This window comes from Cavia porcellus, unplaced genomic scaffold, assembly GCF_034190915.1.
Source record: "Cavia porcellus strain 051 isolate PalLab524CR breed Dunkin Hartley unplaced genomic scaffold, mCavPor4.1 scaffold_61, whole genome shotgun sequence".
Classification (NCBI taxonomy): Eukaryota; Metazoa; Chordata; class Mammalia; order Rodentia; family Caviidae; genus Cavia; species Cavia porcellus.
This window is the reverse complement of record NW_026947544.1, coordinates 3,527,429-3,599,517: the sequence shown is the minus strand read 5'-3', so window position 1 is coordinate 3,599,517 and position 72,089 is coordinate 3,527,429.

Here is a 72,089-nt window from a genome sequence, read left to right as displayed (position 1 = left end):
ATGGTATCCCATACAATCCCCAAGGTCAAAAAATCATTGAGAGGGCTCATAAAAGCCTCAAAAAAATTTTACAAAAACAAAAAGGGGGAGTAGGCCAAGGCCTGGCCCCAAAGGCATGATTATCCATGGCACTATTCACACACAATTTTTTAAATTTAAATAATGATAATTGCTCCCCAGCTGTGGAGCACTGCAACCCTTCCCCCAACCATAAAGGGTGGGTGAAGTGGAAAGATGTCCTGACAGGACAATGGATGGGCCCGGATCCAGTGGTCAGCTGGAACCGAGGCGCGGTTTGTGTTTTCCCACAGGAACCGGGATGAGAACCACTGTAGATACCGGAGAGACTGACACGGGCAACAAAGCCCTCGACTGAAGATCAGACCTGCCCAACTGGAGATCCATCACAGACCAACCAATAAGATGAATAAAAATAGCGGTAGCCCGAAATGGACAAGAAGATCCTCAGGCATATGCATGGCTTGCTCAATCGGCCCACGACCGAGTCTAGATATGGCGGGCATCCCTCATTCTCCTCCATAAGGTGACAATACACAGCAGGGTAGGTGAGTCAATGACGGGTAAGAGCGTGCCTCCCCAGCACGACTCGACCTAAGCCAGGCCCTACCCCATCCTGCACGTAAGCCGCTGGACTGTTAGATGCTGCCCAGGTCTAAATTTCTCTCCGAGGGGATTTCTTTACGGAGAGAAAATGAGTGCAAGCTTGTGTGCATCCAGGTTCCGTCCAGTTTGTGCCTGGCCCTAGAAAAAGGACGAGGGCCTCAGGGCCTTGGCAGACCATGGCATGGCCAACCAGGGTCTAAGCCAAGGACCTACGGTGGGCCTACACATAGGGCATAAGCCTCTGCACCCAGTCCAGGAAGGGCTACAATGCGCACATTCATAAAAAATAAAATAGGGGGAGATGTTGGGAGCCGCGTCTGTGATAGCTCGCCTTGCGCGGCGGACATGCGGCCTGTAGTAAAGAGCAAAGCCTGAGGTAGATTACCCCTCCCATCGAGCACGTTAGTTTCCTGCTTACCGCGTAAGCAACCCGCTCAACAATATAGTCTGCCTGGCAACTGATGATGTTAGCCAATCAGCTTGCCTTGCTTACTTTAACATGATTGGACACTGTACCCGTATATATACCGGTGCCACCCCTGGGCGGAAGAAAAAGCCAGGTAAAAGCCCAGAAGTAAAAGCCCAAAAGGAGCCGCGGAGAGCGGACCGGTAGAGGCTTTGGGGCAGACTGAAGCACAAAAGGAGCCGCGGGGAGCGGACCAGAGGAGGCTTCAGCTGGGAGAACCCAGGGCAGGCTGTACGGAGAAGGAAAATAAAAAGAAAAGGTTGTCCACTGCCAGACTTTGTCGTGTGTCCTTCCTGCCGGCCGGGAGCGGACATCGACAGGTACCATTGGAATATTGATAATAAAAGATATGATTATGCATTTCCCTTGTTGAGTGAGAACATTAATTTGTGGGATTGGGTTAAATGGATCACAATCATGGTGATAACTGAAATAAAGATCCCAAGATTTTCCTGTGAGGCACTGATGATGTGATGGATTTTTACTTGTGAAACTTACCACTTTGTATTTCCCCCATAGCATTGTATCCAAGATGAATGAATCTGTTTCCATGTTTCCACTTGTGTGTATGCTGATGGCTTCACATGCATACCTGTCAATATGAAACCAATAATGTTTGACACAGCATCACTGATGCATTGGTGGAGGGCCAGGATATTATACCTAGACCCTGTTCAGAAGAGCAAATGTCATCAGAGTGCCACATTACTCCATCTTGGTTAGATTTTCTGTTATCCCAATTTAATGTATAAGACAGGTAGCAGTACAGAATCTGAAATGTGAGCATGGAATTGGGGAGGAATTTGGGTGAAATTTTGAATCAGAAAGCTGAGATTTAGGGAAAAATTTATTTCTGCATATGAAAGAGGAAAAAATAAGAGTATAGTAAGGATTTGTATGTGGTTTGCTGGTTTATGTAGTAGCAGTAGGAAACCTGAGTAATGTAATACCTGATAGTTTATTCATGTTTTGGAAACCATGGAACAGGAGTCAGCAGTGCAGTGATCATGTCACTGTGAGTGAGGTGAGAGTTGAAATTCTAAAAAGCCTCATGTTTAATGAGGCAGTGGAGGTTAGGCAGAATTGGGATAGTTACCAGGCAAAACAGTAAAAAAACAGCAATGTGAGTAACAAGAAAATCTTCTGGGAAAATAACCCAGACTTATACAGCAAAGAGTGAAGCTATTACAAGACATAGAATAAAAACAGAATTAGTAACAGACCAGGAGCTAGCTTGGGAGTCATGACTCGGGTTCCTGGGTAAGGTGGAGACAGATGGGAGACAGTAAATGTGATGACTGCTCAGGGCATTTAAGTTTGGAAGCTTAAAGTTAGGAAGACACTGTTAAACTTGAGTCATGTGGAATCAGAGAGGCAGTCTAGCAACCTTGACCACCATCAGAATGTGAGCTATATGAGGTAGAGGCCTCTCAACTTCAGCTTGAACCTGGTGGACTTAGAAGATCTGAGACAAATTAGACCCTGTAGAGGTATAGGAAGGTCTGCTTTAGGCCCATCAAATGGTGTGGGAATGGAGAGATCATCGTGATGCCTCCAGTGGTATAAGGGAAAGATAAGTATCAGGATGCAATCAAACAGAGGAGAAGGTCTTGGGAAGTCAGCAAACATGTGGAGGATGAGGCATCTGATGTACATGAATTCAAAAGTGCTCAGAAAAATGGGAACCCAAGAAAATTCTCCAAGGTTGGTTAATGAGTTTTGTGAGCTGCATTTTTAATGGACTGTTTGCCTTTTCCTGATGAGTGTGGCTAACATGGAATGTGTAAGTGGAAAGTAAGGTGTAAACTTATTGATACCTGTTAGGTAATCTGAGAAAGTAAAGCAGGAACAATATCCAGGTAAACTCAAGCCAGACATGATATGTGGTAGTAGAATTTTTGTAACTGTATCAGTAATGTTCCTAGTCAAGGGAAAGACTTATATCCAACCTGAAAATTTACAAGGATAATGAGCTATTTTAAAGTTTCATGGGGACGCTTGTGTGTGCCCATCCTGATTATGATTATGTCCACCAAGTTAAAAGGTTGGTTGATGTCCCTGAAGGGAGGTTTTCACCCAGAGCTGGAAGAAGTGAATTGTCTGGTGAACAGCAGCTTTTAGAGAAGGGTGTGAAACCACAAGGGACAGAAGACTTTATGGTGCCTGTGATCCCACATGAAAACAATTGTATAAATCAGGAATGATGTTTGCAACTTGAAGATTTGGAGAACAAGCTTTGGCCCTTGAAAGAACCACCTTTGAAAATTTTGTGTATGTGCAGTAATTTTGCTTTATGCAGTAATTGCTTTTGTTTGGTGGGTATTAGGTGAGGGAAGGGTATTTGGAACCAACAGGAAAAGGTGCAAAGGATACAGCTATTATGCCACTAATTTCGTCTGTATAAGGAAAGGTATAAGTAAAGTAAAGGTATTTTCTTGGGCAATGGGGTTTGTAGAATTCTTCAGTGCATGACTGTTGCTTGTTTTGGGACTTGTGCTGTTTCTAAGATATAAGGAAATGGGTTGCTTTGATGATAGGGGTTCCCCTAAGTGTTGATGAAAACCATCTTTTCACAGATGGTGGCATAGGAGTCTAAATGCTAAATATATATTTTGAATCAGTGTAAATATTCATGATTTTATCCTTTATCAGAATAAGGGCTCCAGTCAGAGCAATGAGTGCTCTTTGGGAAGATGTTTCAAATGGCAGTGGATTCACCTGCATGATCCCTGAGTGTTTAATGATTGCATATTCTTCAATCTTTTTATTCTTTGGGTTAGTTGAGCTGCTATCTATGAACTATTTGTCAGAAGCAGTAAGAAAAGATATGCTGTGACTATGAGGAGAGGGGTAGGAATCATCTCTATGACCTGTTGTAACCATCAAGAGAATATCACTTGATGAAACAGGAAGTATGGTCGCTGGTTAAAAGAAACACTGGTGGAAATGATGATGTGATCTTGTATTAGTGCCAAGTGGATTTGTCTGGTTACAAGTGGAACAGAGTCATCAGAGCAGGAGTTCTGTGTGAGATTAGGTCATGTAGCCAGTGTGGCAGGTGGACAATACCTAAGGTGAACTGTTTAGCCTCTTGTGTCAATGTTGTTGCTGAAGAAAGTGCTCAGAGGCAGGGAGGCCATCCTTGCTTAGTAATATCTAATTGCATATAAAGTGGGCCAAAGTTTGGAAAGAAAGATTCTTTTTATGAGCCAGGATCACCACTGAATTGTGATCTTGAGAGGTGGTGCATAGAACAAATGGTATATTTGGAATGGTGAGCATGAAGGCTATCATCCTTAGGAAAGCCTCTTTAAGTTTACAGAAGGGGCACCAGGATCTGACAGGAGCCCTTGGAAGCTTTCTTTAGGGGAGCAAGGGTTCCAAAGCTAGGAATCCAAAGGTGGAAAAACTGGGCTTCACCCAGAAAAGAAAGGACCTGTCCTTTGGACTTGGGTATCTGGAGACCCTGAACAATGACCCAGTAATTGGTGATGATGGTCTAAGTGGTGGGTATGAAGGTCAGTTGCAGGTATTTGAACTTTACAGAAGCTATCTGGGTGTGTTTCAGGAGAGACTCTGTATCTGAAGTTGGAGAGAAAATTAAGAAGAATGTCTTTGTGTCTGATGGCCAAGGTATGATGGGGAGAATATAGGAGGAGTTCACAAGGTACTGAAGGAGCACTGGGCCTGAGGTTGAGAGTGATAAGGTCAGAAGCAAGAGCTTGGCTTGACAAATGTGGATTGTCTCTGAATCATTGAGGGACCACTGTCGAAGACACTTCTTGTGATCTAAGTATGTCTGTGTCACTTTGTATAAATGCAAAGGAATCTTGAAAATCTGGATGTAGGGGAATGATGCAGAAGATATAGTTAAGGTCTAGAACCATGAAAAGCAGTGTGGAGGGAGGCGTATCAGAAGTCATGGAATAACAGTTTGGCACCACTGGATGAATGGGCATTACTGTCTTGTTTAAAATTCTAAGCTCTTGGCCTAGATGGTAGGATCCATTAAATTGGGAACTGGGAAGCTAGAGATGGCATAGGGAGAATGTTGATTTTAAGAAACCCACTAGGCAGCAGATGGTAGATTATATTTTTGAGACCCCACTGATGTTTTAAGGGTATCTGTTATTTAGAAACACAAGGAAAAGTAGAGGGATCATTTAGGTGGACCTGAACTGGAATAGTGTTAATGACAAAAGTAGGATTGGAGATATCACAGACTCTCAAATTAATGAGAGAACGGGGAAGAGGGAGACCAGAGGTCGGTTTGAAGAATGAAGGCTGAAGGGAGAGAGAAAGTATAAGAGTTTAGGCTTTGAAGCAGGCCTCTACTTAGTAAAAGAATGGTGCAGATGGCAATAACCTAAAAGTTGGATGTGAAGAAAAGGGTTTGGGTATAGATCACATCTGGAGAGGTTCAGACACTTGGCCATCAATCCCCATAATGGGGACCATACATCAAGGAAATCAAACCAATGGTGAGTACAAGCACCTCAGTCAGTGATGAATCTGGAAGCAGCAATGCACTGTATGATGTGAAGGCAGGGAAGTTGATGATTTACTTGCTTTCTGGTGGACAAGACAATCCTACTGCCAGTGGCCCTCCAGTTTTCCACAGAAGAGGGTTTTGAATGTTGCCATGGATTGGCACAGGCTAAGGCCCAGTGTTCTTCCTTGTTGAATCTGAAGCATACTCTGGAAGGAGCATGAATCTTAAACTTCTCTTCAATCTTGTTTCAAGGCCAAATTGCCACAGCCAATACTTGCCCCCTGAATGAAGCTTAGCTTGCATTTTGCACTCCGTGAACTCCTCCTGTTTCTGTTGTGCCATCCATTATTAAAGACACAGAATGGCATTATTGAAAGCTCACCCTAAGAACTGAAATTTACCTTTGTCAGTTAAAGCAAAGACAAATTTAAATTGTTTAATAAAAGTTAAAAGATTGGGGTTTGGGATTTAGCTCAGTGGCCCAAGTGTCTGCCTGCAAATGCAAGGCCACGAGTTCAATTTCTGGGATAAAAAAAAAAAATGACAGGATCTATGTCATAGGAGTCAACATGAGTAGACATATGAGAAAGATCAGCAACAGACAAAGGAATATGAACAATGACAAGCAACTCAGTGCCTTCCATCTCATGAAGAGGTACGATAGGTACAGGCATTGATGAGTCAGTAAAAAGAGGGGAGGCATGTATAGATAGGGACACAGGGGTGGAAGAGGTAGGTGGTGGCTCATGAGTGGAATGAATCCAGTGTGGTGGTTGGGAAGAGAAAAAGATACCTGGCCAAGAGTGAGCTGAGAAGAGAGGAGGAGTCAGAGCAAGGCTGTGAAGACAGCAAAGATGGAAAGGTTGTGGGGAGGAAACACAACAGTGAGGAAGGAGGAGGAGGGAAGATGACTCCTGCATCTATGCAGGAGGAGAACAGGTGTGACATCTGTTACAGGGTCAGTGGGGTGATTGGCTGGAGACTTAGGCAATGTGATTAAAGCCAGAAGTATATGAGACATTTACATGTCTCTATGAAAAGCAGAGAGGGAAATAAAGGCCTACATGAAAGGGATCTCTGACCATTAAAGTAGCAGAAATTGTCTAAATCCCAGAAGTTATTGAAACCAAAAAATAATGCCTGCAGGGCAATAGTGGCTTTGTTGAAAGGGTAATCTGGCCATGTTTTCTGGCAGTAGAAAATGAGGCAGAGAAAATAAGATTTTGACTTTTAAAAATTCAAGCATACAGTAACTACAAATTCAATAAAGATCTTTTTTGCATAAAATGACAAAAATATACTGAAAATATAAAGAAGTCCTTTCCCTGAGCAGAAAGAAAATGTTATTTTATGTTAAATTGAGATTTGCACTTCCAAAATATAAAATACAAAAGGTTTTCTGCACCAAATAAAAACAGGAATGTCCATCTCCACCTAAACACACACACACACACACACACACACACACACACACACACACACACACACACACAGAAAATTTCAAGGTGTGGTTCCACAATCAAATGTAATATCTGGAATGACTGGCAACAATTTAAAGTTTTTAATAGCTCAATTTGTGGATTTTAATGAACTTCAATTTAAAACAAAATAACTACTTTTTACTGTAGTAAACATAATAGTGATATCATTCATATCATCCAATTTGAAATATATAACCCATGAGGGAAAGAACTAACATCTGATAAAAGGAAAAAAACAGACAATTAATCCTTATGAGAATTAGTAAAACACTAAGAACTTATGAAAACTTTGTTAATCAGTTGAATATCCTGTATGAGACATTAAAAAGGGTCACTATAAAATAACACAATTTTTATTAAATGTATAATCTAAAATATATAAAGAAATTTGGACTATCAATAGATCAAAGTTATTATCAATATATACATTTTTAAGCAGTAAAGACCTTATTTATTAGAAACATGTTCTTTTTTTCATACAGCAAAACTAAAAAAAAATCAAATGAGAAATCTTTTTCCTTAAGTAATCTTTTTAAACACACTCATTGACATGAATTTTAGGATGTGTAATATTTTTAACTCAAACTTGGAAAAGTTTACTACTAAACATACACAAATCTTATTTCTTGGCATCAGATTTTCTAAAATTAAACAATTGCTCATATCTCTATGTTCTTAATCATATTTTAAACTTTGATAACTGCCTAATATTCAGCACAATGACAATACAGATTAAACTGAGCAATATATGAATCATAGTCCTCTTTAAATTAAAGAAAATCAGTTTTGTCTTCTATGGGATTATCTACCTAACCTGTCTCCATCTCTGGCAAGGTTCTGTGCCCAGGAAAGAGAATGCCCTTCAATTCTCATCGTTGACACTCTCCGCAAATGTCAGATGCATGTGGCTGCCAGTGTCATTGGGCAAATTGAGATAAATCTGGTAGGCTCTTGGTCTAGGACCTGAGTTCAAGGATACTCTAACTAACTTGTCCTTGTATTCCACCAGCTTAGGCTTTTTCTGTATAATAGCTCTCTTTTGACAATGTAGAAAATCTACTAACATTTGAGTGAGTTGCTTCTATCTTGTATTTCGGCTCTACTCTGCCACTGTAATCTATGAGCAACATACAAGTCTTCTCTACTGATTTTGAAAGTGTTTCTTCAGATTCTATACCTGTCATTTTATCTACTGGGGATGCTTCTTTGATTTCAACAGGCAAAAACAAACAAAGAAACAAACATCAGAGGAATGTCAGGATCCACTCCCCGTTGCAATGATTCCAGAATGCTCACGAGTCTCTCCTATTTGGCACAGAACATCTTTCTGGTATTGAATCTGAAAGGAAGTGCAATTACTTGCTTTCATTGAGGGTCATTTCTCTTTTTTTGTCTGATACTTTCAATGAGTTAAATGGTATGAAATGAATAAAATTACAGTTATCATAATCAGTGATGAGATATATGGCTTCTAGGATAGGGACATCTGTTACTTTTTTCAGAATATCTGGATGTGCAGGATTTCTGTGAAGATGGAAGTGTTCTCTGTATTGTACAAAATAGTCATCAGGAGTCATTAGCCCCAGATAGCTATTGAGGAGTTGAAGTACGGCTACTGTGATTGAAGAACTGATTTTAAATTCCCTGTAATTTAAATTAGGTAACCACATATGGCTAGTGACTGTTGTGTTGGAAACAGGTCGAGGGGAGTCTTATACTAATGTATATTGGTGCAGTTTCAAGTCTTAGTAAGTTCACATTGAATTATAACTGATTGCATTCAGTCTTTCTTTTCTGAATCCAAATTTAATCTAACAAACGATGGTTCAATCTACTTCACCAGCTTATACACTGCTGTACACAATTTTGCTGCTTCTATAACCTCTGAATCTGTTGTTTGTAGTCAATTAGCCTTGTGATTTTGTAGCTTTTGGTAAGCACCAGGTATTGAAGGCACAAGTTTAGTCATTCTGTAATGGCCCACGGGTGATGTTTGACCCACAATTTGATTCCTTAGCTTGAACAATTTTGCTTTCTCTAGATTCAGGGTGCCCCTGGCATCCCTATTTTCTATCACTGTCTCCTTCAGGAAAGTGAACAGAAGAGAACAGTACTGTACCAATTCCAGATGTCATTCCTGGTTCTAGACTCTGGTGCAAACTGATTTTTATTTCTTTAAATGTTTTTTTTATTAATTTTTATTTTATTTTTTAAAAGTGTGAAACTAAACATAAAATAAAGAAGAAGGCAGATCAAAAGGAAAAAAAATGTAAGTGACACAGATTTCAAAGCAAGACAATAGGAGACCTACAGAGGCTACCCAAATGTCCCATGTTTTCTTCCGAATGGTTATCTTTATCTTTACACAATGAATTCATATAAAACAAAATAGTATAAAACTGGACAAAACAGAATAATGAAGGTATTTTATGTCTTCAAAACCAGACTTAATAATAAGGCTGCCATAAATTGTCTTTTTTTTTCTTCAAATTAGCTATGTTAACCTTTGTAGGTATTAAAATTATACACTAGAAAACAGACTAAAAGCACTCAGAACAAAGACTACAAGCATTACTGGTAGAAGCATTATTGGATTTCACAGCATGTTGATACAGAATAATCAATGAATAGTATAATGTCTGTTTTTATTCAAAATAGCTGTTCATTTCATCACACATAATGTAATGAATTCTCATAAACAGTTTAGGCAAACTTCTTGGCATGTATAAGCCTCTACATGTACACCTATGATTTCTATATGAGAGGGAAAAACAAAACAAAACAAAATACTATGAAAATAAGAAAGAAAAAGCCATATAAATGACAATATCAAAGAGCCAAAAACAATAATGACATATTTGTTCAAAGCATGGTGGTAAGAAGAGAACTAAGGTTGACATAATGACCTTCAAGAGCTCCTCAGGTCACCTGACAGAAACATGCAACGTTGTTCCAATCCTATGATATTAACTTCTGTTATGAATTAAGAACTGGCGATCAAGTTAACACCAGCTGGACTATATCAGCATGGCCATGCTCCACCTGAGGAAAGTTGCCAGTATAAATATTTGGGGGAGAAGGAAGTTATTAGGGCATTAATGTGTTGTTGCATTAAGGCATTGTGGGTTCTCCTACAAGTTGCTGTTTTAGTCATTAGGTTCTCCTGGAGAAGGTTTGGACCTCCCATTGTGTATTGTTTTCTGGCTCTGAAGGGGAAAACATGTGCTGCTTGGTCTCCAGGATGAACTCATCATGCTGGTTTCCTGGCAGGTACTTGACTGTGCTTATCATTGGAAAAGCTTGGAGCCTCCATCTCACTGAGCATGGCTGTGGTGCTTTTCAAGACAGCCCTGATTTTTTGTGAGTGTGACTTCTTGGCTCCAGTGTAGAACCCTCTGTCTACCAGCACAGTGCCTTCTCCCCACTGGCATGGACTTTCTGACTTCCACCACTGGCCTTTGGACCTTCTGAGCACAGGTCAGTAAAGAGACTGGCATGAGTCTTTCTTGTGGGCTCTGGACCTCCAGTTAGACTTATGTGAGCCATTGTCCTGAGCTCTGGGTTTTCATCTTGACTCATGTGGGACATTGCTGTGGAATTTAGGCTCTTGATTAAATATTCTATATTTTGGTGTTGTGGATAGATTTCCTGTATTTTCTTGTGTTAACTCCTGGTGACCATTATAAAAATAATATAAACTCCATGTCCTGATTCTAATTTTTCTCTGCACAGCCTATGACTACAACACCTGCATTGTTCAATGAATTTAGAATTTGTGGTGTAAGCATCTTGACTATCTTAAATATGTTTCTATAAATTCAAATAGATTTCTTTTTTTTAATCATTTTCCCTGTTTTACTATTTTTCCTTTTTAAGCAGACTTACATTTCACTGTAGTGAGGATTTTGTATCTTCTATACACTTAACATTTCTTACACTAGGGAGGCACTATGGTATTTAGTCATGTGAGTTTGATTTCACTTATGAGTGTGGTCTCAAGTTGCATCAACCTACTTATAAATATCTCAATGTGATCATTCTTTAAAGCTGAATACTACTTCATTTCATAAAAGTACCACACATTTTTTTATCTCTTCCTCAGTTGATGGGCATTTAGGTTGTTTCCAAGATCTGACTGTTACAACTTGTACATAAAACAGGCTCATATATCACTGTGATATAGTGCTTGCCATTCTTCTGGGAATATGCCCAGAAGTTGAATATCTGGAACAAATGAGACTTCTCATCTCAGATTTTTGAGGAATTTCCAGTCTGATACCCATAGTGGTTAGACCAGTCTACATTTCCAGCAGCAGTGAAGAAGAGTTCCTTTCCCCCCACAGACTTTCCAAGATTTATTATTGATAGTTTTCTTGATGCTGGCCATTATTTCTGGGGTGAAATGTAATCTCATTGTGGTTTAAAGTTGTATTTCTTTAATGACAAATGATGCTGAACATTTTTATGTATTTATTTGCCCTTTGAATTTCTTCATCTGAATACTGAGTATTCATCTCAGATAAAGATTTTTTGGATTTGGTCTTTGAATTTGAGTGTGGGATTTTTAAAAAATTTCCTTTTTTTTGGTCTGCAAAAATGCCCTTTGTCTGAGAGAGAGTTGACAAGGTTTTTTCAGAATCCATGGGTATCCTTTTCACTCTGCTGGACATCACTTTTGACATGAAAAATTTTAAAAAGATTAGATCCCAATTATTGATTTTGGGAAGTATTTTCCATGCAGTTGGATTATTGTTCATGAATTCTTTACTTTCCCCTATGTTTTCCTCACTTACAATTTCTGTTTTATTATTTAGATCATTGATCCATTTTGAGTTAGTCTTAGTACATGGTGATATACATGTGTCTAGTTTTAGTTTTCAGCATATGGAGAGCCAGTTTTTCCAGCACCATTTATTAAGGAGACTATGTTTCTTCCAGTGAACATATTTGGCCCCTTTATCAAAGATAAAGTGGCTGAAAGTGTTTGTAGTTGCAGTTGTATCTTCTATTCTAGTCCATTGATATTCAGGTCCATTTTTATTGAAATACCATGTAGATTTTATTACAGTAGCTTTGTAGTACAACTTCAAATCAGAAATTGTGATGCCTTCTGCCTTTCTTGGTTGCTCAGAAATGTCTTTGCCATTCTACATATTTTCTGGTTTCATGTGAGTTTTTGGAATGATTTGTCTATGTCTGTGTGGTATACTCATGGTATTTTGATGGCATTGCATTAAAACTGTATAATAGTTTTGGGACAATTGCAATTTTCATAATACTTGTTTTTCCTATCCATGAATAGGGACTGTCTTTCCATTTTCTGAGATCCTCTTCAATTCATTTTTTAAGGTACTATAATTTTACCTGAATAGGTCTTTTGCTTCTTTTGTTACATTGATCCTTTACTATTACATTTTATTGAATGCCATTGTGAAGGACATGGCTTCTGTTATTTCTCACTCATTGAAACTGTTGTTTGTGTTTAGGAAACCTATTGATTTTTGGGTGTTGACTTGGTATCCAGCTACATCACTGAATTTATTTATTATACCTAGGTGTCTCTCAATGGAGTTATGTTATCTTCTACGTAGAGTATTATGTATTCTGCAAATAATGATAATTCAATATTTATTTTCCTATCCTTATCCCTTTTATTTCTCTCTCTTGTCTAATAGCTGTAGCTAGTATTTCCAGCACTTGCCTGAATAGGAGTGAAGTGAAATACTAGCTGTAGCTAGTATTTCCAGCACTTGACTGAATAGGAAGGGAGCCAGTATTTCAAGCACTTGACTGAATAGGAGTGAATAGGAGTGGATGTCCTTGTTTTGTTCCTGATTTTAGAGTAAAGGCTTTAGTTTTGGGACCATTTAATATGATGCTTGCTCTTGGTTACTTATAGATGGCTTTTATAATATTGAGGTAAAGACTATCTATTCCAATTTTCTGTAAGGCTCTTACCATGAATAAGTGTTGGAGATTTATTATTTTAATTTTTTTATTTTAAAGAGATTAAGTCAAAAGGGGACACAACAAAGCAGATCAGAGCACAACAATGCAAGTAAAACTGCATTTTACCACAAGACAGTACATAATTAACAGTAATTACTATAGTGTCTCTTTCTTTGAAATAGTTGAGCATAGCTTCATGTGTGATAGTATCAAGTATAAAAAACAGTATAAATACATTCAAGAGCATAAAACCATTACAATCTTTCAAAACCAAATAGCATAGAAAAAATGGCTACTATATTATCTCTTTTTCCATAGAAAATTTATTTACATTATCAAACATAATAATATCCAATAAGATATATCAGGATAGAACCAAAGGCAACAGAAAAGCAAAAGCATAGTAGGACTTCAGAGTAAGATGATACTAAATCAGCTCTGGCTATTCTGATGTCTTTTTTCTTTAAAAGAGCTGTTTATATTATCACAGATAATAACATCAAACAAACTAGGATAAAACCATTCCAACTAATGAATGCAGACATTATAAGGCTTCAGAACAATGTAATGGAGATTCATGATTACTATAAACACTTATGTACACTTACCATTTCTTATACTAGGGAGACTATTCGGTATTTATGCATGTGAGTTTGATTTTTTTTTCAAAAATGAGCATATTTTCAAATTGTGTCCATTTATTTATAAATATCTCAATGTGATCCTTATTTAAAGCTGAGTAGTACTTGATTGTATAAAAATACCACAACTTTTTATCCATTCCTTAGTTGAAGGACACTTGGGTTGTTTCCAAGTTCTGGCTATTACAAATTGTGCTGCTATAAACATGGGTACACATATATCACTGTGGTATGACATTTTCAGTTTTTCTGGGAATATGCCTAAAAGTGGAATTGCTGGAACAAATGGGACTTCCAACCCTAGCTTTCTGAGAAATCTCCACAATGACATCCACAATGGCTGCACCAGTCTACACTCCCACCAATGGTGCAAGAGAGTTCCTTTTCCATGCAGCCTCTCCAGCATTCATTGCTGGTTGTTTCTTGATCCTGTCCATTCTTTCAGGAGTGAGATGAAATCTCAGTGTGGTTTTAATTTGAAATTCTCTAATGTCTAATGATGATGAATATTTTTCATATATATATATATTTGCCATTTGTATTTGTTAATCTGTGAACTGTGTATATATCTCAGATGCCCATTTTTAAAATGGGTCTTTGAATTTTGAAGTCTGATATTTTAAAATTCTTTATGTGTTTTAGACAGAAGTCCTTTGTCTCATGGACAGTTCAGTAATTTTTTCCCAGGTTGTGGGTTTTCTTTTCACTGTTCTGGAGATTTCTTTTGACATGCAGAAACTTTGTAATAAGACATAATCCCAGCTATTGATTCTGGGAAGTATTTCCTTTGAGGTTTGATTCCTGTTCATTAACAATTTACTTACTCCTACATCTTCAAGGTTTTTACCCAATTTGTCTTCAAATGATGTAGTATTTCTATTTTAATATTCAGATCTTTGATCCATGTAGATTTTAGTTTAGTATATAGTGATAGGTCTGGATCTAGTTTTAGTTTTCAACATATGGAGAGCCAGTTTTTCCAGCACCATTTATTAAACAGACTGTGTTTCTTCCAGTGAACATGTTTGGCCCCTTAATCAAGGATAAGGTGGTTGACTGTCTTGGTAATTGTGGTTGAATCTTCTAATCTATTCAATTGATCTTTTGTTCATTTTGATTCCAGTACCATGTTGATTTTATTACACTTGCTTGTAGTAAAACTTTGTCAAGGATTTTGATGCCTCCTACCTTGCCTTGACTTCTTAAAATTGCTTTCATTATTCTAGGTCTCTTCTGGTTCCAGATGAATTTTAGCATTGTTTTCTCTAGGTATGTTGATCATATTTTCATTGGGATTGCATTGAATCTGTATAACAGTTTTGGGAGAATGGGCATTTTTATGACATTTATTCTTCATATCCATGAGAAGTGGATGTCTTTCCATTTTTTTACATCCTCTTCAATTTCTTTTTTCAGTGTATTATAATTTTCCATGTATCGATCACTTAATACTTTTGTGACATTAATTCTTAAGGATTTCATTTTTTTTGGATGTTAGTCTGAAGGTTGTGGCTTCTTTTATTTCTTTCTCAGTGATTTTTTTGTTAGTGTATAGAAATACTATTGATTTTTGAGTATTGATTTTGTATTCAGTTATGTTGCTGAATTTATTTATTATATCTAGGAGTTTTTCAATGGAATTTTGGGGGTCCTCTATGTAGAAAATCATGTCATCTGCAAATAATGATAAATTAAATTCATCTTTTTCTATCTTTACCACTTTTACTTTTCTCTCTTGTCTTATGCTCTGGCTAATATTTCCAGTACTAGGCTAAATAGGAGCTGTGATAAGGGACATGCTTGTCTTGTGCCTGATTTAAGGGAAAGACCTTCAATCTTTAGTCATTTAACATGATGCTGGCTGTGGGTTTGTCATAGATGGCCTCTAACATATTGAGGTAAAGACCATCTATTCCAATTTTCTGTAAGTTTCTTAACATGAATGAGTGTTGGAACTTGTCAAAAGCTTTTTCTGCATCTATAGAGATGATCATGTAATTCTTACTTTTGGCTTTACTGATATGGTGGATTAAATTTATTGATTTATGTATGTTCATACATTTCTGCATGCCTGGGATGAATTCCACTTGGTCATGATGTATAACCTTCTTGATCATTTGCTGCATCATGTTTGCCAATACTTTATTGAAGATTTTTGCATCTGTGTTTATTAGGGAGATTGGCTGGCAGCTCTCTTTTTTTATTTAGGCCTTTATCAGGCTTTAGTACTAGAGTAATATTTGCTTTCAGCAATGACTTAGGAAGAATTGCTTCCCTTTTGATTCCATTGAAGAATTTGAGGAATGTCAGCATTAAGTCGTCTTTGCATTTCTTGTAGAATTCTGGAGTGAATCCATCTGGGCCTGGGCTCTTCTTTGTAGGGAAGGACTTAATTACATTTTCAGTTTCACTAATAGAAATTGAGTTATTCCACCATTTTACATCTTCTTCACCAAGCTTTGGTACTTCATAAGTTTCTAGGAATCTATCCATTTGTTCTGTGTTATCAAACCTATGAGAGTAGAGGTTTTTGAAATAGGTGTTGATGATATTCTGTATTTCCATAGAGTCTGTAGTGGCTTTGGCATTTTCATTGGTTATTGCATGAATTGGAGCTGTTTCTTTCCTCTTTTTTATAAGGTTGGCTAGGGGCTTATCAATTTTATTTACTCATTCAAAGAACCAACTCTTTGATACATTGATTTTTTGAGTTATTTTCTTAGTCTGTATTGTATTAATTTCTCTTTTGCTTTTTATAATTTCTTCCTTTTTTTTTTTTTTTGGCTTTGGGCTTGACTTGGTCTTCTTTTCATAGATGTTTGAAGTGTAGCAATAGGTTGTTTATTTGCATTCATTTAGTTTTCCTGATGTGGGAGCCCAGTGCAATACATTTTCCTGTGAGGACTGATTTCTTTGCATCCCACAGATTCTGGTAAGCTGTATTTGTATTTTTGTTTGCTTGTAGGTATTGTTTAATATTCTTTAACTTCCTTTGTGACCCACTTATTGTTCAACAGTGTATTATTCGGCCCCTGCACTCTCCCCCAAGCCCAGCTGGTTTGGGACAAGTGCTTGGCCCTGGACAGGGAACTTTGCACTTCCAGCTACACTCAACCAATTCAGTGGGTCTTGAGTGGGCCTGCAACAACCTCCTCACTTCTGGCCATGATTGGCAGACTCTGGAATTCTAAGGAAGGGAGCAGGCACCATTGGCTCATGAGGCTGGACAGCGTGGGGTGAGTTCCCCCTGCACGTTTTCCTGGGCCCAGCGGGTATGGGACCCTTGCTCGGCCACAGATGGGGAACTTCATGGGGTCTGGGTGCATAGTACTGGTACAGCGGGTCCTGAGAGGGCCTGCAACTGCCTCCCCACTCCAGGCCATTCTTGGCAGGCTCTGGAGTTCTAAGCAAGCAAGTGGGGGGATGAACAATATAAAAACAAACAGATACATAAAGCAGATTCAAAGCGATATTGAGGAAATCAAAAATTTCATTGAAAGCTATAAAAATACGCCTCAATGAAAGTAAAGATAGAATTTCTGACCATGAAAGCAAGATTGCAGCTGGTGACATAGGAAAGGAAAGATTTTTTTAATGAAATGGATTCAGGGAAAAACAATTCAACAGCTGCAAGATGATGCAAGGGAAAATAACATATGATTATAAGGGTTAAATGAAAATGAAGGGATTGACATAAAGGATGTCAAGAGGATATTTAGAGAAGTAATAGCTGAACATTACCAGCTTTTACTGGTATTGGAAAATGAGATTGGAAATTGACATCAAGATATGTGAAGCATATTAAACTCCAAATAATCCTAACCAAAGTAAAATTACACCCACATGTATAATAATCACCATCCCAGAAATCCAATATAAGAATAGAATATTAACAGCTATCAGAAAGAAAAGAGAGAAAACTTATAAAGGAAAACCTATGAGAATCACAGCAGACTTCTCAGCACAAACAATAAAGTCAAGAAGAGCATGGAGTGAAGCATTTCAGATCCTAAAAGAAAATGATTTTCAATCTAGAATGATGTACCCTGAAAACTGTCCTTCAAAATGGATGGAGAAATAAGATAATTCCATGAAAAGAACAGCTGAAGAACCTCATGATCACCAAGCCAACCTTGCAAAGAATACTGAAAGATGCTTTAGATACACATAGGAAAAAAATCACTAAACAAGTCTGACTTTTAAAGAAAACAGAAAGATAAAGATGCAGCTTCAGGAAGATAACATGTCAAAAATAAACCAACATATAACAGTTATAACCATTAATATAAATGATTTCAATGCACCAATTAAAACAAAGAGACTGGCATAATGGATCAAGAAACAAAATCCAACCATATGTTGTGTACAAGAAACACATCTAACCTAAAAGGATATTCACAGACTGAAAGTCAAAGGATGAGAAAAAATACTTCACCCAACAGAAACCCAAAAAAGCAAGAGTAGCCATTCTGTTTGCAGACAATAAGAACTTTAAACCAAAAATTATCCAAAGAGATAAAGAAGGTCACTACATACTGGTTAGGGTAAAACTTCAAGAGGAAGAGATGACAAATTTAAATATATATGCATTAAATTCCACAGCACCCAGTTATATAAAACAAGTATTAACAGAAGTAAAAAACCAGATTAGCCATAACACAATTATAGCAGGAGATATTAACACACCATTGAAACCAAGGGACAGATCAACCAAAAAGAAAATCAGCAAAAAAATAACAGTACTGAATCATACCTGTGAACAAATGGAGATAATAGACATATGGAGCGTGTTCCATCCAACAACAACAAAATACATATTCTTCTCAGCAGTACATGGGTCATTCTCTAAAATAGACCATATATTAGCTCACAAAACATATTTAAATAAATGCAAAGAGTTGAAATTATCTCTTCCATGTTATGGGATAGTAGCCATATGAAATTAGAAATTAATGATAAAACATACTGTAAAGATCACACAAACACATGTAAAATGCTCTGACTAAAATGCTCTTGAGTAATTAGTATGTCAGAGAAAATTAAAGAAGAAATTAAACCTACAAGCAAATGAAAATACAAATACAACTTAGTAGAATCTGTGGGATGTAATGAAATCTGTCCTACTAGTAAAATTTTTGCACTGAGTTCCCACATCAGGAAAATGGAACAAATAAAAATAAATACCCTGATATTATGCCTCAAACATCTAGAAAAAGAAGAGTAAGTCAAGCCCAAGGCCAAAAGAAGTGAGGAAATTTTAAAAATCAGAGCAAAAATCAATGCAATAGAGACTAAGAAAAGAATCCAAAAAATCAATGAATCAAATAATTGGTTCATTTAAAGGATAAATAAAATTGATAAGCCCATAGCCAACCTACTTAAAAGGGAAGAAAAATCTCAAGTTCATGCAATATGAAATAAAAAGTGAAATCACTGCAGATTCTAAAGAAATACAGAAGATCATCAACACCTATTTAAAAAGCTCTACTCTCAAAGGAATGATAACATAGAAGAAATAGACAGATTCCTAGAAACATATGAAGTAGTAAAGCTATGTCAAGAAGATGTAAAACTGGTAAATAACTCAATTTCTATTAAATTGAAAATGTAACTAAGTCCAAAACTACAAAGAAGAGCAAAGGCCCAGAGAGATTCAATGCAGAATTCTACAAGAAATACAAAGAAGACATAATGCCGACACTCCTCAACCTCTTCAATGAAATTAAAAGGAAAGTATTTCTCCCTAAGTCATTTCTGGGAGCAAATATTAGTCTAGTACTAAAACCTGAGAAAGACAACTAAAAAGAGAACTAAAGGCCAATCTCCTCAATGAACACAGATGCAAAAATCCTCAATAAAATATTGGCAAACAGGATGCAGCAAATCATCAAGAAGATTACACACCATGACCAAGTGGAATCATCCTAGACATGCAAGGATGGTTCAACATATGTAAGTCAAGAAATGTAATCGACCATATCAATAAATGCAAATGGAAGAATCACATGATCATTTCTATAACTGCTAAAAAAACTTCTGATAAGGTCAACATTTATTTATGATAAGAACCTTACAGAAAATTGGACCATTTGGTCTTTACCTCAATATGCCAAAGGCTATCCAGGTCAAACCAACAGCCAGTATCATACTAAATTGCCAAAAACTAAAGGACTTTACATTAAAACCAAGCACAACACAAGGATGTCCCATATCACAGCTCCTATTTAATATAGTACTAAAATATGAGCAAAAGCAATTAGACAAGAGAGAGAAGAGGCATAAAGATAGGAAGAGAAGAAGTTAAATTATCAGTTTGCAGCTGACATGATACGTTATATAGAAGACCCCCAAAATTCATTGTAAGGCTCTTAGATATAATAAATATATTTAGCAATGTAGCTGGATACAAAAATCAATACTCAAAAATAGCATTCCTATATACTAACAACAAAATCACTGACAGAGAAATAAAAGAAACCACACCATTCACAGTAGCAACCAAAAAAATGAAATATTTAGGAATTACTCTCATGAAAAAAGTGAAAGGTCTATACAGGGAAAAAGAGAAATAGAAATGAACTCAGAAAATAGAAAGACATCCTTGCTCATGGATAGGAAGAATAAATATTGTGAAAATGGCCATTCTCCTAAAACTATTATACAGATTCAATGCACTCCCAATAAAAATACCATCAATGTACCTAATGATCTCAAGAAATCACTTTTAAAATATGTCAGGAGCGAGAAGAGATATAAAGTAGCAAAGACAGTTGTAAGCAGCAAAGACAAGGCAGGAAGCATCACAATCCCTGACTTGAAGTTGTACTACAAAGCAACCATAGTAAAATGAACATGGTGCTGGAATCAAAACAGAGCCAAAGATCCATGGAATAGATTAGAAGATACAACCACAACTATAAATACATTCAATCACCTGATCTTTGATAAAGGAGCCAAACAGGTTCACAGGAAGAAGGACAGGCTCTTTGTTTTGTTTGGTTTTTTTTTTGTTTGTTTGTTTGTTTGTTTGTTTTGTCTTTTTTCCTTTTTATCAGTAATGGGGATCAAACTCACAACTGCCTGCTTGCAAGGCAGGTGCTTATGCCGTTGAGCTAAATCCCCAGTCCCGAACGACAGGCTCTTTAATATATGGTGTTGGAAAAACTGGCTCTCCACATGCCAAAAACTAAAACTAGGCCCATGCCTATCTCCATGTCCTGAATTAGAATGTAAAGGGATCAAAGATCTGAATATGAAAACAGAAATGCCCAATCTATTGGAAGATATATTGGGTAAAAACCTTGAAGAAATTTAATCAAACCACAGAGAAAGTACTACCCAGAATCAATAACTTTGATCACCTCTTAATTAAGTTCTAAATGTCAAACAAAATCTCCAGCATCATGAAAAGAAAACCCACAAACTGGGAAAAAATCTTAGTGAACTCTCCCTCAGACAAAAGACTTTTGTGTAAAACAATTAAAGTATTAAAAAAATCAGACATCCATATTCAAAGATCCAGTCCACAAGTGGGCATCTGAAATGAATACACACTTGTCAGATGAAGAAATACAAATGGCAAAGAAATACATGAGAAATTGTTCATCATCATTACTCATTAGAGAATTGGAAATTAAAACCACACTGAGATTCCATCTCACTTCTGAAAGAATGGTCAGCATCAAATAAATAAATAAATAAATAAATAAATAAATAAATAAACACCCACAACAAATGCTGGAAAGGCTGTGCGGAAAAAGAAACTCTCATACACCATTCAAAGGAGTGTAGGCTGGTGCAACGATTGGAAGTCCCATTTGTTCCAGCTATTCCACTTCTAGGCATATTCCCAGAAGAACCGAACACATCATACCACAGTGATATACGTGCACCCATGTTTATAGCAGCACAATTTGTAATTGCCAGATCATGGAAACAACCTAAGTGTCCATCAACTGAGGAATGGATAAAAAAGTTGTGGTATTTTTATACCAAGGATGACTACTGAGCTTTAAATAAGGATCACATTGAGATACTTATAAATAAGTGGGAGCATCTTGAGACCATACTCCTAACTGAAATAAATTGAATTCACATGGATGAATACCGATAATTTTCCCTACTGTAAGAAATGATACAAATACATAAAATTATGTGGTAATCATGAATCCCCAATATATTACTCAGAATCCTTATACTGTTTGCATGCAATAATTGTAGTTTTTTTTTTTTTATTCTGGGTTGTTTGATTTTATTGTCTGTGATTGTATGAACAGCTATTTTGGAGAAAACAAGATATCATAATAACTAGTTCTGATTTAAAATCATCTTGTTTTGAAGTCCCACCAAGATTTTGTTCTTTCTCCATCAGTTTTAAGATATTGTATCTTACTGGATTTTATTATATGTGATACTATAAATGAAAAACTTTTACACAAAGAGAGAATACAAAAACTATTGTTCATTTTCTGTTAGTTGGTTCTAAAACACTGTAATACTGTCATTCTCTTGAATGGTTTTACATTGTCTTGATATGCTTGATGCTACAGTCTATAAAGTTATACTCAAACATTGCAAGGAAAGAGACACTATGATAACTACTTTTATGTCAGGATATGTTGTGGTGAAACACTATGTTGCTTAAATTGGTATGTTCTGACCTGTGCTGTTTTGTTGAGATATCCTCTTTTATCTCAATCTCCTTTTTGTATTATTTATTTCTTTATTTTTATCTTTTTAATTAAGGAAAAGATAAATAAAAATAGCAGGATATATTATAGTAACCCATTTTGATTTCCTATTAACTTGATTTGAAATCCTGTATTGTTCTCACATCTTGTTTTGACTGATTTTACTCTATTCTGTTTTGCTTGATAGTGCCAAGTTTGAGAGTAAAGGCAACAACTGAATAAGATTCACTATGATGCCCATTCTGTTTTGACTACTATGTTCTTTTGAAGTCCTGTAATTTCTCCATTTTTTTTGTTTTATTGCTTTTTTTCTTTACCTATAATTGATAACATAGGCAATTCTCTTTAAGATAGTAAGAAGTATTATGGTAACCATTGTTGATTACTTTGTATTCTGTTTCTTCATTATGTTCTACATCCATCCTTTTGACTTGACTGACTCTCTGTTTTGTTATGTCACTTTTGGTTTTATTCTCTTCAACAAGAAATGTAATAAGAACTGTGGGAGTAATAAAACCCAAAATGTGTAATTGGGATTGTAAAAAAGAGAGAAAAAGAAAGCACTCTAAAAGATATAACTGCTTGTATATTTAAGTGTATAAGATAGACAACCATATTACTGAGTTTTTGTTGGATCATTGAACAGAACTCTTTGGAGTCTCACTGTTTGAATGTCCATTTAATATGGTTTAATTTTGTAACTTGAACAACTATTTCTAAGCTGACAATGTATACTCTATTAACTAGTGATTTCCTTCTGTTTTACTTTTTTTGAAATTCTGTATTACTTGTATACCCTTTTTCTGTTTTTTTTTCTTTTTCTTCTTAAATAAAATTTTTAAAAAGAAACCATTGTTCTCTGTAATACTTTCAATGTCTTGAATGGTCTCACACTGTCTTGATATGTTCGATGCTATGTGTAAGCTATACTCCAACATTTCAAGGAAAGAATTGCTATGGTAACATACTAAGTCAGGTTATACTATGATGAAACATGTTTCTTAAATTGTTCTGTTCTGATCTGTATTGTTATGTTGTTATGCCCACTTTTATCTCAATCCCCCCTCTTTTTAAAAAGTTTTTATATTTTATATTATTTTTTAATTATGGGAAAAGTTTAAAAATTGACAGGATATATTATAGTAACTTTTGATTTCCTATTAACTTGATTTGAAGCCTTGTATTTCTCTCCCCATCTTGTTTTGACTGATTTAACTCTATTCCATTTTGTTTGATAGTATCAAATTTGAGATTATAAGCAACTACTTAAAGGTAATACAATTCACTATGATGCCCATTCTTTTTTGGCTATTATCTTCTCTGAAGTCCTGTAATGTCTCCAATGTATAGGTTTTATTGTTTTTGTTCTGTACTGTTTTGTTCAATTTTATTATACCTGATAGTATAGGCAATTCTTTATATGGTATCAAGAGGCATTATAGTAACCATTGTTGATCACCTTATATTCTGTTTTTACATCGTGTACTATGTCCATCTTTTATTTTGACTGACTGCTTTATTTTCTTATATTTGGTTTTATTCTCTTCCCCAAAAAAGTAATAAGAACTATGGGAGTAATAAAATCCAAAATGTGTAAATGTTGTTGTAAAAAAGAGAGGAAGAAAAGTTCCCTAAAGGATACAACTGCAAGTGTGTTTTGACTGATTCTGTTTTGTTTTGTCACATTTGGTTTTATTCTCTTCCAAAAAAAAAGGGGGAATAAGAACTGTGGGAGTAATAAATCCCCAAATGTGTAGTTGTTATTGTAAAAATGAGAGGAAAAGAAGGTTCTCTAAAGGACACAATTGCAAGTGTGTTAGGTGTGTAAGATAGGTAACCATATTACTAAGATTTTGTTGGGTCACTGAACACAACTGTTTGCAGTCTCACTGTCTGAATGTCGACTTCGTATGCTTTAATCCTGTAACTTGAACGACTATTTCTAAGATGACAATACATAATCTATTAACTGGTGATTTCTTACTGTTTATTGTTTTTGAAATTCTGTATTACTTGCACCCTTTTACTGTACTGTTTTGTTTTAACAGTTTGTTTGTCTTTAAATAGAATTCAAAAAAAAGGTAGTTGCCTATACCCTCTAACTTGATACAATCAAACAAAACAGAATAGAGTAAAATCAGTCAAAACACAATGGTGAGGGCCATACAGGTGTTCAAGTTAAGTTAATAGGAAATCAAAAACTTTAGTATAATATATCCTGCTCTTTTAAATTAATTTTACCTTAATTTTAAAAATTAAAAATAAATTTAAAAAAGGAGATTGAGATAAAAGAGGACATAACAACATAACAACACAAGTCAGAACAGTATAATTTAAGCAACATAGTGTCTCACTGTAAGATAACCGGACATAATAGTAGTTACCATAGTGTCTCTTTCCTTGAAATATTTGAGAATAACTTCATATACTATAGTATCAAACATATCAGGACACTGTCATTCATTCTTATGGCAGATTCTGAAATGGTACAGTAGGTAGATTGGACAAAGGAGAAGAGGAGTTTGTCTAGAAACTAGTTGGGAGCCAGGCCAGGCTGGTGCTGCTTTTAACCATTTACAACCCATTTCAAAGGAGATTAGAAGAGCTAGGTAACTTCCCTAGAGTTAGACAGCTGCAAAGTATCATCTCAGGACTAAACTCCAAACTCTCCAACTCCAAACCCATAACATTCTATCATTATTTCCCCTGGCTATTTTGGTGATGCTAGACTTGGAACATTAATTAGTTTCTAGAAAACTATTCTCACCTCAGCAACTCTAAAATTCCATGCAGGAACATGGGCATCTAAGAGTGAGCTCTATTTTTCACTGGGGGCCCTTCAGTTCTTTCAATAACCTGATCACATGCAGGTAGCAAAGCTAAGGGACACCAGGAAGCAAGTTATGCATCTCCAAAAGCCAAATCCCAGATCAGCTTGTCAAGACAGGGAAGCACTTGAAAGATCTGTAAATGTGCTCTCTCTCCAGAAGTAGGTTGTGTGATTTCAGACAAGGGCCTCAACTTCTCTGGAGTAGTCCATTAATTTGTGAAATTTACATGCCAAATAACATGTACATTTCTTCTACCATTTCACCTGACTCATGATTTACTGTGTGTTGTCCCTATCTCTGATTATTAAACTCCCTGGGGCATCAGTTTTGAACACTAACCTTCCTGATTACTCTAGGAAACTTATAATTAAAGCTACCATTTTGGTTCACAAAGGTTTGGTCTAGATTTATGCTGAAGCAAAATAACTGCAAAATGGTAAAAGCTTTGATGGCAACAAGTATTTAGCAGAGTTTTGTGGGATCAAACACTGATGCTCTTGGTAATGGAGGCAGTGACCTGCATCAATGAGACATAAGAGGCTCATTCCAATCATATTGGCCAGAAGTCTTTTGGAGTCACAGAATTTGGGGCTAGAGAAGGTTGGGAGTAGGAATAGGGAGAGTTTAGCTAGACAGATGTGGAAGAGACTTTGAGGCCAGCCAGGACTCATTTGTGAAAATAGTTAGCAGGATCTAAGACCAGCAAGAGGGCTAAGAAATACCCAATGACCATTGAGTTGAGTAAACTCCCCCAGGCCCAACCTTCTGTGTCCAGACAGCACTTTTCCTCTCCCACTTACAAGCATGCAAATATAGTCATTTGGATTTTCTGGAAAGGGAACCATGATTCTTGTCTGTCTCACCACTGGCTCAACTATACCTCTTTACCCATTTCCTCATGTCTAAAATCAGTGGACAGGGGTAGATGATCCCTAAGGTTTTTTCCAGCCAACGCACTCCGTGATCTAAGAATATTGCAATCCTCTGCTGGGATTTTTATTTTTTAGTTCTGATTTTCTTGCCCTTCAACTATGGCCCCAGGCTGCACTTCCTCCTTGGCTCATCAGCACTGTAAAAAGTCCCTTTCAGCACAGCAGTTTATTCCCCCTTAGTCCTGGTCAGCTGTCTGCCTGCCCTACCCTTGCTGCACTCTGGTAGCCTAGGAAATTCCCAGCTGCAGCAGGGGTGTAGGGCAGCTCTGAGAAATGGTCAGAGCCAAAACTTAAAGCAGAGAAAGGCTGAAGTCTGGACCCCATTGGTCCTGCTGCTGTACTTGCTAAGCCTCATCTGATATAGAATGTTGACCCCAGTGAGAGCCCTAGAGTGGCTGCCACAATTCAGGGCCTCGTCACTGTGAAATACTTTCCACCTCCCTAACAGGAGATATGAGAGTCATTTGCTCCTGGTTACTCTATTCCTGCTCTACATCTACCATCGCTGGCTGCTGAGTTCAGAAATCACAGTGGAGCAAGTATGGGGCTGATGGCTTTGCCAGCATTGTCCCCATTAAAGAGGAATAGTTCTTGATCCCATTTTACAGATGTGAAAACAGGATTCGATACAGGTCACTTTCTCCAGCTGACGTAAGTAGTGAGCAATGAAACCAGCCTCTGTGCTCAGAGTTCTCCATTTCTCCATTATGATGTTTTGTAGTAAAGAAAAAAGTCTATCTCCTCTCTTTTTTCCCTCCCATCCTCAGGTTGTTCCTTGCTCTCAGCTCAACCCTCCCAAGTCTATTGGACTAGAGGCTTGAGATCTGTGATTACATCTGGCTTGTGGACCCATCCAAAGAAACTTAGTCTCCCGGAAGCCGCTGTCCCAATGTGAGTGCAGCTCCAGTCCCAGTGTGAGCACAGCTGGGCTGGAGAGGAATGGCGTAGCACATTGGAATATTTTATCCCATCCAGCAGCTCTGGTGTGAATCCAGGTTTTCCTTCAATGTGCCTCCAGCAGATGCTGAGATTTGCCTCCCTGCCAGTGTGCCAAGGACTTGTTGGACTTCACATGACCCTAATAGCATCCTCTGAAGTAGAACAATATGTCCACCTGAAAATGGGGAAACTGAGGACCAAGCATCATAGATTTGGGGAATTAAAAACCCTTTAAAGATCACCACCTGCTGTGTATAGTAGATTTTTGAAAAATGAAGCCAGGAAAAGGAAACAGATTTGTCCAATGTCATATAGAAAGTAAAAGAGCCAGTCACAAGTTCTACGTTCTCTGATTCCCAGGCCAGACTGTTGAGCTGAGTGCCAGTAGGAATTCTGTAAACCACCACAGGGTGTCCCTTGGATGCTAATGTGACCCACATGCCTACCCTGCAGAGAAACAGGGTGGATGGTGGAATCATCTAGACTCTGACTACAACTCCTATCTCCTTAATCAACTCATAATATACTCTTAGGTCACCTTGCAAACCTAGGTCTGCAAACCTAGGTCTCATTGTAAACTGGTTGTTTGTGGGATACAAGCATGTGCTGGATCCTTCTCTGTGAGAGCACAGTCCACAGCAGGCTGGGGCCTGAATTAGTGAGCCTCAAGAATTGTCACTTCTGGACAAGTTCTTGGGGAATAATTTAGGTTGGATCTCTCATGGCACCAGGTCTAATATAGGGCATACTGTGTCTATCAGACTCTGGAATGAATGGCATGTTTACAGGTCAAAAGTCATGCCCTTGGAGATGAGAAAGAAAAGAGGGAAAAGAAGAACTGGTTTATGGGCCTATCTTTGCCTCTGTTCTAAAATATGGCTCTAGAAGTCCCTTCCTCCTCCTTAACCCAAGTTTCCTCTTATGAATCACATAATTGGAAAGCTGACCACTCATGTTTCTGGGCCCAGGATAAATGGCTAAAAACCACGAGCTCATCAGTCAGACACCTCTGAATTCCCAAAATAGTAACATTCAGGATCTTGGGCAAGTTTCTCTGAACTTCTGTTTCCTTATTTCTAAATTGAAAACAGGAATAAGAGAACCTCCTCACCGGGGTAATGACTATCAGTAAGCAGACACATGCAGATTCAGGTGCTATACCTCACACCCTCTGGGTGTAGGGACAAGGCTGGACCTTCTTTCTTCCTGATGGTGACATTGATGACAGGTGTCTTAATTCAGACTGCTATGATAGCACTATAAATGATACATTTATTTTCAAAGTTTGAGATAAGAATGACATAATGGCCAAGTTCCTGGGGAAGGCTCTCCCCTGGATCACAGATGGCTGCCTTTCCATTTGATCTTCATGGAGCAGGAGTCAGGGAAAGAAATAAGCCACCTCCCATCTGCTTACAAGGGCACTGATCCCTCTGGACAGGTTCATCCTCACAACCTACTTTCTCCACAGAGACTCCATCACCATGTACCATCACATTGGGAATATGAGTGTCAACATGTCAATTCTGAGGGAGAGAGATTAACATATTGCCCATAGCAATGAAGAGGGTGACATTGGTGATGATGATGGTAGTGTTGATATTTAGTCAAAGGGAAGCAGTAGTTCAGTTCCCAATCCTTAAGCCCTTAGCAACCCCAGATCACAGGTAAAAAGGACAAGCCAGATTTCCAGGAAGCAAGGACCAGGGAAGGGATAACATGAGTGGGCATCTTTTGCAAACATCACCATTCCTTAACTACAACGTGGAAGTCAGTCAACAGAGGCTCATCCACCAGCACTATGCCAAGGGCTGCTAATGCATACAGAGCGAGGAAAACCAATGATCCTTCATGGAGCTGAAACTCCATCAAAGCAACAACAGAAGAGCGGGCAAACAGCAAAGTTGCACTCTTCTGTGTCAAGAGAAATGCTGAGATAAAGAAAAACATGGTTTTTGTATTAGGGCAGGGTAGAGGCAACTGCTCCATAAGAGAAGTCAGATAAGGCTTCTCCTATAAGGTGGTCCTAGGAGGAACAGAAACTCATCATGTAGTCACACAGCAATGTTTAAGCAAGTGTCTGATAGTGCCAGACACTGCTGGGCACCAGAACAGCATGAGTGGGGCCCTTGCCCACAAAGAGTTGGTGCATTAACAGAGGAGGATGACACAAGTAGTAAGACAGGTGACTCCATCCTTGCAGACCCAGGCACCAAAGAGGTTCCTGGGATTGTAATTGGCCCTGGTGGTGCAAAGGTGCATTGAAGAGACACTTGCTGCTTGCTGGCTCAAGATGATGCCCTCAGAATGCTTCCTTACTGGAGCTCACTTGGACCTACCTGCCAGCTAGGTGGCTTCTGGAGCCTTGCCTGCAACACAGACCCTATAGCCTCCTCCCTGTGATTCCTGGCCCACCGTGTCCAGACACAGCTCCTTAAGCAGGCAGCTGTTGACTTGCCAGAATTTCTGGCCTTGTCTCCATTTTCCTTAGGGCTGAGTCCTTGTTCCTTACAGTTTTCCTAGTTTGATAGGCTTACTCATCTTCACCCAGAGCCTTCATTTCACAGCAAAGCAATTAGAGTACTTCAGCTCACTGATTCAAGGTAGCCCTTAGTAAGCTTCAAGTTCAACTGATAATGAGGATATAAGATTCAGGAAGTTCCAGGCTCACAGCCAAGGTGTGCAGGGAAAGCCAAATCCTGCCCTACTGCACTGATTGTTTATTCCCCACCTTTGGTGGCCCCATTCTAGGGAATGCTGGAGCCAAGTCCCAGACTCTTGACTCCCTGGATTGGTTTCAGGTGCCAGGAGGGGAGGGAACAGGGGCATCCAACCTCCCCTGCTCTTCCCCATCGCTCTGCAACAGCTTCAGGTCTCATGATCCTCAGAAACAATGGAGGAGAATCTATTCTGGGAGACCAAGGAAGGCATGGACAGAGATATTGAAGGTATTGGGCAGGGATGGTGCATAACTGTCCTAGGCCCTGGGAAGAGCCACACTGGGCACCCTCAAGTAGCTTCTCCTGAACCACTTCAGGGGCTGAAAAATGACTGTGTCCCCCACCTGTCATTTGTAGTGAGAGTCTCCACCTAGGTCTGTTTCACTACTTGAGAAACATGGGTACTGGGGCAGGTGACTCTCAAGGTTCTCCCCCAGTGGCGCTCAGGCACTATCATTGCCATCAGCATGCCCAGGGCTGGATGCATGGCCAGTTTCCAGGAGCAGAATACCTTCTCTTCTTAGTAGGCCTTGAAGTCCTACCAGAGCTTCCACTCTCTCCTTCCTCTAGCTGACTTCCTTCCTGGCCCAAAATCACAAAACGAAAAAGGCAAATATGATCTCTTCTAAATCATGAGGGCAGAACTCTCAGCCCTGTAGTGGATCATGTGACAGAGCAAGACAGATCAGGAAGTCAGGGCCACAGCATCCAGAGACTCACAGAAGCAAAGTGGTCACCCTCTGGACAGATGTGGGACTTGACCCACCTAACACCAGCATTCATAGAAGCACCCAGACCCCATCACAACCCATCATGGACTTGAGTGCTAATGAAGGCAGACAGAGAAGTGGTGAGCTCCCAAAACCACAGGCCACAGCACCAGGGTCAGGGGAGATCCATGCTGCAAACCCCATCAAGAGCAGCTCCCACTTTTTCCTACACTCAGGCCACCAGGGTCACAGCCAGGAGGTGCAGGCATCACAGCCTGGAAGTACAGTCATCCCTCCTCCAGCTGGAATGTCTATGTCTTTGAATCATCAAGGGAGGAGGAAACCCCACACCTGAGTAATGAGGAAGATCCACCCCCAGAACTCCTTGGCAGTTCCCAGTAATGTGAGGTAATTAAACAGCCCATGGTTTCTTTTTATATGCTTGAATAAATGTTGCCTATGAAAGCAACAGGAACTTCCTGGATTTAATACATCATAACCATCCTTACAAATCTAAACTATCCCTATAAATCTAAATGCTCAGGTTTAAGTGTGTTCAGGACACTTAATTAATAAAGTACCAGCAATAACCATCTCTAGCCTGTTTACTTGGAACCAACTTCAATTTCCAAGGATGTATTTGCATGGCACTCTATGTGGGAAGAGGAGTGCAGGGTTCCCACTATTCAGTGTGAAGGTCAAACTCCCCCTCCATGTGGCTCCCATACTTCAGGGTCCAGCCCCCACTGTCTCCTCAGTTATCTTCATCCTTGATCACCTCTATCCCTCAAAGACCTGGCTGGGCCATAGGGACCTGCCTGATGTTTTCTAACATGTCTCACTGTCTCTCAGACCTTCATAAGAGCTCCTTACTCTGTCCTGAGCATCCTCCTCCTCCCCTGAATCCTCTCCCCTGGACTTCCAGATTCCAACAGGTTTGTCTCAAATGTCCACAGCCCTCTTGGCCCACCCTCATCTAGAGTCACCACCCTCAAGGCCCAGCCCACCTCTCTACTGCCTCTCTCATCTGCCCCTGAGGGCAGAGGAATATTGCTTACATCCATGACCCCACACCCTACCACAGGCCCTGTCAGGGTATTCAGGCTATACTGGGTTGTACATCAGGCCACAGAGCATGCAGGGCAGCATGTTTCTGTGGTTATACCCCATGGCCACCACTGTTTATCACCTCCCAACACCATCATGCACTAGCTCTGGGAGGCATCAGCAGAGATCCCCTTATACTAGAGAGCATGGTCCCAGCTTGTCTTTGGGGAGTGATTTTTGATTAATCTAAACCAGCCATCATGTGATTGGTGATATGTCATCTTGTGTCATCTTGTGTAAGAACTTGAGTAAGAGGATTAGTATATTCATAAATTCCAATTGAGTCGGTGGGTGATTGGGACATAGGCCATAAACTCAGAATGGAAGACTCACCCTGGATGGGATTGTCACCAGCCAAAGACCTGTAGCCTATACAGAATGAAAAGGGAAAGGAGAAGGAAATTTTTCTTTTTATTTGGGGGTGCTCTTGTCTTTGTCACTACCTTGGAACATTGATCTCCAGTTCCTTAAAGTTTCCAGTGCAGACTCATCAGCTTTCTTGTGCAGACACCAGTTTTCTGACATAAATTAATGACAGGGACTCTGCATTGAGCTTCCAAGAGGCCTTCAACCTTTGGCTGCTATTGATTCCTCTAACTCACCAGTGTGCAGATGACCATTTTGAACTTTTCCCCCTGTGATTCTGCAAACTCCATTGATATTCCTCCCCTCCTGATCATTTAATCCTACCAATCCATATACATATTCTTTTCCTCTGTGAACTATAATACATCTCCTTGACCAGTGGTTGGTCCAGAACTTTCCATGTTCCACTCATTGCAATACAAACAAATTTCATTGGGCAAAGCTTTTAGAAATTACTTCTTTTCCTGAATAACAGGTACAGATTAGTTGGCACATCTATCTAGCTTTTGTTCCAAACCCTTCTATCTGGCTAATATCCAGACATTGCAGCTGAAGCTTTATCACGTATTTCATGACCAGAAAGGTACAAACTTGAGTACAAGATGTCACATGTACTGAAAATAGCAAAGAGGAATGAACCTGGGTCATGGCTGGTTTCTTGCACCCTGAACCACAGCCAATAGTCTCCTAAATCTGGGCTTCTTTCTAGGTGAGAAAAACCAGCCTCTAATTTTTTAAGACCCTGTCTTCCAGATTCTCCATTACTTGTAAGTCATCACAGTTGTAACTGATACAGGCAGACCTGAATTCAGGTCCCTATTCTGACATTTAGCGTTCCTATCCAACCTTCCTAAATTCCTCAAACTGCAGTTGCTTCATCTGTTAACATGGTTCTCCTTCCACAAAGGTGGTCAGCCCTGGTGGAACACAGAGGGAGGCCATGGGAGGCCATGGCATAGCAGAAAGAAATGCTAGAGGGTGGAGGTCTAGGTCTACTTAGTAGGTAGATCTCCTGGGTCCACCTCTCTGAACTTGGTTTCCTTCTCTGTGCTCCAGGAAAAAAGTAAGTGAGTCTCCCTTCTCCAGTGTTGGGCCTAGTATAGTATAAAAAATTACCAACAACCATCAAGAAGTCATCCTGTGTAGCCATCAGTTTAAGCAGTTTAGATGAATTGCCTCCCTGAGTATCTATCACATTGATATATGAAAAATACCAGTGTTAACTTGCCTCACCATGAAAATGTGAAAAGCTGGGCATACCAGGTTAAGTTACTATCCTGAGACAACCAATTGGCAATTGGTAGAGATAAAATGAGAACTCAAGCAACCAGATACTGGCACTTACATGCCTAACCACTGTGCTATGCTGTCCTGGCACATAGTAAGTTCTCAATAAATAGCTGCTGAATGGGTAAATGAATGAGAGAAATGCTAAGGCACATAAGTAGACAGCTTACATTGCTAGGATAAACTACCCAAGACTCACAGTTTAAAAAATAAATGGTTTAATTTAGCTCACAGATTCAGATGTGTCACAGTCCATGGTAACTTAGCTCCAAGGCAGGAACATTATGGCAGACAGGTAATGCCACTCACTTTATGACAACAGGAAGCAGAGTAGAGGGGAAGAGTACCAGCAAGACATGTATCCTCTGAAGGCAGACCCCCCAGTGACCCTCCCCTCCAACTGGCTCCACCTCCTAACAGCACATTTACCATGAGCATATGTGACTTAACCCATTGAGAGTAGCGATTCAGGATCCAATCACCTACCTGAGGGTTTTTTAGTTCAATTAAATTGACACTTGGGTGTTACCATCATAAGGACTTTAGGTTTCTAGTCCATCTCCTTCTCCCACTACCTTGGTTGTGAGGACACCATGGATGCATCAGGTAGCAGTTAAGTTCCTTCATCTAAACCCAGTGCCCTTATCCTAGCAGTACCTCCACCAGGCTCTAGAGCATCACTGCCACCTTTCTCAGTCCAGATACCTGCTCCACTCCCTCTGTAAATTAATTTGCACCTATGTTAACTTTTATTACATATTGATTTCTCTAGTCCCTCTTAGCTATGGCCATTTTTTTCTGCTTAAAGTAGTAGAAGATATGCAATGGGGAGAAACAATTTAATACTCTGTGACCACAGTGGCCACCCATATTAATGGAGCTTGGAGAAAAGACCCACCTGTTACTCTAGTTTGTCACTATTGGATAAGCAGCACACCTCAACTCTATTCCACTGAAGGGGTTGGGCTGCACTGCACCTCTGGAAGTTGCTCCATGAGGATCTTAGATCTGACCCAAGAGTAGGAATGTCCTTTTGCAGACCCAGAGGACTTCAGATGGTTCTGAGGGAATATAGGGGTCAAATCAGAGATGAAGGCTGAGGGAATATAAGGACAGAGAGCCCCCTCAATTTTAGATTGCTTGGTCTTGGGGAGAGAAATGGTAACATTGATAATGATAGTGATGATGATGGTGGTGGTAGTGATGGTGGTGAAAATATTATTCCATTTTGCATTGCCATAAAAAACTGGAGGCTGAATCACTCATAAAGAAAGGTTTTTTTTATCTCATAGGATAAAAAAACTGGAGGCCCAGTGCATAGCACAAGCTTTCACTCAGTTATGGTGAAAAACAAATGGTAGATGGCATCCCAGTGGCAGAAACATGAGAAAGATAGATAGATAGATAGATAGATAGATAGATAGATAGATAGATAGATAAGAGAGAGAGAGAGAATATCACATTGTGAGACTGAAAGCCAGAGAGATTCAAGGGCCAGGATCATTCTTATAAATATCATCACATGGGACTAGCTTACCTCGTGAGACCAGCATTAATTTCTTCCAAAAGCATTGTTCCCAAGACTTCATCACCTCCCACTGGACTCTACCTCTTAAAGATTCCACCATCTCTTAATATCACCACCCTGGGGACCAAGCTTCCAAAACAAAACTTTTAAAAGAAAAATCACCTTCAAAACACAGCATGATGGTGATATGGTCACAATAATGACAATGACAATGACAATGGATTTGCTCTGAAGAGGATGAGGATAGCAGATCCCATGTCCATGCTCTCTCAAGCTCCTCCTTTTGTTAGGAGGGGCACTAATAACAACCTCAGGAACCAACCAACTTGTGCCTTGGGCAGGTTTTAATGAACAAAACTTTGTCTCCATTATCATATAATCAATGTTTATTCAGTGAATACTTTTAGCTAAAGTCTACAGGTGATGTCAGTCATGAAATAAGAAGCAAGGATGCAGATTTGGTCTTCAAATCCCAGAAGGTCATAGATAGGGGTGGATTGGAGCTGCAGAGTGGTTGAGGAGTGGAGAGATGTCATTTTCTGGTCCAATGAGGAGGAAACCTTAAGGAGGACCTAAGTGAGTAAATCTGGCCTGTCATGGGTCACTGGTAGAGGTAGAAGAGTAGAGATAAAGCTCCTACCTTTAAAGCTCCTAGCCTTTAAAGTGTCATGGCCACTCACCCTGTGTTTCCATGTAGCTACTGCTTTGCAACAGATGGCAAGCACACATTGCTAGGCCATGGAGGGAAGCCTGATCCTTGAGTTTTTCCATGAATGAGAGGCCATTTCCTTGTCTCTGATAACCTGGAGCCCAAAGGTGAGCACGAGGCTATTTAACCCCACCCCAGGCCTGCATGATCTCACAGATGACACTCTTCTCTAAAGCTCATGGATGCTACAGTAACAGGGGAAATTTTGCGTTTTATTGTCTCAAACAATTCAGAGTAGTTTCTGCAGAGAAACCATTAACAGGAGCTGGTGAGAAGGTAGATGTGAGGTTCTGTTTGGGGAAGAATTAATTAGAACTTGAATATCACCAAGTTGTTCCTCTAAGTAGTAATCAAAACATACTATTTCCACACATCAAAAGACACAATCAACCAAGGGATAAAGCAACACATGAACTGGGAGGCAATATCAATAAGTTACACATTTTACCAGTGATTAATATTCAAAATATATAAAGAATTTCAATAACCCAACAACAATATAAAAACAGATTTTAAAGGAACAGAGAATTGGATAAACATTCCTTCAAAGGAGATATGAAAATAGCCAATAAACACTTTGAAAGAGAATCAATATCACTAATTAGGAAGATGCAAATCCAAACCACAATGAGAAACCACCCACACCTATTAGGACAGCCACTCAAAGTGGGGGAAATAGGAAAAAAGCACTGGCTAGGATGTGTGAACTGGAAGCATTGTGCACTTTTGAGGGAATGGAAAATGTTATGGCCACTGTGCAAAATGGGATGACAGTTTCTCAAAACATTAAAAATAGAATAACCTCACTTCCAGGTATACTCTCAGAAGATACAAAGTAGGGTTTTGAACACATAAGTATTCTTCCTTGACCTTTCAACCAGGTCCTCCAGAGGGATGGAACAAGCAAAAAACCAACAGAGATGTGATTCATTAAGGACCCAGGTCCCTTGTTTGCAAAGGCTGAAAGGCCCTCAACAGGGAGTCTGCAACCCCAAAACCAAGGATTTGGCCTTGTGGCTCAGGCCTAGTTCAGAGGCCTGAGAAAAAGGAGCAGGCTGGTGCAGCTCTCAGCCACAGAGGCCCATAGTGTGACTCTTGGCCAGGGAGACTAATGAAGTGACTGTCAGCTAAAGGTTGAAGGCCCAGGAGCCAGAGACTGCTGGTATGAGCTTGAGAGTCAAAGGCCAGAGTTCTGACTTCCAGGAGCAGCCAGAGTAAGGGGTATCCCAGTGAAAGAAGAGTGACAGACTGGGGAAAATGCTCTCCCTTTTTGTGTCACCCAAGCCCCTCACTCATTAAGGCTCATTTTACCCACACAGCTCTCTGGCTCATTCACCAGTCTCCTCTGGAAATGCCTCACAGACCAACACAGTGCAGCCCAATCTTTGTGACCAAAAGAAAACACCTGGTTTCTGTTTCAGCAGAAGTAAAGTGGGCTCTGTGCCCCCAGAAGTACTGAAAGTAAGTGCTGCCATGTCAGCTACTGGGCAGCCTGCAACTTGATCCATCTGATGCCCAAACCAGCCACTCTCATACCCAACAGCCATCAAAAAAGAGTGGAAGTGACCTATGTGTCCATAGATGAAAGAGCAGGCCAAATGTATTAAAGACTTACAGTGGGATATTAGTCAACGTAAAATTACAAGGAAATTCTATCACACACCACAACATGGAGGAAACTGAAAGACATTATGTTAAGTGAAATCAGCTCAACACAAAGAGACAGAAACTATATGATTCTACTTAGACACAGTACCTAGAAATAGTCAAATTCAGAGACTGGAAGTTGAAGGATCTAGGGGTGGAGACAAGGGGCAGCGATTGTTTAATGGGGACAGAGTTTCAGTTTGGGAAAATGCAAGTGTTCTGGAGATTAGATGTCAATGATGGTTGTACAAAACAGTAAATGGACTTCATACAGCTGGATTGTAAATCTTGTTATGTACTTTAATTAATGGCAATAGATCTATGTTCTTAAAGTCTCTGGAACTCCAAAACTATGAAGAAGACAGAAAGTTCAACCATCCAAACTAAATGAGCTCTCAAACAACACAGTCTTCCTTAAAGGTGTAATTTTCATCCTTTGCTTAGATTAAAAAAATTGAATTGCCTGTGAAACTCCAGGCAATTGAGTCCTCTGTCTAAGTCTCAATTTCATCATTTGTAAAATGGAGACAAAAGCAATGACTTTACTGTGTTTGTAAAATGAGAATAGTTATAAAGCAAAGGCTCTGGCTCCTAAGAATAAACTCAATAAAAGTGTCTTCTATTTGCTTTCATTTCAGTGAACTAGTATTAGAAAATATTCTAGAATTTCTTCTCACTGGTTTTAAGCCTTTGAAGTAGGGAAAAGTTGGCATTAAAAAATCTAGCTGGAAACTTCATCCCTCCATTTATCTGATTTATTCACTTAGATATGTTACTTAACTTCTCCAAACTTGTTTCTATTGCTGCTAAGTAAGTACCCCTCATGAAATTGTCTCAGTTAAGATTATGTGAATTTCAGCAGGCAAAGAACACAGCACCCTGCTGAGTGCATATAAGTGCTCCATACACACCAGTTAAACCTTTGCGCCAACTGCTGCCCTTGTTTCCTCTGCACAGATGAGCTGGCAACACCTCACAAAACTTCATATTGACCCTCCTTGGCCCTTTGCTTCTAGGCCTGCCCCTGATGTCCACCATGGGTGAACCTTACAGAAGAAATGATTGTTTATTAGAAGCAAACCATGATGAAGTCTGAAAACAGTGATTGAAAGACAGCTTGCAGTGCCTGGTACACAGGAAATAAGGTGCCTTTTGGGGGAACCTCCTAGAATCTCAGCATGGGAACCTGTCTTCCTATCTTACTGAGACATCTTGGGTGGGTCTTGGAAGCAGTGTTCCTGTCAAGGGCATATGATCTGGTGCATGGTTTCCTCCAGTGATGACAGAAGGCCAGAGACATGGAAGGGATCTAGATAGACCTGGACCCTGGTTCCAGGTCCTCCTTTGGCTCATTGTGTGCTTGTGGGTAAATCCTTTTCTCTCTCAGGCTGCTTCCTCATCTTTCCAATAGCAGCCACCTCCTGAGTGTGTTCAGGATCAGAGAGCTCACAGCACAGAAACCACTCAGGGCCCAGCACCTCATAGGGTAAATAAATGGAACTAATGACCACTGTGATTGTGATCTAAATCTGCATCTCTACACAAACAGCTGTATGCCCTTGGGCCACCTCTTACTGACATTGAGACTCTTTCATAGACTCTAAAAGAGCATTAATAATGCTTACCCCACAAAACAGTGAGACTTACCACCAGGTAAAGGACCTGACAGATAGTAGGTATGCAGCATATGTGTAGGCCCTATTCTTCCCTTCCTCCTGAGGCAAACTATTGTGTTACTGGATACCTCTGACATGCAGAACATTCTAGAATTTCTTCTTATTGGTTTTTAGCCTTTAAAGTGGGAAGAAAACTGAGTCACAGAAGCTTAGGTGGGAAGGCATTTCCAGAAGGATAATGGGGTGTCTGGGTTCAGATACCACAAAGAAGTCAAAGGTCACAAGAACAGAGCTGACACCACAAGATGCTGGCATGTTAAGGTCATGGTAACCTTGTCAAGACAGAACCAGAAAAACAAAGTGGACAAGAAATGACAGAGAAGGAGGGAGGAAGAATTGGGGTCAAGTCCTGCTTGTAATTCCAAAAGTCGATGGGGGCAGAGACATCCAGAGGTGGCTTTTATTTTTCTTTTTAAATTGCAAATGAAAACCACACATGCAAGCCCATGCCTGTAATTCCAGCACACTGGAGGTTTGAAGCAGAAGAATCACAATTTGAGCCCAGCCTGGGAAGCTTAGCAATTTACTGAGACCCTATCTCAAAGTAAAAAGGGGTGGGGATGTAGCTCAGTACAAAATCCTTAGGTTCAATACTCAGCAGTGAAAAACGTGTATAGCTTCTTACCCACTCTGCTGCCTTGGTGGAGGTAATGTTAGTCATGAGAGAAAAGAGAGGAACAAAGTGTGGGGAGTCCAGAGAGCAAGCAGTGTGGTCTGAAGACAAAAAAAGATGCCCTTGCAAGCATCTGGGTGTGATAAGAAGGTAGGTTCTGATATCTAAGAATGTGGTTCAGAAGTCAGCACCATGCCCACTGAAAGACAGCTGTCCTGGGTTCCAACCCAGGTGATCCATTTCTAGACATGATCAGTGGTGCTGATCATGTTCAGGCCCAGGGTTCTCACTCTAGGTTCAGACCCCTGCCCCGCCTCTCCTCCAGCTGCATCTCTCTTCCGAGATGCCACCTAGTACAAGGCCCAGCTGTGCCTCTCAATTCAGACCCCCATGCATACCAGGAGCCTAAAATTCACTCCATTTGAGATCCTTGCCAGAGGCAGTCATATTTGTACTTGCCCCATAACCTCTGCACCAGCACTGACATAGCTGACCAGGAGAGCCACGATATATTATAGTAACTTTTTGATTTCCAATTAACTTGATTTTAAGCCCTGTATTGCTCTCACCATCTTGTTTTGACTGATTTTACTTTATTCTGTTCTGTTTGATAGTATCATGTTTGAGGTTATAGGCAACTACTTTGTAGGCAATAAGATTCACTATGATGCCCATTCTGGTTTGACTATTATCTTCTTTTGAAGTTCAGTAATTTCTCCAATGTTTAGGTTTTATTGGTTTTGTTCTGTACTGTTTTGTTCAATTTTATTATACCTGATGATATAGACAATTCTTTTTAAGGTAGCAAGAGGCATTATAGTAACCATCGTTGATCACCTTGTATTCTGCTTGTACATCATGTACTATATCCATCCTATGTTTTGACTGATTCTGCTTTTTTTTAAATATTTGGTATTATTCTCTTCCAAAAAAAGGAATAAGAACTGTGGGAGTAATAAAACCCAAAAATGTGTAACTGTTATTGTAAATAAGAGAGGAAAAGAAAGTGCTTTAAAGGATACAACTGCAAGTGTGTTTAGGCATGTAAGATAGATAATCATATAACTTAAGTTTTTCTTGGATCATTGAACACAACTGTTTACAGTCTCACTGTTTGAATGTCCACTTTGTAGGCTTTAGTTTTGTAACTTGAACAACTGTTTTTAAGATGACAATATGTAATCTGTTAAGTAGTGATTTCTTATTTTTTTTGAAATTCTGTATTACTTGTACCCTTTTACTGTTTTTTTCTTGAAATAAAATTTTTTCAAAAGAGTGTATTATTCAATTTCCATGTGTTTGTGGGGTTTTTGCAGTTTCTTTTATCATTAATTTCTAGTTTCATGGCACTATGATCTGACAACATGCATGGGAAAATTTCAATTCATTTGCATTGATTTAAGTATGTTCTGTGAGCTAGTATATGGTCTGTTTTAGAGAATGTCTCACATGCTGCTGAGAAGAATGTATATTCTGATGTTTTTGGATGGAAAACTGTATATGTCTTCCAAAACCATTTGTTAACAGGTGTGATTCAATTCTTTTATTTCTCTGCTGATTTTCTGCCTGGTTGGTGTATCTCTTGGAGTCAATTGTGTGTTAAGGTCTCTTGTTATAATTGTGTTATTGCTAATTTGAATTTTCATTTCATTAATACTTGCTTTCTATAGCTGGGATTCTAGAATTTGGTGCATATATATTTAAGATAGTTATCTCTTCCTCTAGAAGTTTTCCTCTAACCAGTATGTAGTGACCTTCTTTATCTCTTAAGAGCATTCTTTGAAGTTCACATTATCTGCAAACAAAATAGCTATCCCGCTTTTTTGTTGTTGTTGTTTCTGTTGCATGAAGTATTATTCCATCCTTTGACTTTCAGTCTGTGAGGTTTCTTTTGGGTTAGGTGGGTTTCTTGCAGACAGCATATGGTTGAATTTTGTCTCTTGATCCATTCTGTCTGTCTGTTTCTTTTAATTGGTGAATTTAGACCATTTATATTGATGGTTATAACTGTTATATATTGGCTTATTGTTGATATATTATCTTTCTTCTTTTGCATCTTTATCTTTCCAATATGTTTCCAATCTGTTTCTTGGCCTATCTTGCTTAGTGGTTTTTTCTTATGTGTATCTAGACTGTCCTTCAGTATTCTTTGCAGGGTTGTGTTGGTGTTCATGAAATTCTTCAGCTGTTCTTCATTATGGAAATATCTTATTTCTTCATCCATTTTGAAGGACAGTTTTTCAGGGTACATCAGTCTCTGCTGGAAATCATTTTCCTTTAGGATCTGGACTATCTTCAATCCATGCTCTTCTTGACTTGATAGTTTGTATTGAGAAATCTGCTGTATTTCGGACAGGCTTTAATTTACAAGTGATCTGTCTTTTCTCTCTGATGGCTTTTAATATTCTATACTTATGTTGGATTTCTGGGATGGTGATTATTATATGCCTGGGTGTAGTTTTATTTTGGTTATGGCTATTTGGACTTCTATATGCTTCGTTAATCCTACTGTCAGTTTCATTCTCATGTTTAGGAAATTTTCAGCTATGACTTCTGTGAATAGACTTTCAATATCATTTGTGTTGTTCCCTTCTTTTTCATTTATCCCTATTAATCTTATGTTGTTTTTCTTTGCATCATTTTGCAGCGGTGGAATTGTTATTTCCTGATTCCTTTTTTAAAAAGATCTTTCCTCTTCTGTTCACTAGCTGCAATCTTGACTTCAAGGTCTGAAATTCTATCTTCACTTTCATTCAGGAGGTTGGGGCAACTTTCAATGGAATTTTTGATCTCCTGTATATCTCTTTGAATCTGCTTCATGTATGCTGTTTGTTTCTTAAATTGGTCACCCAGGGATTCTATCTTTTTGTTTTGTTTCTCTATTTTTTTTTTTGTCTTTTTCATTTTTATCGGTACCAGGGATTGAATGCATGACTGCCTGCTTGCAAGGCAGGCGCTTATGCTGCTGAGCTAAATTCCCAGCCTGTTTCTCTAATTTTTAACTATGTCTTCTTTAGATCTGTTCAGCATCTCTGTAGTTTCTTTTATCCTTTCTTCTTTTACCTAGGAGATTATTTCTAGTTTGAATTCCTTTAAATCTTCCTGGAATTTCTTCTTTATTTCAGTTGCTATTATTACAGGTATTTCAGGCGTACGGCATATATTTTCTTCTATGTACATGTCTCCTAGGCTTTCTTGGGATGGGCTGGGGGTTTGAGATTGCTTTTTGGTCTTTCATTTTGTCATATTCCTATATTTCTGTGTTTCATGTGTTTTTCTAAGGCTTCCCTGGATGTGTTGGAAATAATCTTCTATGCCCTAGGCTCCTGGACTGAACAAAGCTTGCACAGCTGGTCCAGTCAGGTCCACAGGACCACTTGTACCTCTTTCAGTGTTCCAGGTAGCTGGGCAGGCACTTACCTACTGTGGATGATGAGCCTGGAACTCATTTCACTTGATCTCAACTCCCATAACTGAAGAAGATCACTGAGGGTAATCTACTCATGCTGCAAATCTTCCCAAGGCTAGTCTAATGTGGCTGGGCTCTGGGTGGGTCCTTAAGCTCTGGGAGCAATGATCTTAATACAATGTCCTAGGTTCAGGATGGCATGTGGACTCACCCCAGCCTCCAAATGAGTTTCCCGGTTCCTGGTTCCAGAGAAGGCAGGTGGGTATGTCCTAGGCAGGCCTGAATCCTGCCAGACAATCACAGCCTCATGTGGCTGGGCTCTGGGTGGGTCCTTGAGCTCTTGGAGTGAAGATCTTGAAATAGTCTCCCAGGCTCTGGATGGGGAGCAGTCTCACTCCACCCACCAGATGAGTTTCCAGGTTCCTAGTTCCAGAGAAGATCGCTGGGCATGTCTGAGTGTTGGACCTTTTTAAAGCTTTTTCTACATCTATAGAGATAATCATGTGATTCTTATTTTTTATGCTATTGAAATGGTGGATTACATTTATTGATTTGCATATTAACTTTTTGCTGTTGCATCTTTATCTCTTCATACTGTATAGTTTTCTGCCTTTTTATTGGGTTTTTCCTATGTGCATCTAAACTGTCTTTCATTATACTTTGCAGGATTTGCTTGGTGATCATGAAGTTCTTCAGTTGTTCTTTGGCATGGAAGTGTTTTATTTCTCCATCCATTTTAAAGACAGTTTTACTGGGTACATTAGTCTAGGTTGGAAATCATTTTCCTTTAGGGTCCTAAATACTTCACTCCACACTCTTCTTGACTTTATTGTTTATGCTGAGAAGTCTGCTGTGATTCTGACAGGTTTTCCTTTATAGGTGATCTGTATTTTCTCTCTGACAGATTTTAATATTTTATTCTTATGTTGGATTTCTTGGATGGTAATTATTATATGTCTGGGTTTAATTTTATTTTGATTGTGACTACTTGGAATTCTATATGCTTTTCTGATCCTGATATCAGCTTCCTTTATTATGTTTGAGAAATTTTCAGCTATTAATTCTCTAAATATCCTCTTGGCATCCTTTATTTTGTCCTTTTCTTTTTCATTTATCCATATCAATCTTGTGTTGTTTTTCTTTGCATTTTCTTTCAGCTTTTGAATTATTTCCTGATTCCTTGTAATTTTCAAAAGATCTTGCCTTTCCTGTTCACTAGCTACAGTCTTGTCTTAGATGTCTGAAATTCTATCTTCACTTTTAGAGGCAGTTTTTACAACTTTCAATGGAAGTTTTGATTGCCTATATATTTCTTTGGATGTGCTTTATGTATTCTGTTTGTTCATTATATTGTTCATCCAACGATTCTATCTTTATGTTTAGTTCCTCCAATTTTTTAACTGTGTCTTGTTTAGATATGTTCAGCATCTCTTTCTTTTATTTTATCAATTCTCTTTTTTCCTGGGATATTATTTCTAGTTTGAATTCCTTTAAAGCTTGTCAGAGTTTCTTCTTTATTTCATTTGCTATTATTCGAGTTTTGGGTGTATGGCTTATGTTTTCTTTTATGTAGATTGCTCCTAACTTTTCTTGGGATGGGTTGGAGATTTGAGATTGTATTTGGTCTTTCATTTTGTCTTTTTCCTATACTCCCATGTTTTAAGTGTTATTCCAAGACTTCCCCTAGTCCTTTTGGAAATCCTCTTCTTTGCTCTCAGCTTCTGAGATTCTGGCACCCAGATTCCCAGATTGAGAGGTCACTGGGTATCTGGCTGGCAGACCCAAGCCCTGCAGGGCTGTTCTAGTGTTGCAGGAGGTTATGATATTCATTTGCTGGTGGGAGCAATGATCCCAAACTCCTGGAGTCGTGATGGTGCAGGGACACTCACCTCAGGCTGTCCTGTGGCCACAGTTGAGGGCGCAGGCAGGCCCAATTGCTTGAGCCAGCCAAGCATGGCAGAAAGCCAGAATGTTAATGCAGGCAGGCCAAAGCCCTGTTGAGCCTTTCCAATGTGGCAGGAAGCCATGAAGTTCCCTGGTCTAAGGGAGCAACTATCTTAAACTCCTGGGACTTGTGATGGTGTGGGGTTACTCATCCCAGGCCTCCTCAGTCTCCAGACTTAAGTGCTCAGGCAGGCCCAATTTCCTGGAGCAAGCTGAGCATGGCAGGTAGCCAGGAAGTTGGTGCAGGCAGGTCCAAGAACTGCTGGGATGATCCAGTGTGGAAGGAAGCTGAGAAGTTCCCTAGGCATCAGACAGGAGCAAGAATCTTAAATTCCCAGGGCTCGTGATGATATGGGGACACTCGCCTCAGACTGCCCAGGGTCCAAAGATGAGGGCACAGGCATTACCAATTCCCCAGAGCCAGCTGAGCATGGCAGGTAGCTGGGAAGTTTGTGCAGGCAGGCCCAAGACCCATAATTTTCTTTTCACACATAATTCCCCAATCTGTGTTGCTTCCTTGAAGAGTGAAAATGATTTTATTCCTTAGATATGTATATACTCATGCCTATAGTTGCTTATAGTAGTTTTCAGAAACTGTTTATATTCATAAGCAGATGAATATATCAGGAAAATGTAGGTTTATATACAGTGCAGTACTATATTGAGAATGTTTCCCTGCCCCCATTTTGATTTTGGAAGCTTATATTTATTATCCTAATGAAAGGTTATTGGACCTCCAAAACCTATAATTTGTAGGGCAACCTATGAAGTGTGAAAAACATACACACATTTATAGTTATGAGGAGTCAAATGGTCCTACAACCAGTCAGGAGGAAATTCAATCAACACAAAATTCTTGACCAAAGGTTCAACTTGGATTTTATTAATTCATGAAGAATGGGATGGTTGAGGTTGAAAAACTGTCAGCATAGCCACACATATAAGTAGTGTTACCAGAGGTAGTTTTGAGCTCTGAAAGGAGCCATGCAGTGTGGAGAGAAGCATATGCAGAAAGACCAATATACATAATAAAATTGATGTAGCACTTAATATTTCAGGGGCTGTGGTTTCAGCTCTGATGTGAAAATGTATTTGCCCTTGGAATTCATAGCCTCTTATCTTGATATTCTAATGTACAGCCCTAGGGATTAGGTTCTCCATCCTGCCTGGCTTAATCATGTTATTATGAGAGTCACAGGATCAGAAATCAGGAACTGTCAGCTAGCTTTAAAGATTAGGCATGAGCACTTCAAGTAGTCCTGCTAACATATCCTAGTATGAATTTAATGGAAAAGAAAATATCTTTACCAAGTCTACACATATCAGTACGTAGAAAAAGAGTCAAGGTTATCTAAAGTGAAGACAACTGCACTTTCTTCAAGGAGAACAATCCAAATATTCCTCCTAGTGTAACTTCACTACACTGTTATAAAGGGGTAAAGCTGATTCTGGCTGCACTTGGAGAACTGTGGAGTTTCAAGCAAGCAGGTGGGTGCATACTATCCCCGGACCCCAGCCTATTTGGGCCTCTTGCACCATCTGGGTGCAGAGTAAGGGCTGGGTGGATCTGGGGCACCTGCATCCGCCTCCCTGTGTGTCTGGAGGACTGTGGATTTCTCAGCAAGCAGGCGAGCATCACCAGTTCCAGAGGTCCCGCCGCCAGTGGTAAGTGCCCAGTGCACTCTGCCCCAAGCCCAGCCTGTTTGGGATCCTCCAGTCTTCTGGGTGCAGTGAAGTGGCTAAGTGGGCCCCAGGGACCCACATCCCCCTCTCCATTCTGGCTGCACTTGGAGAACTGTGGAGTTTCAAGCAAGCAGGTGGGTGCATAGTGTCCCCGGAGCCCAGCTTTTCTGGAACTATATAGAGTTCTAAATAGGCAGAAGACAGCCACTGGTTCCAGAGGCCCAGCAGCCTGGGGGAACTGGGTGCCAGAGTCCCAGGAGCTGAGAAATGCAAATTAAAACCACACTGAGATTCCATCTCACTCCTGAAAGAATGGCCAGGATCAAGAAAACCAACAACAACAAATGCTGGAGAGGCTGTGGGGAAAAAGGAACTCTCCTACACTGTTGGTGGGTGTGTAGAATGCTACAACCTTTGTGGAGTTCAGTCTGGAGATTTCTCAAAAAGCTGGAATTGTAAGTCCCATTTTTTTCCAGCTATTCTATGCCTAGGTATATTCCCAGAAGAACTGAAAACATCATACCACAGTGATATATGTGCACCTATATTTATAGCAGCACAATTCGTAATTGCCAGATCTTGGAAACAACCCAAGTGTCCATCAACTGAGGAATGGATAAAAAAGTTGTGGTATTTCTATACAATGGAGTATTACTCAGCTATAAAGAAGGATCACATTGAGATATTTATCAATAAATGGGCGCAGCTTGAGACCATACTTATAAGTGAAATAAAGCAATCTTGCATGTGTGAATACCTAATAGTTCCCCTAATGTAAGTAATGATTCAAATATATAAAAGTAGGTGGTAATTGTGATTACCCATTATGTGGCCTTGAAGCCTTATAAAGTTTTCACTTATTAATTGGAATGGCTTTATTCTCGGGTGCTTGATATTATTGCCTGTGATGAAATGAACAGCTATTTTGAAGAAAACAAGTCATCATAATAGCTAGTGCTGATTTACTATCATCTTGTTTTGAAGCCCCACCAAACTATGGCTCTTCTGTCTCCATTGGTTTAATCATGATGTATTTTGCTGGATTTTATTATATGTGATAGTATAAACAAAAATTGTTATGGGCAAGGAGATAATATAGAAACTATTGTTCGTTTTCTGTTAGCTGGTTCTAAATACCCTACAATGCTTTCATCCACTTGAATGGTTTTACACTGACTTGGTATGTTTGAAGCCATAGTATATGAAGTTATATTTAAATATTTCAAGGAAAAAGACACTATGGTAACTACTATTAAATTGGGTCACTTGGTGGTGAAGCACTCGGTTGCTGAAACTGTCATGCTTTGACCTGCATTGTTATGTTGTTACATCCTCTTTTATCTCAATCTCTCCCTTATTCATTAAAAAATTATTTAGTCATTTTTATGATTTTTTTAGTTAAAGTGAAAAATAAAAAAAATTAGCAGGATGTATTATATTAACTTTTTTTCCTATTAACTTGATTTGAAGTCCTGTAATATTTCCACTATCTTGTTTTGACTTGATTAGACTCTGTTCCATTCTGTATGATAGTATCAAGTTTAAGGGTATAGGCAATTACTTTGAAGGCAATAAGATGCACTATAATGCCTGTTCTGGTTTGACTATTATCTTCTTTGGAAATCCTGTAATGTTTACAAAGTTTAGGTTTTATTGGTCTTGTTCTCTACTGTTTTGTTCAACTTTATAATACCTAATGAGATAGACAATTCTTTTTAAGGAAACAAGAGACATTGTGGTAACCATTGTTGATAACCTTGTATTCTGTTTTTACATCATGTGCTATGTCTATACTTGGTTTTGACTGACAACTTTGTTTTGCGATACTTGACTTTATTCTCTTCCCCCAAAAAGTAATAAGAACTAAAGAATAATAAAACCCAAAATGTGTAAATTTCATTGTAAAAAGAGAGGGAAAAAAGTGCTCTAAAGGATACAACTGCAGGTGTGTTTGAGGGTGTTAAATGGATGACCATATTAATGTTTTTGGTTGAATCATTGAACACAACTGTTTGCAGTCTCACTATTTGAATGTACACTTTTTATGCCTTGATACTGTGACTTGAGCAACTATCTCTAAGATGAGAATATGTAATCTATTAACATGATTTCTTACTGGGTTTTTTTTTGTGTGTGTGTGTGTGTGTAGTTCTATATTACTTGTACCCTTACACCTCTTTGTTTTGTTTTGTTTTTTCTCTTTTTCCTTTTAAACAAAATTTAAAAAATAAATAAAATAAAAGGGTAAAACTTAGATATGTGTAGTCAGATATAAGTAAATTAAGAACTGACTGTTAGTTTGAATACAGCAGAGATAGAAGCTCACATGCCATGTTGCATGATTTCTCCACTATGACACATGTGTATGTAGCTGGAAAATTTTACAGTTCCACAAATATATATCAAATTAGACAATTATGAAACAATGCTGAAATATTTCCCCAATTTTATTCAAAATGCGTCAGTATACAAGTTACATAGTTTTATTTATGCCAACAAATCAACTTAGTTGTTTAAAATAAAGTATTTTATTATCTATAAATGTTTTATAGGGGTTTTGCTGTTGTTGTTTCACTGTATTCCCAGAACTTTGAATGACCATTCTGAAGAGAATCATACAATATATATTAACTACTGTTATTTTATTTGGTTATGTATTTTTTCTTTTAAAATAGTTAAAAACTTTGATATTTTCCTGTGGAAATTTTGGAATTTGAATTTTTACTTTAAGGTGATCCAAAATAATTGACTAATATTGGTATAGATTTCAAAATAAAAATAAAAGAGCTCTTAAAGCACTTCTAAGTTTTGGAACTACAAACCTTACTTTTCAATGTGACTTTTCTTTGAATTGTGTGACATCTACAGTAACATGCATAGTTTAGTTTTCCTGTGTTGTTATGGATTAAAAACTGAAGGTCAAATTAACACCATTAAATTAAATCAGCATAGTACTGCATAGAGATGGTCCACCTGAGGAAGTTTGCTAGCATAGATAGAGATGTGAAGAAGAGAAGTGAGGCATTATGCATTCTCTTATATGTTGCTTTTTGAGCCATTGATTTTCCTGGAGGAGCTCATCAGGAGTAACTTCTCCACTGTGAGTTTGACTATTGTGATCAGAAGAGCTCAGGACCTACTTTGTGAGCATGGCTCTGATCTTTACCATGAGCATTGCTTCCAGTCTCTGAAGGGGAAGATGTGTGCCATTTAATCTCCAGGACAAACTTATCATGCTGGCTTCCTGTCATCTACTTGACTGTGCTTATTGCCAGAGGAGCTCAGGACTTTCAGGTAACTGAGGATGCTGGCTTCCTTGCACGTACTTGACTGTGTTTCTTGCCAGAGGAGCTCAGGCCCCCTTATTACTGAGGATGACTGTGTTAATTTATAAAGCAGCCCTGGTTTTTAATTTGAGCATAATTTCTTGTATCTAGCATACAACCTTCAGTCTACCAGCACAGATCCTTCACCCAACTGGCTTAGACTTTCTAGCTTCTTTGGTTATTTCCAGCATAAATCCATGAAACAGACTGGTATGAGTCCTTTTTGAAGGCTCTAGACCTCTAATTGGATCATGAAAAGCATAATCATGGGCTCTAGGTTCTCATCTGGGACACTGATGTGGGATTCAGGTCCTTGGAGGAATATTCAAGGTCTTTAGTGTTGTGGATAGATTCCTGCACTTTCTTGTGTTAAATTCTGGGTGACAATCATAAATAATGTTATAAATTCTGTGTCCTGGTTCTAATTATTCTTCTCACATCCACTGACTTCAACATACATACATATTTGTACTATCACTGTGCCAATTAAGATCACTGAGTTTTGGACCTTCTTTCAAACTGGGATACTCAACTGACAGCTGGTGTGAGCCTGTGGACCATCCTGAGTGCCAGGAGGCTTTAAGATCATCACTCCCAGAAATCAAGGACCTGCCTAGCTTCCCTAGGCTGCACTTGGCAGGTTTCAGGCCTGCCTGGGCCATTCCCCGTGACCTTCTTCCTAACCAGGAAACTCAACTGGCAGCTGGGGTGAGTCCAGGTACCATCCTGAACCACATGAGGTTTTAAGATCATTACTTCCAGAGCTCAAGGACCACGCTGAGAGCCCAGCTTCATGAGGCTGCACTGGGAAGACTTCAGCACATGCCCAGTGATCTTCTTTCAAAATGGAAATCTCACTTGGCAGCTGGGGTGAGTCTATGTGCCATCCTGTGCCCCAAGAGACTTTAAAATCATCACTCCCAGTATTCAAGGACCTTCCCATCTCCTAGCCACAATAGACTACCCTTGGGTGGTTTTGTGGATGGACTACCTTATCCCCATCAATCTTCAAAAATAAGGGGGCTGAAAGCAGGTGAAGTGATTTCCAGGGCATTGGTCTTTGTCTGGAGAGAGCTTTAGCCCATTACCCACAGTGGTTAGGTGCCTGCCCAGTTACCTGGAACACTGAGGGCCTGACTGGACTATGCTCAGCAACCTCCATTCATTCCCAGGAGCCAAGAGCATAGCAGACACATACAAGGAAATCTTTGAACAATACTTGACACACAGAAACATAGGAAAATGACAAAACAAAAGACCAAAATGCAATCTCAAACCCCCAGCCAATCCCAAGAAAGCCTAGGAGTCATGTACATAAAAGAAAATATATGCCATATACCTAAAACACCTCTAATAATAGCAACTGAAATAAAGTAGCAACTCAGGGAAGCTTTAAGGAATTCAAAAGAGAAATAATCTCCCAGGTAAAAGAAGAAATAATAAAAGTAATGAAAGAGATGCTGAACTGTCCAAAGAGGACACAGTTCAAACACTAGAGGAAAAAAAAAAGATAGAATCCCTGGATGACCAATTTATGAAACCAAAACCAACAGAATACATGAAGCAGGTTTAAAGAGACTTACAGGAAATTGAAAATTCCATCAAAAGTTGTCAAAACTGCCTCAACAAAAGTGAAGATAGAATTTCAGATCTTGACTGGCTTTTCACTTGCCAAAAACTAAAACTTGACCCATTCCTATCACCATATACTAAACTAAAGTCTAAATGGATCAAAACTGTGAATATTAACTCAGCATCAATAAATCTTTTGGAAGAGAAAGTAGATAAAAATCTGGAAGACATAGGGGTAGGTAGGAATTCATGAAGAGGAATCAAACAGCAAGGGAAATACTTCCCAGAATCAATAGCTGGGATCATGTCTTACTAAAAAGTTTCTGCATGTCAAAAGAAATTTCCAGCATAGAAAAAAGAAAACTCACAAACTGCGAAAAAAATCTTAGTGAACTGTCCCTTAGACAAAGGACTTCTGTCTAAAACATATAAAGAATTTTTTAAAAAGCAAAGCCCCAAAATTCAAAGTCCCAATGCAAAAATGGGCATCTGAGATGAATACGCACTTCTCAGATGAAGAAATACAAATGGCAAATAAATACATGAAAAAATGTTCATCATCTTTGGTCATTAGAGAAATGCAAATTAAAACCACACTGAGATAACATCTCACCCCTGAAAGAATGGACAGGACAAGAAAACCAACAACAACAAATGCTGGAGAGGCTGTGGGTAAAAGGGACTCCCCCGTACTGTTCGTGGGAGTATAGACTGGTACAGCCATTGTGAGATCAGTCTGGAGATTTCTCAAATAGCTGGAATTGGAAGTCCCATTTGTTCCAGCTATTCTACTTCTAGGCATATCCCCACAAGAACTGACAACATCATAGCACAATGATATATGTGCACCCATGTTTATAGCAGCACAATTTGTAATAGCCAGATCTTGGAAACAATCTAAGTGTCCATCAATTGAGTAATGAATAAAAATGTTGTGGTATGTTTATTCAATGGAGTACTAATCAGCTATAAAGAATGATCACATTGATATACTTATAAATCAGTGGGCATAACTTGAGACCGCACTCATAAGTGAAATTAATCAAACTCTCATGTATATATACCCTATAGTTCCCATAGTGTAAGAAATGTTGAGTACAATAGTTTATAATAATCATGTTGTCCCATTATATTGCTCTGAAATCTTATAATGTCTTCACTCATCAGTTGGAAATGTTTTATCCTAGTTTGATTTTACTATCTGTGATAGTATAAACAGCTATTTTTTAAAAAAACAAGACATTAGAGTAGCCAGTGCTGATTTAGTATCATCTTACTGTGAAGTTCTACTATGCTTTTGTTTTCTCTTTTCTTTGGTTCTATCCTGTTATATTATTATGTATGATAGTATAAACAAATTTTCTATGGAAAATGAAATAGTATAGTCACCATTGTTCATTCTCTGCTCTTTGATTCTGAAAGCCTGTAATACTCTCATTCACTTGAATAGTTTTATACTGTTTTGTTATGTTTGATACTATCATATATGAATCTATGCTCAGTCATGGCGCCAAAGTGTTTTTCAGATGCATTTAACTGAGAGCATCCCAGCTGGATCGGCTGATTTCTGTGACTTATCCAAGCTACAGGCTGTATAGAAAAGACACTAGGAGACCCTCAAGCTGCACAATGGTCCTCCCACTTAAACTCAAATATGGGCTGACAGACAGGTGCAGCTCATAAACAGAAGAAAGTGACCGTCAAGATTTGACAGGAGTCAGTGACCTTTGAGGATGTGGCTGTGAACTTCACCCCTGAGGAGTGGATTTTGCTGAATGCATCCCAAAAGAAGCTCTACAGAGATGTGATGGAGGAAACCTTTAGGAACATGGTGATTTCAGATTTCGAAAAAATAAATCTGGTGGTTCCGGACTGCCGCGCCTAGCCATCAGTGTGCAGAGGAGGAGCAGGGCGGATCTGAGGTGCCTGCATCAGCCTCCCTGTGTGTCTGGAGGACTGTGGATAGCTCGGCCCGGACTGTTTGGGTCTCTCCAGGCTTCCAGGTGAAGTGAAGTGGAGAGGTGGGTTTGAGGCCTCTACATCCGCCTCCCCATCCCGGTTGCAGTTGCAGAACTGCTGAGCTTCTGACAGGTGGGCGGGTCCACACTCTCCCTGGAGCCCTGCCTGTTCCAGATTGCCATGCCTAGTCGTGGGTGTGCAGAGGAGGGGCTGGGTGGATCTAAGGTGCCTGCATCAGCCTCCATGTGTGTCTGGAGGACTATGGATAGCTCGGCCCGAACTGTTTGGGTCCCTCCAGGCTTCTAGGTACAGTGAAGTGGAGAGGTGAGCTTGAGGCATCTACATCCGCCTCCACATCCCGGCTGCACCTGGAGAGCTGTGGAGCTTCCAAGGGGCAGGTGGGTGCACAGTGTCCCTGAGGCCCACCTTGTCTGGAATTGTGGAGTTCTGAACAGGCAGAGGAGGGCCACTGGTTCAGCAGGCCCAGTGGCTTGGGGTAGCATGGTGCAAGAGTCCCAGTAGCTGCAAAGATAGAAGGGGATTTTCAACAAATCCTGAGGAAGCTTTCAAATAACATTTGAAACACAGAAATATAGGAAAATGACAAAACAAAAGACCAAATTACAACTTCAAACCTCCAGCACATCTCAAGAAACTCTAGGAGGAATGTATATAGAAGAAAATATATACCATTCACCTCAAATATCGGACAAAATAGCTACTGAAATTGACAAGCAACTCCAGGAAGCTTTAAAGAAATTCAAACTCAAAATAATCTCCCAGATAAAAGAAGAAATGATAAAAGAAATGAAAGAGATTCTGAATATATCTAAAGAAAACACAGATAAAAACGGGAGGAACTAAACAAAAAGATAGAATCCCTAGACGAGTAATATAAGAAACAAACAGAATACATAATGCAGATGAACAGAGATATACAGGACATAAAAAACTCCACTGAAAGTTGTAAAAACCACCTTAATGAAAGTGAAGATAGAATTTCAGACCTTGAAGACAGGATTGCAGCTAGTGAACAGGAAAGGAAAGATCTTTTAAAAATAACAAGGAATCAGGAAACAACAATTCAACAACTGCAAGAAGATGTAAAGAAGAATAACATAAGAATGATAGGGATTAATGAAAAAGACGAAGACAACATAAAGGATGTCAAGAGGACATTTAGAGAAGTAATAGCTGAAAATTTCCCAACCATGAGATGAGAAACTGACATCAGGATCAGTGAAGCATATAGAACTCGAAATAATCATAACCAAAAGAAAACTACACCCAGACATAATAATCTCCATCCCAGAAATCCAACACAAGAATAGATTATTAAAAGCTGTCAGAGAGAAAAGACAGATCACTTATAAAGGAAAACCTATCAGAATCACAGCGGACTTCTCAGCACAAACAATAAAGTCAAGAAGAGCATGGAGTGAAGTATTCCAGATCCTAAAGCAAAAGGATTTCCAACCTAGACTGATGTATCCTGAAAAACTATCATTCAAAATTGATGGTGAAATACGATACTTCCATGACAAAGAACAGCTGAAGAACTTCATGAACACCAAACCCACCCTGCAAAAATATTGAAACACAGTTTAGATACACAAAGGAAAAAAACCACTAAACAAAGCAAATAATTAAACAGAACAGAAAAATAAAGATGCAACAACAAAGAGATAATGTTCCAACAATAAACCAGCATTTAACAGTAATAAACATTAATGTAAATGGTCTCAATGCACCAATCAAAAGAAACAGACTAGCAGAATGGGTCAAGAAACAAAATCCAACAATATGCTGTTTACAGGAAACCCATCTAACCCAGAAGGATACTCACAGACTGAAAGTCAAAGATAGAAAACAATACTTCATGCAGCAGGAATCCAGTAAGAGGCAGGAGTAGCCATTCTGTTTGCAGACAACATGAACTTTAAACCAACAATGATCATAAAGGACAAAGAAGGTCACTACATACTCGTAAGGGGAAAACTCCAGAGGAAGAGACAACTATCATAAATATATATGCACTAAACTCCAGAGCACCCAGTTATATGAAACAACTATTAACAGAAATGAAAAGTCAAATTATCAGTAACACAATTGTAACAGGAGAACTTAATACGCCATTGACACCAAGGGACAGATCAACCACACAGAAAATGAGCAAAGAAATAACAGAACTGAATCATACCTGCGAACAAATGGATTTGATAGACATATACAGAATGTTTCACCCAACAACATCAGAATACACATTCCTCTCAGCAGTACGTGGATCATTCTCTAAAATAGACCATATATTAGCTCACAGAACATATTTACACAAATGCAAAAGAGTTGAAATCATCCCTTGCATGTTATCATATCATAGCACTCTGAAATTAGAAATTAATGATAAAAGATACTGCAGAAATCCCGCAAACACATGGAAACTGAATAACACACTCTTGAGTAATCAGTGGGTCACAGAAGAAATTAAAGAAGAAATTAAACAATACGTAAAAGAAAATGAAAATGCAGATACAAGTTACCGGAATTTGTGGGATGCAATGAAAGCCATCCTGAGAGGAAAATTTAGTGCACTGAGTTCCCACATCAGGAAAACAGAATGAATACAAATAAAAAACTTGATGCTACACCTCAGAAAGCTAGAAAAAGAAGAGCAAGTCAAGTCCAAAGCCAAAAGAAGAGAAGAAATTATAAAAATCAGAGCAGAAATCAATGCAATAGAGACTAAGAAAACCATCCAAAGAATCAATGAATCAAAGATTTGGTTCTTTAAAAGAATAAATAAAATCAAAAAGCCCCTATCCAACCTTATTTTAAAAAGGGAAGAAAAAGCTCAAATTCATGCAATAAGAAATGAAAAAGGTGAAATCACGACAGACCCAATAGAAATACAGAAGATTATCAACACCTATTTCGAAAACCTCTACTCTCAAAAGTTTGATAACACAGAAGAAATAGACAGATTCTTAGAAACATATGAAGTACCAAAGCTAGATCAAGAGGATATAAAAGTGTTGAATAACCCAATCTCTGTTAATAAAATTGAAAATGTAATTAAGTCCTTATCCACCAAGAAGAGCCCAGGCCCAGATGGATTCACTGCAGAATTCTGCAAGAAATACAAAAAGACCTAATGCCGACACTCCTCAAAATATTCAATGAAATTGAAAGGGAAGCAATCCTTCCTAAGTCATTCCTGAAAACAAATATTACTTGAATACCAAAACCTGAGAAACACCCAACTAAAAAAGAGAACTATAGACCGATCTCCCTAATGAACACAGATGCAAAAATCCTCAATAAAATATCGGCAAAGAGGATGCAGCAAATCATCAAGAAGATTATACACCATGACCAAGTGGGATTCATCCCAGGAATGCAAGGATGGTTCAACATACGCAAATCAATAAATGTAATCCACCATATCAATAAAGCCAAAAATAAGAATCACATGATCATTTCTATAGAGGCAGAAAAAGACTTCAATAAGGTCCAACATTTATTCATGATAAGAAATTTACAGAAAATTGGAATAGATGGTCTTTACCTCAGTACAATAAAGGCCATTTATGACAAACCAACCGCCAGCATAATACTAAATGGCCAAAAATTGAAAGTCTTTACTTTAAAATCAGGCACAAGACAAGGATATCCTTTATCACCACTCCTATTTAATATAGTACTGGAAGTACTAGCCAGAGCAATTAGGCAAGAAAGAGAAATAAAAGGGGTAAAGATAGGAAAAGAAGAATTTAAGTTATCATTGTTTGCGGATGACATGACACTCTACATACAAGATCCCCTAAACTCCATTAAAAGACTCTTAGATACAATAAATAAATTCAGTAATGTGGCTGGATACAAAATCAATACTCAGAATCAATAGCATTCCTATAAATGAACAACAAAATCACAGAGAGGGAAATAAGAGAAACTGCACTCTTCACATTAGCAAGCAAAAAAATGAAATATTTGGGAATTACTGTTATGAAAGAAGTGAAAGACTTATACCGTGAAAATTATATAATACAGTGAAAAGGAAATTGAGGATGATCTCAGAAAATGGAAAGACATCCCTTGCTCATGGATAGGAAGAACAAACATTGTGAAGATGACCATTCTCCGAAAACTGTTGTACAGATTCAATGCAATCCCAAAAGAAATAACGTCAACCTACATTATAGTTCTAGAGAAATCACTCCTAAATTTCATCTGGAACCAGAAAAGACCTAGAATAGCAAAGGCAATTCTAAGCAGCAAAGAGAAAGCAGGAGGCATCACAATCCCTGACTTGAAGTTATACTACAAAGCAACAGTAGTAATATCAACATGGTATTGGAATCAAAACAGAGCCAAAGATCAATGGAATAGATTAGAAGATACAACCACAACTACAAACACACTCAACCACCTTATCTTTGATAAAGGAGCCAAGCAGGTTCACTGGATGAACGACAGTCTCTATAATAAATGGTGCTGGAAAAACAGGCTCTCCATTTGCCAAAAACTAAAGCTAGACTCATGTCTATCACCATGTACTAAATTAAAATCTAAATGGGTCAAAGATCTGAATATTAAAACAGAAACACTAAATCTAGTGGAAGACAAATTGGGTAGAAACCTTGGAGACATAGGAGTAGGTAGAAAATTCATGAACAGGACTCAAACCGCACAGGAAATATTTCCCAGAATCAATAACTGGGACCACTTCTTATTAAAAAGTTTCTGCATGTCTAAAGAAATCTCCAGCATAGTGAAAATAAAACCCACAAACTGGGAAAAGATTTTAGTGAACTCTCTCTCAGACAAGGGACTCTTATCTAAAACATATAAAGAATTAAAAAAACTGAGACCCCCAAAATTCAAAGATCCAATCCAAAAATGGGCATCTGAGATGAATACACACTTCTCAGATGAAGAAATACAAATGGCAAATAAATACATGAAAAAATGTTCATCATCTTTGGTCATTAGAGAAATGGAAATTAAAACCACACTGAGATAACATCTCACTCCTGAAAGAATGGCCAGGATCAAGAAAACCAACAACAACAAATGCTGGAGAGGATGTGGGGAAAAGGAACTCTCCTGCACTGTTGCTGGGAGTGTAGACAGGTACAGCCTTTGTGGAGGTCTGTCTGGAAATTTCTCAAAAAGTTGGGATTGGAAATCCCTTTTATTCCAGCTATTCCACTTCTAGGCATATTCCCAGAAGAACTGAAAACATCATACCACAGTGATATATGGGCACGTATGTTTATAGCAGCACAATTTGTAATCGCCATATCTTGGAAACAACTCAAGTGTCCATCAACTGAGGAATGGATAAAACAGTGTGGTATTTCTATACAATGGAGTATTATTCAGCTATAAAGAAGGATCACATTGAGATATTTATCAATAAATGGGCACAGCTTGAGTCCATACTCATAAGTGAAATAAATCAATCTCGCATGTGTGAATAACGAACACTTTCCCTAATGCAAGCAATGATTCAAATATATAAAAATATGTGATAATCATGATTCCCCATTATGTGTCCTTGAAGCCTTATAAAGTTTTCACTTATTAATTGGAAAGTCTTTATTTTGGGGTTCTTGATATGGAAATATTTGAAGCTATAGTACATGAAGTTTTATTCAAATATTTCAAGGAAAAAAGTCAGACACTATGGTAACTACTATTAAGTCGGGTTATTTGGTGGTGAAGCACTAGGTTGCTGAAACAGTCATGCTTTGACGTGTATTGTTATATTGTTCTGTCCTGTTTCATCTCAATCTCTCCCTTTTCTTTAAAAAAATTATTTAGTTATTTCTTATGTTAGTTTGAATTAAGGGGAAAAATTTTAAAAATTAGCAGGAGGTATAATAGTAACTTTTTTTGATTTCCTATTAACTTGTTTTGAAGTCCTGTAATACTCCCACGATCTGGTTTTGACTGATTAGACTCTGTTCCATTCTGTACGATAGTATCAAGTTTGAAGACATAGGCAACTACTTTGAAGGCAATAAGATTCACTAAGATACCCATTCTGGTTTGACTATTGTCTTCTTTGGAAGTCCTGTAATGTTTACAATGTCTAAGTTTTATTGGTCTTGTTCTCTACTGTTTTGTCCAACTTTATAATATCTAATGAGATAGACAATTCTTTTTAAGGAAACAAGAGACAACGTTGATAACTATTGTTGATAACCTTGTACTCTGTTCTACACCATGTGCTATGTCTATCCTTAGTTTTTCTGACAGCTTTGTTTTGCCATATTTGACTGTATTCTCTCCCCCCCCCCAAAAAAAAAGTAATAAGCACTAAGGAGAAATAAAATCCAAAATGTGTAAATTTTGTTGTAAAAAAGAGAGGGAAAAAAAAGAAAAAAAAAAGAAAAAGAGCTCTAACGGATATAACAGCAAGTGTGTTTAGGGGTGTTGAATAGCTGAGTATATCAATGTTTTTGGATCATTGAACACAGCTGTTTGCAGTCTCCCTGTTTGAATGTCCACCTTGTATTCTTTATACTGTGATTTGAGCAACTATTTTCAAGATGATAATATGTAATCTACTAACAGGTGATTTCTTACTGTTGTTTTTTTTTTTTTTAGTTCTGTATTACGTGTACCATTACACCGCTTTGTTTTGTTTTGTGTTTTTCTCTTTTTCCTCTTAAATAAAAAAAAGGAAATGAAAGAGATTCTGAATATATCGAAAGAAAACACAGATAAAAAATTGGAGGAAGCAAACAAAAAGATAGAATCCCTAGATGAGCAATATAAGAAACAAACAGAATACATAATGCAGATGCACAGAGATACACAGGAAATAAAAACTCCACTGAAAGTTGTAAAAACTTCCTTAATGAAAGTGAAGATAGAATTTCAGACCTTGAAGACAGGATTACAACTAGTGAACTGGAAAGGAAAGATATTTTTAAAATAACAAGGAATCAGGAAACAACAATTTAACAACTGCAAGATGATGCAAAGAAAAATAACATAAGATTGATAGTAATTAATGAAAAAGAAGGAGACAACATAAAGGATGTCAGGAGAATATTTAGAGAAGTAAAAGCTGAAAATTTCCCAAGCATGAGATCAGAAACTGACATCAGGATCAGTGAAGCATATAGAACTCCAAATAGTCATAACCAAAAGAAAACTACACCCAGACATATAATAATCACCATCCCAGAAATCCAACACAAGAATAGATTATTAAAAGCTGTCAGAGAGAAAAGACAGATCACTTATAAAGGAAAACCTATCAGAATTACAGCAGACTTCTCAGCACAAACAATAACGTCAAGAAGAGCATGGAGTGAAGTATTCCAGATCCTAAAGCAAAATGATTATCAACCTAGACTGATATATCCTGCAAAACTATCATTCAAAATTGATGGTGAAATATGATACTTCAATGAAAGAACAGCTGAAGTACTTCATGAACACCAAGCCAACCCTGCAAAAAATCTTTAAACACAGTTTAGATACACAAAGGAAAAAACCATTAAGCAAAGCAGATAACTAAACAGAACAGAAAGATAAAGTTGCAACAGCATAGAGATAACATGTCAAAAATAAACCAGCATTTAACAGTAATAACCATTAATGTAAATGGTCTCAATGTACCATTCTAAAGAAACAGACTAGCAGAATGGATCAGGAAACAAAATCAAACCATATGCTGTTTACAGGAAACCCACCTAACCCAGATGGATACTCACAGACTGAAAGTCAAAGGATGGAAAACAACACTTCATGCAGCAAGAATCCAAAAAAAGGCAGGAGTAGCCATTCTGTTTGCATACAACATGAACTTTAAACCAACAATGACCATAAAGGACAAAGAAGGTCACTACATATTCCTAAGGGGAAAACTCCAAGAGGACGAGATAACTATCTTAAACATATATGCACCAAACTCCAGAGCACCCAGTTATATAAAACAACTATTCACAGAAATGAAAACTCAAATTATCAGTAAGACAATTATAACAGGAGACCTTAATACGTCATTGACACCAAAGGACAGTTCAACGAGACAGAAAACGAGCAAAGAAATAACAGAACTGAATCACCCCTGCGAACAAATGGGTTTGATAGACATATACAGAATGTTCCACCCAACAACATCAGAATACACATTCTCTCAGTAAGTCCATGGATCATATGTAAAATAGATCATATATTAGCTCACAGATCATATTTAAATAAATGCAAAAGAGTTGAAATCATCCCTTGTATGTTATTGGATCATAGCGCTCTGAAATTAGAAATTAAGGATAACAGATAACTGCAAAAATCCTGCAAATACATGGAACCTGAGTAACACACTCTTGAGTAATCAGTGGGTCACAGAAGAAATTAAAGAAGAAATTAAAGAATACCTAAAAGAAAATGAAAATGCAGATACAAGTTACCGGAATTTGTGGGATTCAATGAAAGCCATCCTGAGAGGAAAATTTAGTGCACTGAGTTCCCACATCAGGAAAACAGAATGAATGCAAATAAATAACTTGATGCTACACCTCAAACAAATAGAAAAAAAAAAAGCAAGTCAAGTCCAAATCCAAAAAAAGAAAGGAAATTATAAAAATTTGAGCAGAAATCAATGCAATAGAGACTAAGTAAACAATCCAAAGAATCAACGAATCAAAGAGTTTGTTCTTTGAAAGAATAAATAAAATCGATAAACCCCTAGCCAAACTTATTTTTAAAAGGGAAGAAAAAGCTCAAATTCATGCAATAAGAAATGAAAAATATGAAATCACTACAGACCCAATAGAAATACAGAAGATCATCAACACCTATTTTGAAAACATTAACTCTCAAAAGTTTGATATCACAGAAGAAATTGACAGATTCTTAGAAACATATGAGGTACCAAACATATGAAGTACCAAACCTAGATCAAGAGGATGTAAAACTGTTGAATAACCCAAACTCTGTTAATGAAATTGAAAATGTAATTAAGTCCTTACCCACCAAGAAAAGCCCAGGCCCAGATGGATTCACTGCAGAATTCTACAAGAAATACAAAGAAGACCTAATGCCGACACTCCTCAAACTATTCAATGAAATTGAAAGGGAATCAATCCTTCCTAAATCATTCCTGGAAGCAAATATTACTCTAGTATCAAAACCTGAGAAAGACACAACTATAAAAGAGAACTATACACTGATCTCCCTAATGAACACAGATGCAAAAATCCTCAATAAAATATTGGCAAATAGGATGCAGCCAATCAAGAAGATTATACACCATGATCAAGTGGGATTCATCCCAGGAATGCAAGGATGGTTCAACATACATAAATCAATAAATGTAATCCACCATATCAATAAAGCCAAAAATAAGAATCACATGATCATTTCTATAGATGCAGAAAAAGCCTTCGATAAGGTTCAACATTTATTCATGATAAGAACTTTACACAAAATTGGAATAGATGATCTTTACCTCAGTACAATAAAGGCCATTTATGACAAACCAACAACCAGCATCATACTAAATGGCCAAAAATTGAAAGCCTTTACTTTAAAATCAGGCACAAGACAAGGATGTCCTTTATCACCACTCCTATTTAATATATTACTGGAAGTACTAGGCAGAGCAATTAGGCAACAGAGAGAAATAAAAGGAGTAAAAATAGGAAAAGAAGAAGTTAAATTATCATTGTTTGCAGATGACATGATACTCTACATAGAAGACCCCCTAAATTCCATTGAAAAACTCTTAGATACAATAAATAAATTCAGTAATGTGGCTGGATACAAAATCAATACTCAGAAATCAATACCATTCCTATACACAAACAACAAAATCACAGAGAGGGAAATAAGAGAAACTGCACTCTTCACATTAGCAAGCAAAAAATGAAATATTTAGGAATTACTCTTATGAAAGAAGTGAAAGACTTATACAGTGACAATTATACTACACTGAAAAAAGAAATTGAAGATGATCTCAGAAAATGGAAAGATATCCCTTTCTCATTGATAGGAAGAACAAACATTGTGAAAATGGCCATTCTCCCAAAACTGTTATGCAGATTCAATGCAATCTCAATAAAAATACCATCAACATACCTTATAGATCTAGAGAAATCACTCCTACATTTCATCTGGAACCAGAAGGACCTAGAATAGCAATAGAAATTCTAAGCAGCAAAGACAAACAGGAGGCATCACAATCCCTGATTTGAAGTTGTACTACAAAGCAACAGTAGTAAAATCAATATGGTATTGGAATCAAAACAGAGCAAAAGATCAATGGAATATATTAGAAGATACAACCACAACTACAAACACACTCAAACACCTTATCTTTGATAAAGGCGCCAAGCAGGTTCACTGGAAGAATGACAGTCTCTTTAATAAATGGTGCTGGAAAAACTGGCTCTCCATTTGCCGAAAATTAAAGCTAGACCCATGTCTATCACCATGTACTAAATTAAAATCTAAATGGGTCAAATATCTGAATATTAAAACAGAAACACCAAATCTAGTGGAAGACACATTGGGTAGTAACATTGAAGACATAGGAGTAGGTAGAGATTTCTTGAACAGGACTCAAACCACACAGGAAATACTTCCCAGAATCAATAACTGGGACCACTTCTTATTAAAAAGTTTCTGCATGTCTAAAGAAATCTCTAGCATAGTGAAAAGAAAACCCACAAACTGGGAAAAGATTTTAGTGAACTCTCTCTCAGACAAGGGACTCTTGTCTAAAACATATAAAGAATTAAAAAAAAAAAACTCAGACCCCCAAACTTCAAAGATCTAATCCAAAAATGGGCCTCTGAGATGAATACACTTCGCAGAGGAAGAAATGCAAATGGCAAATAAATACATTAAAAAATGTTCCTCATCATTGGTCATTAGAGAAATGCAAATTAAAACCACACTGAGATACCATCTCACTCCTGAAAGAATGGCCAGGATCAAGAAAACCAACAACAACAAATGCTAGAGAGGCTGTGGGGAAAAAGGAACTCTCCTGCACTGTTGGTAGGAATGTAGGTTGGTGCAGCCTTTGTGGAGGCCAATCTGGAGATTTCTCAAAAAGCTGGGATTGGAAGTCCCATTTGTTCCAGCTACTCAACTTCTAGGCATATTCCCAGAAGAACTGAAAGCATCATACCACAGTGATATATGTGCACCTATGTTTATAGCAGCACAATTTGTAATTGCCAGATCTTGGAAACAACCCAAGTGTCCATCAGCTGAGGAATGGATAAAACATTAGTGGTATGTCTATACAGTGGAGTATTATTCAGCTATAAAGAAGGATCATTTTGAGATATTTATCAATAAATGGGCACAGCTTGATACCATACTCATAGGTGAAATAAATCAATCTCACATGTTTAAATAACAATTAGTTTCCCTAATGTAAGTAATGATTCAAATATATAAAAATATGTGGTAATCATGATTCACCATTTTGTGTCCTTGAAGCCTTATAAAGTTTTCAATTATTAATTGGAAAGGATTTATTCTGGGCTTCTTGATATGGAAATATTTGAAGCTATAGTAAATGAAGTTTTTTCAAATATTTCAAGGAAAAAGACAGACACTATGGTAACTACTATTAAGTCGGGTTATTTGGTGGTGAAGCACTAGGTTGCTGAAACAGTCATGCTTTGACGTGTATTGTTATATTGTTATGTCCTGTTTCATCTCAATCTCTCCCTTATTGTTTAAAAAAATATTTAGTTATTTCTTATGTTTGTTTTAATTAAGGGGAAAAATTTTAAAAATTAGCAGGATATATAGTAGTAACTTTTTGATTTCCTATTAACTTGTTTTGAAGTCCCGTAATACTCCCAAGATCTTGTCTTGACTGATTAGACTCTGTTCCATTCTGTATGATAGTATCACGTTTGAGGGTATAGGCAACTACTTTGAAGGCAATAAGATTCAGTAAGATGCCCATTTGGTTTGTACTGTTGTGTCCTTTGGAAGTCTTTTAATGTTTACAATGCTTAAGTTTTATTGGTCTTGTTCTCTACTGTGTTGTTCAAATTTATAATATCTAATGAGATAGACAATTCTTTTTAAGGAAACAAGAGACATCGTTGATAACCATTTTTGATAACCTTGCATTTTTTTTTACATCATGTGCTATGTCTATCCTTGGTTTTGACTGACAGCTTTGTTTTGCCATATTTGACTTTATTCCCTCCCCCCCAAAAAGTAATAAGAACTAAGGAGTAATAAAACCCAAAATGTGTAAATTTTGTTGTAAAAAAGAGAGAGAAAAAAAGAGCTCTTAAGGATACAAAACAAGTGTGTTTAGGGGTGTTAAATAGCTGACCATATTAATGTCTTTGGTTGGATCTTTGAACACAACTGTTTGCAGTCTCAGTTTGAATGTCCACTTTGTATTCTTTGATACTGTGATTTGAGCAACTATTTCTAAGGTGATAATATGGAATCTATTAACCGGTGATTTCTTACTTTTTTTTTTTTTTTTTTTTGTAGTTCTGTATTACTTGTACCCTTACAGCACTTTGTTTTGTTTTGTGTTTTTCTCTTTTTCCTTTTAAATAAAATTTTAAAGAAATCAAAGCAAGCAAGCTAAAACAGTTCATGACTGGCATAATCTAACTATGCTCTATAGTCCACTGAGTATGTCCCTCATTGTCCTCTGTTTCCAGTGTTTACGTGAGTGTAGTGAATCCACACAGTTTTTCCTGCTACCTTGATGGCAGTGGGGGTACTGAGCACCCCGGTGAAATGTCCTCCTCAGCAGGGTTCGAGGGAGTCACAGTGGTGACATTGCACCAAGACTGGAGTCCTCAGCTTGATTGGTGCCTTGAGAGGCATCTCTGAAGGTACATCTGGGTGTTTTTGTCTAAACAGGTGATGGATTAAAGTCAACACGGGTTAGAGAGTCTGCCAGGACTTAATGAGATCTTGATTAGTTATTTTAGCTAGTTTATTTTCTGACAATCTTGGAACCAATCACGGGGGCCTCCCAAACATGGCTTTAAAGGGGGAAATTCCAGAAACCTATGGGGCACATCTAGCTCTTAACAGTGCAAAGGGAAGACAGCTCATCCAATTATTGCCAGTTTCTAAAGACAGCTTAGCTAAAATGTCCTTGAGAGTTTGGTTTATATGTTCTACTTTCCCTGAGCTTTGTAGCCGATACGCACAGTGGAGTTTTCCAATTAATCTTTAATGCCTGGGCTAACTTTTGTGTGGCTTGGGCTATGAAAGCCAGGCCATTATTGACCCCATTGATAGTGGGAGGCCAAATCGAGGTATGATCTCATGCAATAGCTTTTTAACTACCACTAAGGCTGACTCAGACTTAGTAGGGAAAGCCTTTACTTTACCATGTCTGTGAAGTCTACTTCCCAATGTTTTCCTGAAACAATTCCTCAATGTCGGGTGGTCTTCAGTGTAGAGTTCCTGGATGAGTTGACTAACGAGCACTGTGGGCATCTGGAGCTCAAAGAGGTGGTCATTTTGCAGAGTTTTGGAATAAAAAACCGAATTTTGAACAATTCCACAAGTTTAGTTCCCCATAAATGGGTAGTCTGGTGAGCCTGGTGTAACAGCTCCCACACTAGTGCCTCCGATAACAGTATTCGTTTATCAGGTAACTGGTACCAGCCCCCTGGGGTGGGGGACCTTACTCCAAGTTGAGATGTTAACTGTAGGTCTTTCTTTGTGTAGACTGGTTCTGACAAGGTCTGAGGGACTAGCATGAGAGCAGTTACTTCCTTGGTTGGCCCCTCTGATGTGGTGGCTATTTTTCAAGTGGCCTGCTCTGCCAAATTGTTTCCTAGGGTGAATAGCAGCAACCCACTGAGGCAGCCAGACTGCTGTCAGCAAGTCTAGGATCTGTGGAGCATTTTTTTTTATCTTAGTCCCAGCTGAGTTTAAGAGACCTCGCTCCTTATAGATGGCTCCATGTACATGTACAGTAGCAAAAGCATATCTACTATCAGTAAAAATGTTTACCCTCTTTCCCATGGCTAGTTTTAGCCTCTCAGTCAAAGCAACGAGCTCCGCCTTTTGGGCAGAGGTGCCAGGCTCCAACCGCTTAACCCAGAGTGCCTCCTTTTCAGTGGTCACTGCTGCCATGGTCACTCATTTGCCATTCTGGTGAAGCTGCTTCCTTCAATGAAATAGTTGTTGGCATTTCCCAAAGGCTGGTTGGTAAGATCAGACCATAGGTTCTGCTGCAGTTTGAGGATGTCAGCACACTCAGGGAGACGTGTCCTTTGTTCCTCCAGGTCACCATCGGGCATAAGGATGGCTGTGTTTATAGCTGAAGAAGTCTTGAATATCACTGACTCTGGGTCTAGAAGCAGGGCCTGACAGTGTAGAATTCTGGTGTTCCAGAGCCACTTTTCGGGAGGGGTTTTGATAAGAGTCTCTAAACTGTGGGAGGTCACTATAGAAATCTTCTGTCCAAAACTGACTTTTGTTTGTTTGTTGTTTGTTTGTTTGTTTGTTGCCTCTTTAAGTGACATTGCCACAGCAGCTAGGATTTTCAGGCAGCGGGGCCATCTTCCTGTCACTGGATCAAGCCTTTTGGAGAGGTAGGCTATAGGCCTCTTTTAAGGGCCAATGTCCTGGGTTAAGATTCCTTTGGCAATGCCCTTGAGTTTATCAAACAAGGTGAATGGCTTGGTAACATCAGGGAGTCCCAGGGCTGGGGCCTCTGTCAGGCCCACTTGAGCTGCTGGAAGGCCAGTTCACATTTATCAGTCCAGTTGAGTGAGTTTTGAGTTTCTCCCTTACAGGAGTCATATAGAGGTGAGCTTTTCAGTAAAATTTACCCTACAGTATCCAACCACCCCCAGAAACTCTCGTCTGTTTTTTTTTTAATTATCTCTCATAGAGCAATTTTAGCACCTTAGTTATCTTTTTGTTGGTAGCTTCTTTTATTTTTTAATTTTATTTAAGAGGAAAAAGAGAAAATCACAAAACAAAACAAAGCAGTGTAAGGGTACAAGTAATACAGAACTACAAAAAAAAAAAAAGCCAGTAAGAAATCACCAGTTAATAGATTACACATTATCATCTTAGAGATAGTTGCACAAGTCACAGTATGAAAGCATACAAAGTGGACACTCAAAGCAAGCAGTTGTGTTCAATGATCCAACCAAAAAACATTAATATGGTCAACTATTTAACACCCCTAAACACACTTGCTGTTGTATCATTTAGAGAACTTTTTCCCTCTCTTTCTTACAACAAAATTTACACATTTGGGGTTTTATTACTCCTTAGTTCTTATTACTTTTTTGAGGGGGAGGAAATAAAGTCAAATATGGCAAAACAAAGCTGTCAGTCAAAACCAAGGATAGACATAGCACATGATGTAAAATAGAGTACAAGGTTATCAACAATGGTTATCAAGAATGGCTCTTGTTTCCTTAAAAAGAATTGTCTATCTCATTAGGTATTATACAGTTGAACAAAACAGTAGAGAACAAGACCAATAAAACTTAAGCATTGTAAACATTACAGGACTTCCAAAGGTGACAATATTCAAATCAGAATGGGCATCTTAGTGAATCTTATTGCATTCAAAGTAGTTGTCTATACCCTCAAAATTGATACTATCCTAGAGAATGGAACAGAGACTAATCAGTCAAAACAAGATAGTGGGAGTATTACACGACTTCAAAACAAGTTAATAGGAAATCAAAAAAGTTACTATTACATATCATGCTAATCTTTTTTTATTTTTCCCTTTAATTAAAAAAACATAAAAAATAACTAAATAATTTTTTTAATGAATAAGGGAGAGATTGAGATGAAACAGGACATAACAGTATAACAATACAGGTCAAACCATGACTGTTTCAGCAACCTAGTGCTTCACCACCAAATGAACCAACTTAATAGTAGTTATCATTGTTTTCCTTGAAATATTTGAAAAAACTTTATTTACTATAGCTTCAAATATTTCCATATCAAGAAGCCCAGAATACAGCCTTTCCAATTAATAAGGGAAAACTTTATAAGGCTTCAAGGACACAAAATGGGGAATCATGATTACCACATATTTTTATATATTTGAATCATTACTTACATTAGGGAAACTATTTGGTATTCACACATGTGAAATTGATTTATTTCATTTATAAGTATGGTATCAAGTTGCGCCCATTTATTGATAAATATCTCAATGTGATCCTTCTTTATAGCTGAATAATACTCCATTGTATAGACATACCACTAATGTTTTATCCATTCCTCAGCTGATGGACACTTGGGTTGTTTCCAAGATCTGGCAATTACAAATTGTGCTGCTATAAACATAGGTGCACATATATCACTGTGGTATGATGCTTTCAGTTCTTCTGGGAATATGCCCAGAAGTGGAATAGCTGAAACAAATGGGACTTCCAATCCCAGCTTTTTGAGAAATCTCCAGATTGGCCTCCACAAAGGCTGCACCAGCCTACATTCCCACCAACAGTGCAGGAGAGTTCCTTTTTCCCGATAGCCTCTCCAGCATTTGTTGTTGTTGGTTTTCTTGATCCTGGCCATTCTTTCAGGAGTGAGATGGTATCTCAGTGTGGTTTTAATTTGCATTTCTCTAATGACCAATGATGAGGAACATTTTTTCATGTATTTAATGGCCATTTGTATTTCTTCATCTGAGAAGTGCGTATTTATCTCAGATGCCATTTTTTGGATTGAATCTTTGAATTTTGGAGGTCTGATTTTTTTTAATTCTTTATATGTTTTAGACAAGAGTCCCTTGTCTGAGAGAGAGTTCACTAAAATCTTTTCCCAGTTTGTGGGTTTTCTTTTCACTATGCTGGAGATTTCTTTAGACATGCAGAAACATTTTAATAAGAAGTGGTCCCAGTTATTGATTCTGGGGAGTATTTCCAGTGCAGTTTGAGTTCTGTTCATGAAATCTCTGCCTACTCCTATGTCTTCAAGGTTTCTTCCCAATTTGTCTTCCATTAGATTTAGTTTTTGTTTTAATATTCAGATCCTTGACCCATTTAGATTTTAATATCGTACATGGTGATAGACCTGGGTCTTGCTTTAGTTTTCAGCAAATGGAGAGCAAGTTTTTCCAGCACCATTTATTAAAGAGACTGTCATTCTTCCAGTGAACCTGCTTGGCGCCTTTATCAAAGATAAGGTGTTTGAGTGTGTTTGTAGTTGTGGTTGTATCTTCTAATATATTCCATTGATCTTTGGCTCTGTTTTGATTCCAATACCATGTTGATTTTACTACTATTGCTTTGTAGTATAACTTCAAGGCAAGGATTGTGATGCCTCCTGCTTTGTCTTTGCTGCTTAGAATTGTCTTTGCTATTCTAGTTCTCTTCTGGTTCCAGGTGAATTTTACGAGTAATTTCTCTAGATCTATAAGTTATGTTGATGGTAATTTTATTGGGATTGCATTGAATCTGTATAACAATTTTGGGAGAATGGCCATTTTCACAACGTTTCTTCTTCCTATCCATGAGCAAGGGATATCTTTCCATTTTCTGAGATCATCTTCAATTTCTTTTTTCAATGTAGTACAATTTTCACTGTATAAATCTTTCACTTCTTTCATAAGAGTAATTTCTAAATATTTCATTTTTTTGCTTGCTAACATGAAGAGTGTGGTATCTCCTATTTCCGTCTCTGTGATTTTGTTGTTCGTGTATAGGATGCTATTTATTTCTGAGTATTGATTTTGTATTCAGCCACATTACTGAATTTATTTATTGTATCTAAGAGTCTTTCAATGGAGTTTAGGGGGTCTTCTATGTAGAGTATCATGTCATCTGCAAACAATGATAATTTAAATTCTTCTTTTGCTATCTTTACCCATTTTATTTCTCTCTCTTGCCTAATTGCTCTGCCTAGTACTTCCAGTACTATATTAAATAGGAGTGGTGGTAAAGGACATTCTTGTCTTGTGCCTGATTTTAAAGTAAAGGCTTTCAGTTTTGGCCATTAGTATGATGCTGGCTGTTGGTTTGTCATAAATGGCCTTTATTGTACTGAGGTAAAGACCATCTATTCCAATTTTCTGTAAAGTTCTTATCATGAATAAATGTTGGACCTTATCAAAGGCTTTTTCTGCATCTATAGAAATGATCATGTGATTCTTATTTTTGGCTTTATTGATATGGTGGATTACATTTATTGATTTACACATGTTGAACCATCCTTGCATTCCTGGGATGAATCCCACTTGGTCATGGTGTATAATCTTCTTGATGATTTGCTGCATCCTATTTGCCAATATTTTATTGAGGATTTTTGCATCTGTGTTCATTAGGGAGATCAGTGTATAGTTCTCTCTTTTAGTTGGGTCATTCTCAGGTTTTGGTATTCAAGTAATATTTGCTTGCAGGAATGAGTTAGGAAGGATTGCTTCCTTTCAATTTCATCAAATAGTATGAGGAGTGTCAGCATTAGGTCTTCTTTGTATTTCTTGTAGAATTCTGCAGTGAATCCATCTGGGCCTGGGCTCTCCTTGGTGTGTAAGGACTTAATTACATTTTCAATTTCATTAACAGAGATTGGGTTATTCAACAGTTTTACATCCTCTTGATCTAGCTTTTGTACTTCATATGTTTGGTACCTCATATATTTCTAAGAATCTGTCTATTTCTTCTGTGTTATCAAACTTTTGAGAGTAGAGATTTTCAAAATAGGTGTTGATGATCTTTTGTATTTCTATTGGGTCTGTAGTGATTCCACCTTTTTCATTTCTTATTGCATGAATTTGAGCTTTTTCCCCCTCTTTTTAATAAGTTTCGATAGGGGTTATCGATTTTATT